The sequence below is a fragment of the Anomaloglossus baeobatrachus genome, chromosome 10, assembly GCF_048569485.1.
Source record: "Anomaloglossus baeobatrachus isolate aAnoBae1 chromosome 10, aAnoBae1.hap1, whole genome shotgun sequence".
In the NCBI taxonomy this organism is placed as follows: domain Eukaryota; kingdom Metazoa; phylum Chordata; class Amphibia; order Anura; family Aromobatidae; genus Anomaloglossus; species Anomaloglossus baeobatrachus.
This window is the reverse complement of record NC_134362.1, coordinates 41854476-41926564: the sequence shown is the minus strand read 5'-3', so window position 1 is coordinate 41926564 and position 72089 is coordinate 41854476. Positions and strand designations below refer to the sequence as shown.

Genomic DNA, 72089 nt, shown 5'->3' with positions numbered 1-72089 from the left:
GACCGACTGGCTGCAGACGCGCGGGGCCGTCCTGAATCGCCCCTGTGGGAACCGCCGAGATCGCGGCCCCTTAATGAAGATGTATCAGAGGCCCCGGCCAGGATGGCACGAGGCGCTGTGCCCGAGACCGGGACCGTGGCGTGGATGAAGGCCAGAGTAGTCGAGTTCAATCAGCTCCAGCAACATCAGATATATCTCATGATGGAGCAGTGGACCCATGAGGTGGAAATGCTGGTTGCAGCGGCCCCAATGTATGGCATGGGAGCAGATGTGACGGAGCCGACGGGTAACCCACGTCCCCATGTCCTACCAGGACCGGCCACTGCGGCTGGGGGGCCTGGTCCCGTCTCGGCCCTCGCGTCGTCCCTGCCGTTACTCATGAGGCACCTCAGTGTTGACCAACCCGATCTGCTACCCAGTGTTACTACAGCTGAATCTGATGTGCTGGATGTCGGTGGCCTGGAAACTGCGGCAGCTGGCGGCAACCCGCCTGGCGCGGGGATGAAGGATAACGACTCCGGCCCCAGCGCCGACCCCACACCTGAACCCAAGGAGGCGAGTGAGCGTCTCCGCTATGAGGGGGAGCCGGTGGTTTATTACACCCCGCGCGCCGGTGGGAACGGATACCGGGCACCCCTTTCACAGCAGGCCTGTCACTGCATGTTCGATATGCTGGTGGCGGAGGATGGGGCCGCCTCAGCCGAAGAGTCCGAGTAATGGCAGCGGAGGCCCGTTGCAATTTGTCCCCGTTTGGCCCACCAAAGTACCGTTTTGAAAGTTTTAATGAATGATAAGAAAGAATAAACCGAAGATGTTACCTGATTGACCAACCCTGATTAGAACCGGTCGTTGCCGGCAACTGTTGTCCCCGTGGTGACTGTTTACAACCCAATGCGTAGAAACTGCTACGGACAAGCCCAAGAACTGGCAGGGCACCACGAACTTCTGGTGTGTAAATGGATATGTTTTTATGGCTTTACCGTTACCGCCTCCGGAGAGGCTGATTTGGAGGATGGGCCTGGAGGAAAGAGATGGCCCAGGCCCGCCACTACCGCAACCGGTGGCGATCCTCCGGGGGTTCAGGGGTCCCCATGGACGTGGGGCCCCTGAAAGGGACAGAACCCGCTCGGGTAACTTGTGCTGGACTGGTGTCAAGGGGTGCTGCCCATTTGCTTAGGGGCAGCATCAGGGCCAGGTTGCTTGGGTGGGAGAGAGCGGAAGCCGTTACCGTTAGCAACGTTTAAGAAATGTGCCTCCCGATGTGGGAAGAGTTAATATACTTGTATTATATGTTACCGTTTTATCTCTTTTCAGTTGTGAAAATAAAACCGGTGATGGACGGGCAGCCCGCGGATGGTCTGCATTTTACTAAGGGGGAATGTGGCGCCCTGGACAAGCCAGGACGTCACAGGTACTACACCAACACACCCCACACCCCGGTCAGGCACACCTAAGTCAAACAAAAATCCTTGTTGCCTCCCTCCAGGCGCTGATGTTCACACCAGGGGGTGGGCCAGGCGGTTGGTCCCGCCCACCGAGGAGTTCACAGTCCTAGAGGCGGGAAAAGCAGTTCAGTTTTAGTTTTAGTAGTTTAGAGAGAGAGTTTGGAAGTGAAAGAGGAGAGGAGTGGAGTGGCAAAAGAGCAGTCTGAAGTTGGTCCGGGTGTGTGGCCCGGACGGAACAGCAAGGTTGGCGGACGGTGGTGACCGTCTGCAGGAGAGGCCTATTGGAGCTAGCCGTAAGGACCGTGGATGGGTGGTGGCCCGGCGGTACCGGACCGGTACGCAAAGAGAAGCCAGCACCATCCGGCAGGGGCTTACAGACCCCGACAAGGCTAGGAGTCGCCGTTGAATTTGTCAAATCCGTTAGCGAAGGGAACCTCCGGGGTTTCCCAGCAGCCAAGTCCCGATAGAAAGCAACAGTCCAACCGTTAGAGGGAAACACAGTCACCGCCAAGGCTACAGTTCCCAGGGCCAGAGCCTGCAGGCAAAAGGGGCTCCTTCAGCACATATCCAAGCTGGGGAGCGGGTTACCGGTGGGAACCCATCGGAGCCGTCTACACTACACAGGTGCAGGGAAAGGCAGTCACCATCAACCTGCCGGGAGGAGAAACACCGCAGCCGTCTGTGGGACCCGTCCATCCAGCCGTTTGTTTTACCGGAGACTTTGTGTTCCTGATTGGCTGAGTGAGTACCTCCGTGCCGTGCGGCACAGCGCTGCCCCCGCGACCCTGCACCTCACCAGGCCCCATAACCCGCCTGTCATCCATCCCTACCCCATCACCGGGCCCCGGGACAACCAACCCCCTACCCACGGAGGGGAGAACCAACATCCAAGCTGCTCCCTGTCATCGCTCCCGGGATCCCCGTCCAGAGCAGCGGTGGTGTCACCAATCTCACCACAACCGTGGGTGGCGTCATGTCATGGACAATAAATCCCCAAAACCAAACCCCTTTTCACTCACGGGCGAGGAACGCCGCTCGAGTCCCCGGGATCCGGCCCACCGCTCGAGCCACCACCAAGCAGCAGCAGCCGGACCCGAGCAGTGGGTGAGCGCAGCGTCCCCTCCTCCGCCCGCGACAGTAATGCATGTCTATATTCTTACATTCATGATTTGCATTTTTTAGAATTTCAGAGGGCAACTGTTTTTTCTTTGTTATATGTCATGTTCAGTTTTGCACCTCTTCAGACTGAATGTTGGGAATCCCCGTCAGTCTTTTTTGTCTAGATTATGGAGTCACACCCTCTGACTGTGCACTCCTCCCCCTTTAGCCACGGGTGATTTTATTCTTTAGTAGCAGGTTCCTACTTCCCATACACAGGAGGTTTTTAACACAGAGAGACGCGTTAGAGTAGGTACCCAGTATATGAGCTATGCCTTGACGTGGCTACTGGGCAGACATAGAAATGGCCATTTTTATATGCTAAGTATCTCAATTTTTCCTAGATTGCCTTAAGCAGTAATGCATGTCTATATTTTTACATTCATAGTTGCATGCTTTAGAATTTTAGAGTGCAAATATCTTTTTTTTGTAATAGATTTTTACCAGATAAGAGATAAAATAAATACGTGTGCACAGAGGTCACATAGATAGAAGTCTGGCGTGCTCCTCCCCCCCATAGGGTGCAGAATTTAAGTCAAAATTTTGGCATACAACTATGGAGCGTCTTTGCATGCCCAAACCAAAACAGTTTTGCACTTTATAAAGAGTCAGGTTTATATAAACACTTTTCAATTTTCACAGATCATTTTATGCTCTATAAATTATAAAGTTCTCATACTGGTAACAAGTCAGCATTTGGCCTTCAGCTATAGACAGAAAGTCTGTGTTCTAGGTCATTCTTATCAAACCATTTTTTAGAGCTGACTACAGAAATATGCAATGCAGTAGACAAACACCAGGGCTTGAAAGTTTGTGAATCTTTCAAAATTTTCAATATTTCTAAATAAATTTGACCTAAAACTGCATTTGATTTAAAAACATGTCCTAACGGAAGATAAATCAAACACGAGTCAAAAAATATTATTTTATTTTTATTTAGGATAAAGATCCAATATTACATGTTTGAATGACAAAGTTATTTGAACCCTTAGGATTTGCGGATAATTTGAAGCTGAAATTAGAGCCCGGTGTTTAAAATTAATGGGGTGACCATCATGTGTGAGTAGGTGACCTGTTTCATTTAAAGAACAGGACTCTATCAAACATTGATGTTCACAATTGTGGAAGAGTATATGAAGTGAAAGCTGCACACCATATTCAGAGAAATATGAATAAGCATAACTGCTCTAGGATACATAAAGAATGAAAAACACAATGAGCCATATGAAAAATTGAAAAAATTGAAAAATGTGAGGATTATTTGAAAAAAAGAGATATTTAGCTAATGTATTGATCAATTCATTACTGCCCGATAACCACTTCACGGTAATCTCTTATTTATTGGGTCCCTAACCAAAATGTTACCTCTATATGCGGTTAAAACCTACTTGTGTGTATGGGTCTCTAAGGCTGCTTTCACACTACGTTTTTTTAACATGCGTCATTAACTTTTTTTGCTGCAAAAGCGGATCCTGTTTTTGCAAAGAAAAACGCATGCAAACGCATGTGTTATTTTGCAGGATCCTGTCACTTGAAATTTATGGGAGGGCATTGGAGTCATGTGATCGGGAGTGAGGGGAACTGAACGTGATAGACTGGGAGCCGGCATCTGACAGCTGCGGTAATCTGTAACCAAAGTAAATATTGGGTAACTAAGTGAAGTGCTTTGCTTGAATACCCGATATTTACCTTGGTTACGAGCCCGCAGCTGCTAGGAGCCAACTTCCTGCACATGTAACCAAGGTAAACATCGGGTAACTAAGAAGCGCTTTGCTTGGTTACCCGATATTTACCTTGGTTACGAGCCCGCAGCTGCTAGGAGCCAACTTCCTGCACATGTAACCAAGGTAAACATCGGGTAACTAAGAAGCGCTTTGCTTGGTTACCCGATATTTACCTTGGTTACGAGCGTCCGCCGCTCTCAGGCGGGGGAGAGAGAGAGAGGAGAGAGAGAGAGAGGGAGGGGGAGAGAGGGAGGGGGAGAGAGGGAGGGGGAGAGAGGGAGGGGGAGAGAGAGACTGATCACACCAGGCTGGTTTCTGGGCATGCTCAGTAGAGCAAGCAGGATCCTGTCTATCAGCATGCCAGCGTTCACATGCATTTGCGTGCTGTTTAGTCAGGATCCAGCAATTTGCAGTATTTGGACCCAGCTCAAAAACGCTACAAATAGCGTTTTTGAAAAAAGTTAAAAAACTGCAAGTCGCTGGATCCTCACTATAACGCACGCAAACGCATGTGAACGCATGTTGACGCGAGTCCATTGCAAATGCATTGAAATGAAAACGCATTTGCACTGGATCCGTTTTTGCATTAAAAAAACGTTCATGACGCATGTTAAAAAAATTTAGTGTGAAAGCAGCCTAACCAAATGTTACCTCTATGTGCGGTTGAAACCTACTTGTGTATGGGAAGCCAGGGACCTGGCTATATAGGAAATTGAATAAACATGGCTACATGGCTAAAGGGCGGGACTGGGTTCTCAGACAGAAAAAACTGCATAACGATCAAAAAAAACGGAACACCATTGTAAATGTGAACAGGGTGCTATCCAAAAAATACACAATCTATATAAAGTGAAAGCTGCATACCAAATTCAGAGTAATAGGAACAAGCATAACTGCTCGGGCAGTAATGGATTGATCAATACATTAGCTAAATATCTCTTTCTCTGAATTTGGTGTGCAGCTTTCACTTTGTATAGATTGTGTATTTTTTAGCTAGCACCCTGTTCACATTTGCAATGCTGTTCCAGCAGTCTTTTTGATTGATATAATTGTGGAAGAGTGTCATGGCACAAAAAAAAAAAAAAAAAAGTTTTCTGAGGACCTCAGAAGAAGAGTTGTTGATACTCATCAGCCATGGAATCGTTATAAAACCATCTCTAAGGAGGAAACATGCTCAGTAATGTGAAAGAACATCTATTTTCACTTTAGTAAATACATGGTATCAGTTTTTAAGTTTAGTCCATTTGAAGTGCGAGTATCTCATTTAATGATCTCTAGTACTTCTCTGTTGAGAAGCAAGCTTTACCAATCGCCGCTTCTGACCGGTTTGCAGATCTTCTCTATGGCCGTAGCAGAAATATAGCTGATGTGTCCCCGGTGTGTTTCAATGAATTGCCTGGATGCACTCGAAGGTTTTGGTGTCCAAGAGTTTGTCATATCCTACAACGACCATTGAGGATACGTGGACCTTTTCTTTTTTCCCCCCTGAGCCTCCTGATGATCCGTTGTGGGCGGGGAAACGCTTTGAGGCTGTGCATATTTGCACCGACAATAATGGAAGTGTACCTTTAAGCAGTATGTTTCTATTATCAATATGCACAATTTGCTAAAACTCTACTTGTATTTTGGGGACTTCAGCATGCGTTGTTCCCCTTTATATGTATGGTCGTTCATTTATATTGTTCTATAAGGGCTGTGTGTATAAGGTAGTGCACTGGTTTATCTATTATAACATTGGACCTCCTATTTGTTCGTTTGGAGAGAATTTCTCCCTCCTTATGCCCACTGTGGTTGTTTTCAGTGCACTACACTATAACACATAATTATATAGGGCTACACCAGGGCACTGTAGGGTGAGTCGATGAGGAACGGGGGCGCCAGGCTAAGTTAGGGTGTCATACCCTCCATTTTAAGGTAGGAGTAAGTCCTAGGGTATCAATTAGGGCTACTACTATCCATTGTCCCTATTAAGGGTCTGTGCCTGTACTTGTATTTGCTTGCTGTTCCTACTGCTACCCCTTCCCTATTAGGTTTGTAGTCCCTGTGTATGGTTACCCTTGACCAATTTTTATTGCTATCGTTTTTGTTCACTTGGGTGGTTTTTAATCTATCAATTAATAAAATGTTGGATTTTAAGGTATTTGATTTTTTCTGTTAACCATATCCTACATATGTTCATTGATGGGGTGGCGTAATGTATTGATCTTGCAGGTCAAATATTGTTTGTTGCACGTAGTACAATATTGTAAACAACATGGGTGATGTGGCAATTTAAAAGTGTCCTAATGGCAAAACCATGTCCACTAAATGTAGAGGTGGTTGAATTTGATTTGCAAATAAAAGGGCATAAGTTACATTTTATGCCACCACATTTATAACATCCTTTGGTAGACAACCAGTTGTTATGTGATATGTTGGTATAATAATGACTATAGACCAGATTATCTATAGTGACGGCTCATACCACAAATTTACATCCCGGTTCTAACAGTAGTCCTAAGTGTTTCTTCCCAATATAGTATAGGCAATTTTTTCTTAATAATAGAAACAACTCAACAGCAATTAACACTATGGTAGAAAAAGTAATCTGATTCTCAGTAATATTTGTTTGACTTTTGGAAGTACTACCTGTAAGATAATCTGCTCTAGTTTTACTGTCAGCTTTAGTTTTCAATATATTCAAGATGTTTTGTGGATCACCATGTGCAATGAGGAAATTTGTGATTATTAATTCCTTTTCATAATTAAAATTGTAGGTACCTTTGACCTTGCTTCTGACCTTTTGCCTAGCCCCGTTGTCTTGATCCACTGCCTTCTTGGAATTTTGACCTCGGACCATGACTTCATTATGCCTTTATCTCACCAATTTGTTTATTGCAAGCCCTCCTGGTATCTAACCCCCAGAACTCTTGACTACCCAGCTTCATGGCAAGCCCATGAGTAGTGACTGGTGTCACACAAAAAAACAAAACTTCTCTGCTTACCAGTTTGTGTAAGGGCTAAGATTACATCATGGTCAGGAAATGGTTTCCCCAGAATTATGTAAACTTACGTCATGGTGATCATGCAGGCATAGCAGCTGTGCCCCATGTTTTATAATGCACCCCCATAGTCCATGTATAAGGTAGCCGCCATAGTCCTCCATATATTATAATGTAGCACCCATAGTCCTATATGTATTATAATGCAGCCCCATTAACCTTTATATTGTATTATACAGCCCCATACTCCTCGATGTATAATGCACCCCTATATTCCATGTTTAAGGTGTCCTTCATTTTGTATTGTGCAGCTCCATACTCCTCAATGTATAATGCACCCCTATAGTCCATGTATAAGGTGTCCTTCATGTTGTATAATGTATCCCCATAGACCTCCATGTATAGTGCAGCCCCATACACCTCCATGCATGTATAATGCATATATACAGTCCATGTATAAAGTGTCCTTCATGTTTATTATGCAGCCCCCCAGTGGCTCCATGTATCATGCAGCCAGTCCCCCCAGGCCTCCATGTATCATGCAGCCAGTCCCCCCAGGCCTCCATGTATCATGCAGCCAGCCCCCCCAGGCCTCCATGTATCATGCAGCCAGTCCCCCCAGGCCTCCATGTGTCATGCAGCCAGCCCCCCCAGGCCTCCATGTGTCATGCAGCCAGTCCCCCCAGGCCTCCATGTGTCATGCAGCCACCCCCCCCAGGCCTCCATGTATCATGCAGCCAGTCCCCCCAGGCCTCCATGTATCATGCAGCCAGTCCCCCCAGGCCTCCATGTGTCATGCAGCCAGCCCCCCCAGGCCTCCATGTATCATGCAGCCAGTCCCCCTAGGCCTCCATGTATCATGCAGCCAGTCCCCCCAGGCCTCCATGTATCATGCAGCCAGCCCCCCTAGGCCTCCATGTATCATGCAGCCAGTCCCCCAGGCCTCCATGTATCATGCAGCCAGTCCCCCAAGGCCTCCATGTATCATGCAGCCAGTCCCCCCAGGCCTCCATGTATCATGCAGCCAGTCCCCCCAGGCCTCCATGTATCATGCAGCCAGTCCCTCCAGGCCTCCATGTATCATGCAGCCAGCCCCCCAGGCCTCCATGTATCATGCAGCCAGTCCCCCCAGGCCTCCATGTATCATGCAGCCAGTCCCTCCAGGCCTCCATGTATCATGCAGCCAGTCCCCCCAGGCCTCCATGTATCATGCAGCCAGTCCCCCCAGGCCTCCATGTATCATGCAGCCAGTCCCCCCAGGCCTCCATGTATCATGCAGCCAGTCCCCCCAGGCCTCTATGTATCATGCAGCCAGTCCCTCCAGGCCTCCATGTATCATTTACCTTCAGATAAATATTTCTGGTAAGTATAAATCTCATATCGAATAGATAAACTTATGAAACTGGTTATACAATCACTTTTAAAGGGAACCTGACACTATTTTTTTGCCCTATAAGCTGCGGCCACCACCACTGGGCTCTTATATACAGCATTGTAACATACTGTATATAAGAGCCCAGGCTGCTGTGTAGAACATAAAAAAACACTTTATAATACTCACCTAAACCCAGTCGCTGCGGTGGATGTGGCTCAGATGGGCGTCTCCGCTGGCGGCACCACCTCTTTTGGCCATCTTTGTCCTCCTTCTGAAACCTGTGTGCATGACAGTTCTACGTCATACACACTCGCCGGTCCCACGCATGCGCACTAGAATACTTTGATCTGACCTGCTCAGGGCAGATCAAAATGCGCCTGCTCAGGACCTGATTGCCGGCGAGTGCGTATGACGTCGGACGCGTCATGCAACACGGCTTCAGAAGGACGACAGAGGCGGCGACAAAGATGGCCCAAAGAGGCCGGAGGACTAGATCGCCCATTTGACCCACATACACTGGAGTGACCGGTTTAAGTGAGTATTATAAAGTGGTTTTTTTTTAAGTTCTACACAGCGGCCTGGGCTGTTATATACAGAGTGTTAGAATGCTGTATATAAGAGCCCGGTGGTGGTGGCCGTAGCTTATAGGGGCCAAATCTGGTGACAGGTTCCCTTTAATAGAATAAAAATGGAGTAAATATGTAAACTTGAGATGGCAAGTATATACAGAGAGCACCTTCCACTGTCACTGAACTAATAGTCTGGATATTTAAGATAAGACATTATTTGCTGAATAGGTATAATTACAGTAATTAAAGGGAACCTGTCACTAGATTTGGCGACTATAAGCTGCGGCAACCACCAGTGAGCTCTTATATACAGCATTCTAATATACTGTATATAAGAGCCCAGGCCGCTGTGTAGAACGTAAAAATCACTTTTTAATACTCACTTAAGGTGCGGTGCAGACTGGTCGGTTGAGTGTCTCCATTCTCTGGTACCGGCGCCTCCTCTTTCGGCCATCTTTGTCCACCTTCTTCTGAAGCCTGGGTGCATGACGCATCCTACGTCATCCACATTAGCTGGCATTCAGGTCCTGCGCAGGCGTACTTTGATCTACCCTTTTCAATTATTTTTTTTAAATAGTGCCAGTGAGAAAAAAAAATATGCTAAAATTGAAAAACCTCATCCGATTTTTCCACCTTAAGGCCATGTGCGTACGTTGTGTTATTTCTTGCGTTTTGGTCTCATTTTAAACTGCTCTGTGTCAATGACAAACTAATGCTTTTGCTTCCCCAGCAAAGTCTATGAGGAATCAGAAGTTCCATGCGAACGTTGAACGTTTTTTGTCAACGTTTCGTTTGACAAATATTTGTCAAAATCTTTGACAAAAAAAGCAGCATGTTCATTCTGCATTGCGTTTTGTTAACGTTTTCCACCCATTGACTTGTCAATGTGAAAACGCACTGTCCAAAACTGAATGAAAACACGGTCAAAAGGCATGCGTTTTGACCGCTTTTTTTGTCAAATGCAGTGTTTATGTGACGCCGTGACCTCATTAGGGTGTCACAAGGAACTGCACTCCTTTCTCTTATAGTGCAGAACTCATCCTCCATGGTTCTGGGATCCTAACTCTGGTATTGTTCCCATCAGCACCCAAATCCAAGCCACATCTCACACCACACCCTGTCAAGCACACCAGTGGGTGGTCTAGCTGGAAAAGGGCCACCTGCCTAGGGGTCAGGCAGACTGGTAGGAGGGACATAGTCAGATCAAAAGTGGCCCTCAGAGAGTGAGGAGCTGAGGGAGTTGTAGCTCCCTGGGAGACTTTGGTTAGGTCGCAGACGGTGGTCTGGGACTGGAGGAGTCGGAGACCCGGTCGCAGGGTATTAGGGTATTGGAGAAGGGTGCCCAGACTTAGTTTTGGAGAACGGTCGGCATCGGAAAGTCCAGTAACCGGACTGGTACCGAGTACGGCAGGGTACAGGACCCTAGATCAGGGAGTAGCTTCATGCAACCTGATAATTCATCTGTGGAGGATAGTCTGAACTTTCCCCAAGAGCTCAGAGATCGAAGGCACCAACACAACGAGGGGGATAGGTCTTTCTAGCTTATGCGGCCTACAGAAATCCCAAGTGTCAGCCATCGAGAGCACAGCTCCCCTATTTAAATATAGGGAGCGGTACCCCGACAGCTTCAGGCCGAAGGGTCACTCATAAACATCTATCTACAAGTGCATGGAGGCAGGTTCCATTTCACCAGTCAATACCAGCGGGGACGGATTCCCGGACGAGCTCCCCAGGGTGGCAGCAGCACCCAGAGACTTGGCTTACTTCTGTGCCAGAGTCTGCTTCATGGTTGCACCAACATCCACACAGCTTGAGTGAGTACACTGCTCTCCCGGCGTCCTGCCTGCCCACACAGTCTGCACCACGCCATCCTCTCACCTATCCTCTGAGTCCCGGGGTCTCCCCTACCCGTGGAGGGAACATCACCTGGCTGCCCCGCTCGATCTCCCAGGGGTACTCCCATCGGCAGCGGCGGTACTCCACTTACCGCGAACAACGGGTGACGTCATGAACTCTCCATTGTAAATATCCCCCTTTTACACTTCGAAGTGGCCGCAAGCCCCCAGGTCCTGAGACCCTCGAACCACAGTAACCCGGATCTGAGCAGTTCGACTGCTGCATGGGCGGTACATTTACATTTGTCAAAAGTCTGGCAGAGGGTGCAGTTTTGTTGTCAAACCAGAACGCAGCGTGCGCACATACCCTTAGGGTATGTGCCCACGGGAGCTTGCTTCTGCGGATTTTGCCGCGGAAAACCTGCGGATTTTTCTGGATTTTCCAGATAAATCCGCAGGTTTTAGCATGTACAGACACTCCTCATGTTATCCTATGGGACATGGGGAGTGTCTGTGTCCACGCTGCGGAATGTGCGGCTGCGGAATATCCTGCAGATGTCCCGCAGCCGCACGTAACTGCATGTCAATTAGTCATGCGGAATTACATGCGGAAATCCCGGCCCTCCACTATGGAGATAGAGGCCGGGACGTCCGCAGGTAAATCGCATGAAAGTCTGCAGGTTTACCGCAGCTATATCTCTGTACTACCGCAGCTAAAAATAGCTGCGGATGCCGGCGGGCAGCTGCGGGAAACCTACGGCCGTACCTGCCAGGTGCGATCTACCGTGGGCACATGGCCTTAGGCTGGATTCACACAATGGTATGGCATCCATTGCAAGTGCCTCAGATGCGATATGCTAATGACTCTCGGCTCCCACTGTGCTGCCAGCGTGAGTCAAGTGTCATGTAACTTTGATTCGATCCTGCGATCCGATCACAGCTGTGGCAGAGAGGGAGGGATTATTCTCCCCATCTCCTCCATTGTCAGCTGATGCGATAATTGCACCGCAGTCGGATATCATCCAATGTTTCTCTCGCACCCATAGACTTGTATGGGTACGAGTGACACAGCTCTCGCTGATTATCGCAGCATGCTGCGACTTTTCTCTCATCCAGAATTTGGAGGACAAAAAAAAAGCTTACCATCTGCTCTCCCTCATTGACTAACATTTTCTCGCATTTCATACAGTTGAGTCATACACTTGAGTGAGCGTACACTAAAACATACTCTCTAAACATAATCATCGGCACCATATCTTTCTGGAGGCACAAATTTGAAGAAAAAAAACAACTGACAGGTCATGGTGGAAGAAAAAAAAAATCCCTTTTTATGTGTGTGTTGCCGTGGTTATTCTTTGAGGGGCGGGGGGAGGTTAGGCCACGTGCACACGGTATTTGATGAGTTTTTTACCTCCGTATTTGTAGCCAAAACCAGGAGCAGTCCGAGGAAAGTATAATCAAAACACGGGCACCACTTCTGCATTTTTTTTACCCACTTCTGGTTTTGGTTCACAAATACTGAGGTAAAAATTTCACCAAATACTGTGTGTGGCGCCCCTGAGGCCCCAGTCGCCACAGGGTACTGCACCTCACTTAAGGTGTGGTACTTATCCTGGATGCCAAGGATGTCGGTACCGGTTTCACCACATACAAACTCATACACACAACCAGGTTGTCCTCCCCATTGGGTACCGGGCTAGAGTCGGGTCTTAAGGCAGTCACCAAACATGGGGGCAACCACCCAATAGTGACAGGGACCCGAGGGAGGAGCAGCCACTAGGGGGAGTTAGGAGCCAACACAATAGTGACGTGTCAGTCGTGAACGAGCCGACACAAAGATCCGGCTCCCTGCTGTGACTGACAGGAGTCGTATCTCCAGTGTGAGCCACTAAAATCTCTAAACGGCTCTTTTCGACGGCTGAAACCCCGCCCACCCGCGGCTAAACTCCGCCTACTGAACAATCTAATTGGTCACTTGTAAGTGGGCGGGGTTTAGCCACGTGTGGGCGGGGTTTTGATGGTGGTACTATAATCTTAAATATGTGTTCACCTGGGGTGAACACATGTTTAATAAGGAGCTGAGAACGATCTGAAAGATCCAGCTCTTTTTGGTGAGCGGAGCCATGGGAACCGGATCACCAAAAAGAGCCGGACTGCCCATCACTACAACACAACAGTTAGAGATTTCTCCAGCAGGCAAGCAAGAGAGCAGACGGTTTCACCAAAGGCTCTGGTGGGATGCAGGAGTCAACACGGTTGCTGAGGGGAGAGCTTAATTGCTCCCTCGGGACCGGGCACACAACAAGGTGCAGAATCCTAGGATGAAACGTACTTCAGGTCACATCACCAGAATCTGCAGGACAGGGGGGATTGCACGTCCCTCTGGCCACCAACTTCCCGGGGCATAGTGCTACATAGGGTCCGGAGTCGAGGTACCAGTCCGGCCCCACAGCGGACCCGCGGCACCTGCATACGGGACGGAGGACAGCGACAGCAGCTATTCCCTGGCTGTGTACCGCAGGTGGTATCACTGAATCATCCCCATCCATCCCCCTTCTTCCGTGGACACCTCAGGGGTCACGAAACCGGGCAGGCCACCCGTGACGAGTAAACCCTTACGCCCCATTGGGTGCTCCATGGGCACGCCGCCTAACCTAATCTAAAAAAAAAAAAAAACCCCACATGAAGAGACTTTTTTTTTTTCCACTATTTCCTGTCAGTTTTTTGTTTTTGCTTCACATTCATGCCTCCAGATAGCTATATTTCGCCGTCTATAACGTAGCACTGACTATATAACGGACTGCTCTCTAGCGTCAGCGCCGCTCCCAGCTCCTCCAGTCATCTCTGAGGAGAACTCGCAAGCCCCGCGAATTTATAGTAGCGGGGCTACGTCGGTCGTGACGTCACCGCCCCGCCTCTTTTCCTTCATGCATAGGAATGTAGGCGTGTCCCGGCGCAGGTGGGCGCGGCGGTGCGGGTGTGCGCTGCTGGTGACGTTGCATGTGCGGTGTCGCTGACCCGTTTTTGTCACGTTGTCTGATGCACCGCGTCATTGGGCAGACTCCGGACTCTGCCACCTCCATGAGCAGCTGGTGTCTGCAGGAGCCGGGTGAGTACAGCGCCTGTCACTTGCAGTGGGCGGCATGATGCGGTGTATGGCTGCGCTTCCTGCATATACCGGGTTTCTGGTGGGGTCCTAGTGATTATGCTTCTTCCTAGCACTGTAGTGTGTGAATGGTGACCACCTCCGGCTGCAGGAGCAGTCCCACAGTGTGACAGCACTGCATTCTCCATGCATTCATTACATCTATTGGCCACAACTTCACAAGTTTAGAGAAAATGCCAAAACTTCCCAATGTGCATGGATACCACCCAATGCCCCGCACCAGTTGTCCGGTACCTATGTGTGAGACATCCAGCGGGGCATCAGGGGGGCTGTGATTGTACCATCCTGCTACATTCCTATCTCTTTCTAGACCATATCCTATTTTCCACCCCTAAAAGTGCATGCGGGTGGGCGCCGTCATTAGATTGACCATCCCTACATCCTGCGGGAAGTGTCCGGTAAATTTGACAACTCTTCCCGTAGTCTAGTAGGTTACCCCTTTTTTCTCTGAGCCTTCCAGCCTCTGGGGCATTGGCAAATATCAAATATGTCCTACTAAGGCTAGGTTCACATTTCCGTTAAATTGTATCAGTCACAATCCGCGGCTCTGGTAAACAACGCAATCCGTTTAGTGCATTCCGTTGTGTCCCATAGACTTGTATTAGTGGCGGATTGCAACTGATTAGCTTGCGTTGCATCCGCTGGGCTGCGGTCAGTTGTTTTTGGACTGACCGCTGGGCGGAAACAACACAGAATGTAGCGTTTTTCGGGCCGTCAAAATTAAGGCTAGTTTCACACTTGCGTTCAGCGCATTCCGTCACTATGGAGAATAGCGCAGTCCGTTAACGGACTGAGCTATTCTCCATAGAGTTGTATGGACGACGCACTGTAACGCAAGTGTCTGCGTTGCATCCGCTGGACGACGCAGCGTCGGGCGGATGGAATGCTGCATGTAGCGTTTTTCTGCGCTTGGCGGAGTGTCAAAAAACGCAACCTGCAGGAATCCGTTAGGCGTCCGTTGTTTTTATAATGGACGCCTATGGTGGCGGATTCCGTTAGAATGCGTCATTTGACGGATTCTGTTAACGCAGCTGTCTTTACACAACTGCGCATGCTCAGATGTGTAAAGTCAAGGAAAAAAAACTACAACGGATTGCGTTATTTTGTACGATCTGTAGCATGCGTTGTGCCACTATATGCAACGGATCCGTTGCATGCGTCACACAACGCAATGCTACGGATCACGTCCAACGCAAGTGTGAAACTAGCCTAACGCACCGCGCAGGAATCCGTCATAATCCGTCAAGCTTGTAATGTTTGTCTATGGTGCTGTCGTAATCCGTCTACTGAGCATGCCCAGCATGTTTGGCACACCCACTGGGCTGTCCCAAACACAAACGGATCATGACTGATCCTTTAAAAAACGGACGCACAGCGGATGTAACGGACGCGACGGATCCGTTTTTTCACAGGATTCCTGTGAAAGGAATCCTGTGAAAAACACATCCGTTGCATCAGTTGACATCTAAAAAACGACTCGTCCATCGCTGACAGACCTGACTAATTAAAACAACGGAAATGTGAACCTAGCCGAAATCCTTAAAGGAATTGTCCTGTGTTCAAAAATTTGGGCCACCATAGGGATACTTTAAAAAAAAAAAATAATAATAATTTAAAGGGGTTTTCCACATTCTGAAAAGTGGACTACAATACCTTTAAAGGGGTTATCTGGTCTGTTGCTAAAAGTCTGCAATGACTCTGTCGCTCTATGTGACTACAGACTTCTGAATCACCACATGGCGCACACTGCAAGATGTCAGGATTCTCCAGTGCTGGCGGCATGAGTGCATAGTCATGTGACTGTACATATATACAATTTGCATAGTCCAAATAGACGCACTCAGCCTCATTCAATTCACTTGTATTGAATGAGGACGAGCATATATTTGCTTGTATGCAAGCAATTCACATACCTGCAATTACGTGACCGCCCGCTCTTTCCACCAACACCAGACCATCCTGATGACGTGCTTTTTGCACACAGCAAGGATTCACAAGTCTGCAGTCACATAGTGTTATTTAAAGACTGGACATCCCCTTTAAATATCAAACAGAGCAGGTATTCACCCTCCTGGGATCCAGTGCACACTTCCCCTCGCTCCTCGTGTCTCAGAGTTTTTGTTGCAGCAGTGATGTCAGATTGACATCGCATATACAAAACGTAAGAATATTCCTATTTATTTTGATTGTAAAACCAGTTTGCCCATCGTATGTTCAGACTTTTTAACTCTATTTTTTCACTTCAGGTTTTGAAAAACTCCTTGGTGGAAGAAAAGAAAGTGCAGGTAACTTCTCCAAACTAAGCAGTGTCCAATCAGGAAAAAAAACCCGCTTCAAGAAAAAGAAGTCTTCAAAATCGATTCAGAGAATTAAAACCCGCTTAAGGCCTTGTGTACACAAAGAGGCCGATTCATTAAGGTGTTTATACAAGAAATCTGGACTAAGGCGGGCTTTACACGCTGCGATGTCCAGCGCGATAGCACCCGCCCCCGTCGCACATGTGATATGTGGTGCTTGCTGCTGTAGCGAACATTATCGCTACGGCAGCTTCACACGCACATACCTGGTCGGCGACGTCGCTATGACCGCTGAACAATATCTCCTTCAAGAGGGAGGTACGTTCGGCGTCACAACGACGTCACCGCGTCGTCACTAAGCGGCCGGCCAATAGAAGCGGAGGGGCGGAGATGAGCGGGACGTAATATCCCGCCCACCTCCTTCCTTCCGCATTGTTGGTGGACGCAGGTAAGGAGATGTTCGTCGTTCTTGCAATGTCACACACAGCGATGTGTGGTGCTGCAGGAATGACAAACATCGTACCGGCAGCAGTAACGATATTATGAAAAGGATCGACGTGTCACCGATCAACGATTTTTGACGTTTTTGCGCTCGTTGATCGTCACTCCTAGGGTTTACACGCTGCGATGTCGGTAACGGCGCCGGATGTGCGTCACTAACGATGTGACCCCGACAATATATCGTTACCGATGTCGCAACGTGTAAAGCCCGCCTTACACTTTTTACTTTTTTATTATAGGCTTAAAATGGTTGTCCACTACTAGGTCAAACCCTTCTGATTCCACACGTTTCCCCCAGGTAAAATAATAAAGCCTATGCTCTCCTCCCATACCGACGCTGTTCTGGCTCGCGGTGCCGAGGCTCACGTGTGGTTGTGACATCGCGTGAGCACCCATCCAATCAGCTCTGGCTTCCTTGTTCCTGCCTTTCAGACCAAAAGAGTTTATCAACAGGAAGTGAGCTACTCACTTCCTGTTGATTGCTCGTTTGGTCTGAAGGTGGGGAGAAGGAAGCCAGCGCTGATTGGACCTGGGGCTCATGTGATGTCACAACCCAACGTGAGCCCCAGGACCACGATCCCAGACACCGCTGGAAGGGCACCAGTATTGGAGGTGAGGATAGGCTTTATTATTGTACCTGGGGAAACGTGAAATCAGAAGGGTTTTACCTAGTAGTGGACAACCCCTTTAAGAACCAACAGCCAGGTAGTTGCTTATTACCTGTCTGTTCTACCTGGCCCTGGCGCAGAGCAGTTACGGACCACTCCTGCCGGTAATCCTGCTTTGTCACGTCAATAGAGTAGCTCTTTATCTTGTGGGCTGCACTGTTGACGCGGCGTGACTGCTGACGTTATGCTGATTGACAGCTGGCTTCTCAGGTAGGAAGTGGGGAGTCGGCGATCAATTAGCATTACGTCAGCAGTCACGTCCCGTCAATGGAGACAAGCTGCTTCTCTGTTGACGTGACATCAGGGGAAACTGCAGAATCGCCAGCAGGACCAGTCTATGACTGCTCTCTTTCAGCAGAGAATGGCGCCAGGTACAACAGGCAGGTAGTTGGCAACTACCTTCCTGTTAGGTTTTAGGGGTGCTTTGCACTTTGCGACATCGCTACTGCGATATCGGCGTCAAATCGAAAGTGACGCACATCTGGCGCCGGTAACTATGTCGCAACGTGTAAAGCCTATTTGCACCGATAAATGATCGCAAAAGCGTCGAAAATCAGTGATCTGTGTAGTGTCGGTCATTTCCATAATTTCGCTGCAGCGACAGGTACGATGTTGTTCCTCGTTCCTGCGGCAGCACACATCGCTGTGTATGAAGCCGCAGGAGCGAGGAACATCTCCTTACCTGCGTCCCGCCTGCAATGAGGAAGGAAGGAGGTGGGCGGGATGTTTACGTCCCGCTCATCTCCGCCCCTCCGCTTCTATTGGCCGCCTGCCGTGTGACGTCGCTGTGACGCTGCCCCCTTAGGAAGGAGGCGGGTCGCCGTCTAGAACGACGTCGCAGGGCAGGTAAGTGCGTGTGAATCTGCCGTAGTGATAATGTTCACTACGACAGCTATCACAAGAGATTGCATCTGCGACGGGGGCGGGGACTATCGCGCTCGTCATCGCTACAATCGGCTAGCGATGTCGCAGCGTGCAAAGTACCCCTAAGTCTCAAAGTAAAAAAAAGTCACTGATGACCCTTTTGAAAAAACTCTGTAGTTGCGGAAAAATATTGCAACTTTTTGTATTTGCATGCCATTTTTGGCCAGCTACGACAGTATGGGCATAGCATGGATTGAGTGGGGCATGGTCAAATTTACCAAAAGTTACATTACTAAGGTTGCGATGGCGCACGCTGGGTATCGCATGCTCTTGATTCATTTAGCTTCACACACAGATTAATGAATCGGGTCAGTGTACTCCACCGACTCGCCCCTAATAATCTGATAGGAATTTTTATAAGCAGAAAGATTGACAAAATGCTTAAAAAGACGACCGGGCATATTCCGGGGTGGGTTTTAAGCCCTCCCATTGACTTGTCTTGTATTGTAAAATATAGAGCGTCTTCATAGCTGAAAACACTTGAAAAACGGGCTGTCACTTCTTTTAACCACTTGGAGTCCTTTTTATAGATATACATATGTTTATTCTTTTGAGCTTTTAGTTAGTGCTTTTCCAGGCAGGTTTTGGAGCTGACCCTCCTGGAAAAGACCAAAAAAAGGAGCGTTTCTTTAAGGGTTTCAGCAAGAAAATGTGACTTTTTTTGATACTTCTGTAAAGACCTGCAAGCTGTAATACAACATGTACTTTTATCCACCCATAGTTCATCCATTTATGCAATGTCTCCTGTTTTCCTTGATCTATTTCTTTGATAGGGTCTCGTACCTGTGTTTAGATACAGTACAGATTAGAGAACTGTTTTTATCACAGCAAGAAGTCAGATAATCGGAAGATGGCTTTAACTTCTACTAGCAGAACTGGTTTTGAAAATGTAAAAAAAAAATTCAAAGTTCTTCCTTTTCTCCTTCAAAGTCTCAGTGATACTAATTGAATAAACAAGGTAACTAAGGGGGATATTTATAGCTTGCGGAAAAGCCGATTCTGCTGATTTTAAAGGGAACCTGTCAGGTGCAATATGCACCCAGAACCACGAGTAGTTCTGGGTACATATTTCTAATCCCTGCCTAACTGTCCCTGTATACACTAGCATAGATAAAGAGATCTTTAGAAAAAGTATTTCTAAAGATCCTTTATGATATGCTAATGAGCGCAGGGACTAGTCCCCTGGACGTTACTTCCCTTGGCTAGTCGGCTCCACTAGCATGTTACTACACCCCTGTGGGTGGTCTATCATGATAATGAATGTGCAGCGTCGGAGGATGATCTCACTCACCTCTCCGCTGCCATCACGGCCCGATGCTGGATTTTGGCTCAGTGCTTGCGACCCCGGAGTTTCGGTCATGCGCACTATGAAGCCGGGTGTACGCGTCCCAGCTTCAAACTGAAGCAATCCACATGACCAAACCTCCGAGCCGAAATCCAGTGTCGGGTGGCAATAGCAGCGGCGAGGTGAGTGAGATCATCCTCTGATGCTGCACATTCCTTAGCATGTTAGCACTCCCACAGGGATGTACTAACATGCTAATGGGGCTAACTAGCAAGGGAAACAACGCCCAGGGGACTAGTCCCCGTGCTCATTAACATACAATAAAAGATCTTTAGAAATACTTTTTGTAAAGATCTCTCTATCTATGCTAGTGTATACAAGGACAGTGGAGGCCCATTTACACACAATATCGCTAACGAGATATCGTCGGGGTCACGGTGTTGGTGACGCACATCCGGCCTCGTTAGCGATGTCGTTGTGTATGACACCTTTTTGCGATCAGTAACGATCGCAAAAAGGTGTCAAATCGTTCGCCGTGTACACGTTGGTCATTTTTAAATAATCGTTCCTCGTTTGGAACGCAGGTTGTTTGTTGTTCCTGCGGCAGCACACATCGCTATGTGTGACACCGCAGGAACGAGGAACAACATCGTACCTGCGGCCGCCGGCAATGAGGAAGGAAGGAGGTGGGCGGGATGTTCCGGCCGCTCATCTCTGCCCCTCCGCTTCTATTGGGCGGCCGCTTAGTGACGCCGAACGAACCTCCCCCTTAAAGGAGAGATTGTTCGGCGGCCACAGTGATGTCGGTGAACAGTTAATTGCGTGTGACGCTGCCGTAGCGATATTGTTCGCTACGGCAGCGATCACCCCGTGACACGCCACCGACGTGGGCGGGTGCAATCGCTCGCGACATCGCTAGCGATGTCGCAGCGTGTAAAGCCTGCTTTAGGCAGGGATTAGCAATATGCACCGTAAACTGCTCGTGGTTCTGGGTGCATATTGCACCTGACAGGTTCCCTTTTAAATGGTTTGTTCACTACTCGGACAACCTTTTCTCAATCACCAGGTTTCCTCCTTATAAAATAATAACAGCTATATTCACCTCTGGTGTCAATGCCTGCTCTCCCGGGTATTGCATGACATTATTAGGTCACATGAACCCTGCAGCTAATCATCAGCCAGTTCATTCTCACTTCCTTCGCCTGTAATTCACATTCAGAGGGAGTCTGAGAGGAGCAGCTCTCACGTTTGAGTGTCAGTTTTATCTGAAGTGGCCACTGATTAGCTGCAGGACTCGCGTGACATAATAATGTCATGTAATCCCCGGGAGAGCAGGCGCCAACACCTTTGGAACGGCAACTGCAACGGAGGTAAGTATAGCTGTTATTATTTTATATGGGGGAAACATGGTGATTGAGAATGTGATGTCCGAGTAGTGATCAACCCCTTTAACCTTGCTTTTATTTACAACAAGTTGATCATTGTTACACGGAGATTGATACATTTGCTGCAACATTAAAGTGCAACCCAAGCATTTTTTCAGCTCTGGCGTGGCGCTTTAAATGTAAGCCGCCTGTCATATACTCTCCTTCAGGCGGCTTCACGTTTTACTGACGCCGCTCCTGTCCTCTGCACCTTGTGATTGTATCTTCTGATGACAAGGCTTTCATAGAGATGCTTTGAAGAGTGACTTCTGGTGCGTTGCAGCAAACAATGGGGCTGCCGGCAGGTCACAAATCACCGAAGCGGTGGTGAAAAAAGAAGCTGCTAGAAGGTGAGTATATTACAGGGGTTAAGGGTGGATTTCCTGATGAAGAAGTGGGGTACACTTCGAAACGCGTTGAATTAAACCGCCTTGCATTATACTTCTTTTGGACGTGTGTCGTATCTCCAGCAGCGCAGTGGTAGATCCACATATTAGTGTTCCTGAGTGGCTTTAGGGATTAGGGGTGGACATATCATTGGTGCAGCCGCACAGGAGCCCACGAGGTAAAGTGGCCACATCCTCCTACAAACCAGGTGCAATTGTGCATTTTTATGAGTTCTTGGGCTTGAAAGGCCCTTATATTGTTCTTGCATAGGTGCCCTCTTCTATCTGTGTCAACCAGTGGTCATCAGACTTAAGGCTGTTTTACACACAACGATATCGCTAACGATCTCGTTAGCGATGTGACCCGCCAGATCGTAGATACGATTTACACAGATCGCACATAGGCCGTTTTGTGACTGGCGCTACAAAAACGGCCTACGTGCGATCTCGGTAAATCGTATCCACGATCTGGCGGGTCACATCGCTAACGAGATCGTTAGCGATATCGTTGTGTGTAAAACACTACTTTAGTGGTACAAATAAAACACTGAAGTGGTGCTTTAAATATGTCAAGAGGTGACAAGTTTTTACACCACCTCTTTACCCGATGGAGATGATCCAAAAACGTTCTGATGTTTTTAAAAAGTCGTGCTCATAAATATATTTAAATATCCGCTAAGCAGCAAGCAACACTAACTTGTACAAAGTGACATTCATGGTGCAAATGGTTCTAATTTCTGGCACAAATGATTGAAACATATGTCCTAAAGCAAATAAGACTTAATTAAAAAAAAAAAAGTGCCAAGAAAGGCAGAAATAAACAGAGAAATATGAGCTGAAGGTTTTATGTATGCGGTTGTATTACGACTCCGTCATGTATGGTATTGTAGTAGGGCTCACATGGAGGTGCGGGAACGGTCTACTGTATCTGCTATGTGCTACTTAATTCATACATAGGTTTTTCCCTTTTGGCATGCTCCTTCCTACTTTTTGTGTATGGAAGGTATTCACCCATTGAACATATTGACAAGTGATGTTTAAAGGGCTTGTCCACTACTTTTACATTGATGGCCTATCCTTAGCATCCACTACTTTTACATTGATGGCCTATCCTTAGGATCCACTACTTTTACATTGATGGCCTATCCTTAGGATCCACTACTTTTACATTGATGGCCTACCCTTAGGATATGTCATCAATGTCTGGTCGTTCGGGGTCCGACACCCCTCGCCGATTAGCTGTTCTCGGTCCTGTCGGTGGCAGCAGGAAATTCTCAGTTTCTGAGCTGCTCTGGATTCTGATAGTGGCCATGGCCAGGTACTGCACATCCACCTCCTATTGATCTGAATGGGAGGCGGATGTACTTTACCCACTGGCGGCCACATTCAGAAGACGGTGCAGCTCCGGAACTGATCATTTCCGGCTGCCACCACCAGGACCAACAACAGCTGATTAGTGAGGATGTAGAGTGTGGTGCCCCGGCCGATCAGACATTGATAACCTCTCCTAAAGATAGGCCATCAATGTAAAAGTAGGGGACAACATTTTTAAATATTATAATAACTAACATCAGTCCTTTTCTCCCAAACTGATTTTGCTATATCAAACACACAACCTTAGGCCTCTTTCACACGTTCGTGAAAAATCACATACGTTTTTCACGGACGTGTCAGAGGTGCGTTTTGCCCTTCGTGAGCCGTGTTCATGGACTACGTGTGTTCTCCGTGTGTTATCCGTGATAACACATGGAGAACGGGAACTTTCTACTCACCTGTCCCTTGCTTCGCTGTCCGTGGTGCTGAACTTCGGTCTCCGGTCCTGCCGACTCCATGCTGCTGCTCCTTCCGGCCGCAGTGAAGTGAATATTCAATGAGCATAATGAGCGGCGGTCGGCAGCAAGTGACAGCAACGGCAGAGACAGGAGGGCAGGAGAAGGTGAGTAAAGTTTTTTGTTTTTTTTTTCTCACAGACACATGTCTTTTCTCCGGTGCGTGTCACACGGAACACATCCGTGTGGTCCGTTTGTGTTCCGTGTGACACCCGTGATGCCGGAGAGAAAACTGACATGTTGCCGTGAGAAACAGATGGACACACGTATGTACGGAACGGACACATGTTCCGTGCGTAAATGCATACGTGTATCCAAATCCATTGGAATACCTAGGTCTATGTGTGTGTTACGTCACCGCCGGAGTCTGCTCCAGCGAGTTCTGCTCCGATCACCAGGCGACGCCGTGTTCCTGCCGTGGATGGTGCTGGTGATGGGAGAGAAGTCGATGCCAGCGGCACCAATGGGCGCAGGCTCCGATCATCCACTGGGCTGGGTTAGTTTGGGATCTGCAGTACCGCTGGCTGACTGTGGGTGGCATGTGTCTTCCAGCTGAAGTTGCCAGCGTTCAGCTACAGCCAATGGGAAGACACCACACCCTTCTTAGTTCTCCTCCTGTCTGCTGACCTCTGCCAGAGATAGTTCTGATTTTCCTGGCTCCTGGTCCACCCTATTCTGTTGTTGATTCCTGTGTTGACTTCTGCGTGTTTTTGACTACCCTTCTGCCTACTGTTTTTGTACCTTGCTGCCCGATCCGGATTTGACCTCTGCTACGTTTGCTGACTACGTCACTGCCTGCCGATTCTGTCCCTGTTCCGCAATTCCTGGTTTGACCCTGCCTGACTACTACTCTCATCGGACTGCAGCCTTCCACAGGTAGTGATCTCCAGGGTCCTGTGTAATTCCAAATCCCTGTATAGGGGTTAAAGGGTTTCAGGATTCTGGGGGTCCTACTTGGTGAGTGGCTTCCCTCTAGCCTCCCCTTTACAGCCCATCTGAGTCTGTGGATCCAGGCAGGCGTTACAGTGTGTACATGTCTCCGGTACGTGCAGAAACTGACCAAACACGTACCGGAGGCACATACATGTGAAAGAGGCCTAAGGCCAATTTTATAGAAAGCCAAGTGAGTAGAAAATAGGATTGCTGAGGCATAGGTTATGACTGTGTTGAGTTTTCGTTAATAACCCACAGTTTAGGGCCACGTTCATCCAATGACCCATTTCAGTGGCAACCAGCAATCCTTATTGATATGTAGGTTCCAACTTCCATCATTCCATCCATTGTTTTGGTTGAAATGGGAGCCGCATTGTTCGTTTATGGAGACCTAATCAGCACAGAGGACTGATATGGTGCCAGCCATTAGTTTAAATTGACTCTGACAGATGATACCTGCTGCTATATCCGCAGGCAGCATATATAAGACACAGGTATGTTTGAATCTGGAATGCTGCAACGTTATTATTGCCCTGCATGATTGCGGGTTTTTCAAGATCTATAGCAAATTTCCTGTGGAACCTTTTATATAAAATTGCACTTGGTTCTACATAGTATTCTTTCCTTACATGTTGTTTTTTTTTTTTTAAGTAAACCTGACAGCTGATTTATGCTGCTCAAGCCATGGGCAGCGGGTATCAGGCACTGGCTGATTATTATTATTATTATTATTTATTTATAGAGCACCATTGATTCCATGGTGCTGTACATGAGAAGGGGGTTACATACAGAATACATATACAAGTTTCAATAGTCAGACTAGTAGAGATGGAAGAGGGCCCTACCCTTGCGGGCTTACATTCTAAAGGATTTTGGGGAGGAGACAGTTGGTGGGGTGTAGGTTGGGCGGCAGCTCTGCACGGTGGTGGGGCGGCAGCTCTGCACGGTGGTGGGGCGGCAGCTCTGCACGGTGGTGGGGCGGCAGCTCTGCACGGTGGTGGGGCGGCAGCTCTGCACGGTGGTGGGGCGGCAGCTCTGCACGGTGGTGGGGCGGCAGCTCTGCACGGTGGTGGGGCGGCAGCTCTGCACGGTGGTGGGGCGGCAGCTCTGCACGGTGGTGGGGCGGCAGCTCTGCACGGTGGTGGGGCGGAAGCTCTGCACGGTGGTGGGGCGGAAGCTCTGCACGGTGGTGGGGCGGAAGCTCTGCACGGTGGTGGGGCGGAAGCTCCGCACGGTGGTGGGGCGGAAGCTCCGCACGGTGGTGGGGCGGCAGCTCCGCACGGTGGTGGGGCGGCAGCTCCGCACGGTGGTGGGTCAGCAATGTAGGTTTGACTTTGAAATGCTTTGGCATACGAGCCGCGCAGGAGGCTAGTCGGACAGGCTGGTCACCGGCGGCTTCTCCCTGCCCGCTGTCCTAGACTGACAGGTCTCTGCACATATGCGCACATAGAACAGAAAAAGGGAGACAAACCCAAAAGGGTAATAATGTACTTTAGAAGTGAAATCAGGGGGTGAAACGGTTGATTGGGTTGTGTATGTCGCAACTCCAAAAAATGCCCAAAGATTATTCAGCTGCAGATAAAAGAAGATCTTCTATTGGATGAATATTGAGGAAGAGATAGATGTTCTGGTGGACCATAAAGCTATTAGCAGTGAGGACCCGTCTGTCCGTCTTGCGTGTCGTGGTCCACATCAGCTGTTACAAGTTTGTGTTTCTCTGAAACAAAGCAGCGTTTCATAGTCAAACATACCTGGTTGGGGTCTTGCAACCCGTGTCTGACACCCACTGCCGTGGATTGGGCAGCATGTACCAGCTGTCAGGTTCTCTTTAAATTAACAGCTGGCACCATGTCAGTCCTCTGTGGCGATCTATGCTAATGCTCTGTCAGACGTATTATAAATTATAATTAAATTAGAATTTAAAAAATATGTTTCATACAGTCCTGCTGCCATTTTTCTATGATGTGGCCAGTTTAACATGCTCAAACTGATGAAAGGTTCCCTTCAATGCACCACGCCAGCGTTTTTTTTTTTTTTTTTTTCTTTATTTCACCGCTGGAGTGATGCTTTATATCTAAGCCCCCTGTTCCTGGTCTTATACTTACCCTCTGGTGTCTTCATCTGTTAACAGTGTCGCAACCGGAGTGGAGCAATGCTGAAAAAAGATGAAGTTGCCATAGGGTAAAGTATAAGACTTAGGGGTACTTTGCACACTGCAACATCGCAAGCCGCGGGTAGTGATACCGAGCGCAATAGTCCCCGCCCCCGTCGCAGCTGCGATATCTAGTGATAGCTTCACATGCACTTACCTGCCCTGCGACGTCGCTCTGGCCAGCGACCCGCCTCCTTCCTAAGGGGGCGGGTCGTGAGGCGTCACAGCAATGTCACACGGCAGGCGGCCAATAGAAGCAGGGGGGCGGAGATGAGCGCGATGTAAACATCCCGCCCACCTCCTTCCTTCCTCATTGCAGCCGGAACGCAGGTAAGATGTTCCTTGCTCCTGCGGCTTCACACACAGCGATGTGTGCTGCTGCAGGAACGAGGAACAATATCGTAACATCGGTCCTTCCAAAATTATGGAAATGACAGACGCTACACCGATCATACGATTTCAACGCTTTTGCGCTCATTAATCGTAGTAAAAATTATTCACATTCTCCGATGTCGACAGCGACGCCGGATGCGCGTCACTTTCGTTTTGACCCCACTGACATTGCACCTGGGATGTCGTAGTGTGCAATGTACCCCTTAGGGGGCTTAGAATGAAAGCACCACTCTAGCATTTTTTTTTTTTTTATTGTACTTCTGGAGTGATGCTTTAAATCTAAGTCCAGTGTACCCCCCCCCTTCCCGTCTTATACTTTAGCATTTAAAGGGGTTGTCCGGTACTAGAACAGTCCCTTCTGATTCAACAGGAAGTGAGCCCAGCCGCAGCGTTCACTTCCTGTTGATTGTTCGTTTGGTCCAAAGTCCGGAGAGAAGGAAGCCGGCGCTCATTGGACTCGGGTGACGTCACAACCCCACGTGAGCCCCTAAGCCACGGCACCGCTGGAACGGGAGGTGAGTATAGTCTTTATTATTTTACCTAGGGCAAACATGTTGAATCGGAAAGGGTTGTCCTAGTAGTGGACAACGCCTTTATGAATTAGTAGGCCAATCAGTGAACAATTCCTTAACTTTCTAACTATACTTGCGTGGTCCTCAGTGGCTGATTACATACCCCAAACAATGTGACTCCAATGACCAACTTTTTTTTATATTTTTAAAAAAGCCTTACTTACATATAGGTCTTGGGTTCAAGGTTCTCTACAGGTCAAACATTTACTTACAAGGTAAATAGCATTGGTTTGCACCACATTTTTTTCCATTTTGTAGTATAGTATTCTCTGTGTACGGAGAATCTGTGTCCTCAGAGAAAGCCGAAAAGCTCTTTTAAACAAACAAGGGGTCCTGTCTTACCGGGTCAGTAGATGGAAATTATCAGATAGTAATTCTTAAGATTAGAGCCATGTTTCATCATTTGCTTTTTTTTATTTTGATTTGTGGTTTTCGCTGATGTTTTTTTTGTACCAAATTCATCAAATTATGATTCATGAAATTTGGACAGAGCCCAAAATGTTTTTCTTTTTTTCTGCCTGTAACTGTTTTTTGGGGGTTTTTTTTAAGCAGCAAGTTTTACAAAATGTTCCAAAAATATTGACAAAATGACTGGCATAGATCATTTTAAAGGGGGAACTAGAGTAGAACAAAGCCACATTTTGCAACTTTTTTTTAAAAAAAGCTGCATTTCATAACTCTTGCCTGGAGAAGTCACGTTGACGTAAAATATGAAACCTAACTAAACCACAAAAGACAAGTTGCAAAAAAGGTGCAAATAGTTTGAGGGTCCTGCAAATCCAAAAGTCACTAATTGAGAAGTATTTGTGCCCAAAACTTTGTCGGAAATGGCCAAGGTCTTTTGCAATTTACAGCTTATTAAAAATTTGAGATCGTAACACTTTATTTCTTTTATTTACAATTCATTGCTTTGGAGACTGACCACCTCTGCTGTCTAGCTTGTAAGCACTGCGCTGAAGCTGGCCGGGATTAGGCGTTAGCAGCGTGCGCTCCCAACGATTCCGGCCAGCTTTAAAAAAAAAGTTCTTACAAATGCAATAGAAAAGATCCGGTAATGAAAGCGTTAATATTTCAAGAATAGCTGAAAATTTTAACAAGCAGCAAATTGCAAAATTGCTTCTATTTGCAATTTAGTATCTGATAATTCCAATTTATAAACATGGGCATACAGTTTTAAGCTGGAAAGTCTAAAGATGCTCCAATTTAATCGAGCAGCATTAGACACGGATACATTTGGCGCATTCACATTTTAAGAATATCTAATGTCGAAATAGTCTAAAGTTTCTATTGTCTACAAATTAGGCGATTTTTAGTAAATACGCCTCTACAATCCATATTTGCTTGGACTGTTGCTTGGCAAGTAGCACTGCAATTATCAGACGATTTAAGCATAGTATGCTCTAGAGATTGTTGATGTTTTGTTTGATGTCCTGATGAAGGAGACTTGATCTCTGAAACGCGTTGACCTGTACAAAGAAATAAAGAGATGAAATAATCAATATCGATTCCTTTAGTGATAGCGCGGCATACACCCGATTCCTCCCGCCTTAAGTTTATATGCTCTACTATAGGTAGAGGTTGTACATTCTGCACAATGAAAGTTTCTTGCCTGCCTTTGGCTGCTGAAAGTTAAAATAAGACATTGGGGCAACATTCCTTTAAATTCTCACTAATCTTGTTCTACCTGTTTCAATCTAAGACTACTTAAAGGAAAGCTTCCTGATTTCACACCAAAAATGGGGTTTACTTAAAAGTCTTTAACATAGAGCGGTTGTGCACTACTTTGACAACCCCTTCTCATTCCTCTAGTTAAAATAAAAAAAGCTTATACTCACCTCACCTCCCATGCCGGCGCTGTTCCAGCTGTGCCGGCACTCACTCTCCTGGGCTCACATGAGGTTCTTACGTCACACAAACTTTATGCTCAATTAGCTGCCTTCTCCAAACCTTTAGATGAAGAAGTGATCAAGAGGAAGTGAGAAATGAGGCTGTCCACTCACTTCCTCTTGATATTTGATACGTCCAAAGGCTGGGAGAGAGAATACAGGGGTGATTGGGCGCAGGGTTCAGTGGCGTAGCAACCTCACATGACTCCCAGGAGAGTAAGTGTTGACAACTGCTGGAACAGCACTGGCACATGAAGTGAGTATAAGCTGTTTTATTTAATGAGGGCAAACATGGGGAATGAAAAGGGGTTGTCCGATTAATGGACAACCCCTTTTAATATTTTGAGTGTAAAAAAAAATCAGTTTTATATTGGAAAAGAATGTTTCAGATATTACACACAAAATGCTCTCTCTCGCCCTTCTCCCTTCTCCCGCCCTCCCTTCCCCCTTCTCCCGCCCTCCCTTCCCCCTTCTCCCGCCCTCCCTTCCCCCTTCTCCCGCCCTCCCTTCCCCCTTCTCCCGCCCTTCCTTCCCCCTTCTCCCGCCCTTCCTTCCCCCTTCTCCCGCCCTCCCTTCTCCCTTCTCCTGCTCTTCTCCCTTCTCCCGCCCTCCTCCCTACTCCCGCCCTCCTCCCTTCTCCCGCCCTCCTCCCTTCTCCCGCCCTCCTCCCTTCTCCCGCCCCCTCATTCATTTAAAGGCAATCTGTCAGGTAATTTCCTAGTACAATACTAATGTTATCTTTATATAGGGCTTGAGGAGACCTTTCAGGATCAGTAAGTTTTGTTGCTCTACGTTATCCTTTTATCTTGTTGTAAGCTCCATAGAATTCAGTGGGACAGAACTAGTCAAACATATGTAAATACAAAGTAAACCTTCACTCCCCCCCCCCCCTCCCATCTCTCAGTACTGGCATCAGTGATAGTAAATCTAAACTGATGCACTGCAGCCCCCTTCCATACCGCCTCCTACCTCTCAGCAGTGAGTGAATGCACTGGGAGGTTGGTGGATGGAGCAGTGAATATACAAATTGTATTTACATACCGTTGACTAGCATGCACAAGACACTGAATTGTACAGAACGTACAGCAAGATAACAGGATAAGGTAGAGCCATAAAGCGTACTGATCCTGAAAGGTCTCCTTAAGCCCAATTTAAAGAGAACATTAGTAATGTACTATAAAATCACCTGACAGATTACTTTTAAAAGAAATGTACCTGTGACAAACCATGAACTCAGAACTGCCAGTATATTGTACATATACTTACAGATACCGAGCCATTTGCCACAATTTTTGTATTAATTCAAATAAATGGGAGAAAATTAGGAATAGTATTGGTGACTCTTTCTTGGATTATTTTACATTAGAAGTGCTTCCTTAATTCTTTAAATTAGGGTGCAATGGGTTTTATCTGTTTAAAAAAAAATGTTTATGGCTAGAGAATGCCATAAACCATGTAGCCTGAATGGCACATAATAAAATCATTGACCCCGGGAATCAAACTTCAAGTCTAAAAACAACGTGACTTGGAAACCTATTGGAGTTATGTAATTGGTGTTTATCTGCGCTCTGCAGACAGCTAGAACTGTGATTGACGGGAAACATTTATCAAAGTGAACCATCATAAAGGTTATCGAAATGGGTTCTAAATAATAACCATTCATTTTTGGAGCACTTTTCCAAAAACTTTGATACAGGCTACGTTGTAGATATACGTAGAGTTAACAATGGTGCCCGCTTGGGTGGTAAATTTACAGACGTCAGTTCACGATTTTTTGCAGCTTTTTCGCACGTACACAATGGTTCTGGTTGGGTTTAATTTACAATATGAACAATGGTCGGACTAGGTGTAGATGTGACATCTTATCTGTCTTGTGACATTTGACCCATATTTGGGATTCCACGAGCAATCTTTATGTTGAACTTTTTACAAAATTCTCTTTCCTTTATCTTTATGCATACACACGTGGACAAAATTTTTGCTATCCTTTTGTTAAATTAAAAAAAAACTCCTCTGATCACTGAACTTGAATCTGTCAGCAAAGCCGAGCCTCCTCCATGTTTCACAGTGGGTTCAATGTTATTTTCTTTGTAGGCTTAATTTTTGCATCTGTGTGAATATAAAGCTGATGTGACTTGCCAAAAAGCCCCAGTGTTGTCTTATCTGTCAAAAGGACAGTTGTCTTGTGCTGTCCGGATCCGCACTCACGGATTACAGCAACGGTGTCAGACCCTGTTCATATTGCACAGTCCAACAGGCAACCTGGTTTTTCCTAAATTGTTCAGTTCTGCCAGGCGTCGGCTGAGTTGTTTCCACTGCTCCCAGCTAAGCAGGAGTTAATCCTTTTGGAGCAGTGCACAGCTGTTCTGAAAGTCAGGTTGTTGATTACCATCCATAGCTAGTCTCTCCCTATTTGAGGCTGGGGAGTTTGTAAGGAGATCACAGAAGATACCGTAGCATCTGTTCATGCTTTTGTGAAACTCGGGTGTCCTTGACAATCCTCTTTTGGTGACCTGCGATCTGCTGTGTGTGTGGTGTCGAAGTGTCCCTTGGTGTGTCTTACGTCCTCCCTTTTATTTCCTCCTGTGCCTTTGTCTGCCCTTGGTGGTTGTTTGCAGAGTGAATGAGTTTCTATTCTACCCCCTGTCCATGTCTTTTGAAAGACCGTAGGTTATTTTGGGGTGTCCTGCCATCACCGGGTTGAGGGGTACAGGGGAGTTAAGTAAGAGTCTGGTGGGGAGACAGGAACACACTGGGGGCCCAGACCTCACTACCCTTAAGTGTACCTCTGGGATAAGGGTCAGCGCAGGGATCCCAGTCTAAGGGCCAGTTCAGGTTCCCCCTGCAATCCTGCCCACCCATGACAAGAGTCTCCCGCACGTTTTGTGGCTTGTCAAAATGCATTTTGGCAACTTCCAGTCTCCAGCAGTGGTTTGTTCCTTTATTGTCCTCCTTGGATTCTACATTGTGGAAAGATGTTTCTCTCTGACACTGATGTACCTTGACCTTTGAGTTTCCTCTAATCCCTTTGGAAATTGTTCTGGGCTATTTGTTTATTATTCGTCTCTTCAATTTGCCAACAATTTTCCTCTTTCGTCAAGGGAAGTTGTCTACAGTCCCATAGACCATAAACATCTATGTGCAACTGTAGTACCAGGAACATCAGGCTGTTTGGATATGGTCTTATAGCCTTTACTTTTAACAGGTTCGTCTATAATTTTCCTTCTAATGTCTTGAGAAAACTCTCTCCTCAGCTTTCTTTGGTTCATGTTCATTGATACTAAACAGCACATTGACTACTTTGCACCCTTTAAATTGGCAAACTGACTTATTAAAAGTTTCTTGACATCGGCGATCCTATTTACAGGACACACCTTGGTTTAACATGGCCCTATGGTCAAATTATTATCTTTTCTAGGAGTACCATTATTTTTTTTTCTCTTTTGTTGAACCACAATTCAAAAGCAATGTCTGATTTTCATTAGTGGATATTCAGTAAATTTAAATTAAAAATAACTGAAGTTATTTCAGTGATCATTGTGAGTTTTTATTATTTACAGATGGATACCAACAATTTTGTCCATGTGTGCATTGTTTTAAGTCTTTGATGGCAACAGAAAATGAACAGCAATGACGTGTCCTTCTTTTTACCGACCTAAAAGTGCCTTTAGGTGGGCGATAATCACCCGACCCTTCCCGATCATTGCCAAGTCTTTGCGATTTAATAATGAATGATTATTCACTTGATTGTCATTAATTGTGTCTCTTATCGTTTGTCAGCAGCAAATTCTCTTGTGTAAAGAGGCATCTGCCTGGCACATCAGTGAAGTGGAAAATTAACGGTCATATGGTCGATTGCATTTAAAGGGGTATTCTATTTCCAAGATCCTATCCCGATATGTAGTAGATGTAATAATATTAGCAAAAACCTTCAATTAGAAATGTAGTATAGTTCTCCTGATTAGCTCTGTCGCTTACCTCATGTGCAGGGCATTGCAGCTCAGGTATCCATGGTTATGACCACTCGTATAGTGACAGTTAGTTGTTAGTGGTCGTAAGCTACTGCAATGCCCTGCACATGAGGTAAGCGACACAGCTAAGGTATCCATGGTTATAACCACTCACCTAGTGACTGTTAGTGGTCGTAAACATGGATACCTAACAACTAACAGTCACTAGGTGAGTGGTTATAACCATGGATACCTTAGCTGTGTCGCTTACCTCTTGTGCAGGCATTGCAGTAGCATAGGTATCCATGGTTATGACCACTCGTATAGTGACAGTTAGTTGTTAGTGGTCGTAACTATGGATACCTAAGCTACTGCAATGCCCTGCACATGAGGTAAGCGACACAGCTAAGGTATCCATGGTTATAACCACTCACCTAGTGACTGTTAGTTGTTAGTGGTCGTAAATATGGATACCGAACAGTCACTAGGTGAGTGGTTATAACCATGGATACCTTAGCTGTGTCGCTTACCTCATGTGCAGGGCATTGCAGTAGCTTAGGTATCCATAGTTACGACCACTAACAACTATCTAACAGTCACTATATGAGTGGTCATAACCATGGATACCTTAGCTGTGTCGCTTACCTCATGTGCAGGGCATTACAGTAGATTAGTTGTTAGTGGTCGTAACTATGGATACCTAAGCTACTGTAATGCCCTGCACATGAGGTAAGTGACACAGCTAAGGTATCCATGGTTATGACCACTCATATAGTGACTGTTAGATAGTTGTTAGTGGTCGTAACTATGGATACCTAAGCTACTGCAATGCCCTGCACATGAGGTAAGCGACACAGCTAAGGTATCCATGGTTATAACCACTCACCTAGTGACTGTTAGGTATCCATATTTACGACCACTAACAGTCACTAGGTGAGTGGTTATAACCATGGATACCTTAGCTGTGTCGCTTACCTCATGTGCAGGGCATTGCAGTAGCTTAGGTATCCATAGTTACGACCACTAACAACTATCTAACAGTCACTATATGAGTGGTCATAACCATGGATACCTTAGCTGTGTCACTTACCTCATGTGCAGGGCATTACAGTAGCTTAGGTATCCATAGTTACGACCACTAACAACTAATCTACTGTAATGCCCTGCACATGAGGTAAGCGACACAGCTAAGGTATCCATGGTTATGACCACTCATATAGTGAGTTAGTGGTCATAACCATGGATACCTAAGCTACTGCAATGCACTGCACATGAGGTAAGCCACATAGCTAATCAGGAGCACTATGATACATTTTTAAATTGGAGGTATTTGCTAATATTATTATTATTACACCTACAACATATTGGGATAGGATCTTGGAAATAGATTACCCCTTTAAATGCAATTTCCAAGCTCCTATCCCAATATGTAGTAGGTGTAAAAATAATAATAATAATACTTTCAAATATCTCTTATTAGAAATGTGGTAGAGTTCTCCTGATTAGTTATGTTGCTTACCTCATGTGCAGGGAATTGCAGTAGTTTAGGTATCCATAGTTACGACTACTAACAACTAATTGTCACTATATGAGTGGTCTTAACCATGGATACCTAAGCTACTGCAATGCCCTGCACATGAGGTAAGCGACCCAGCTAATCAGGAGACCTATACTACATTTCTAATTGAAGGTATTTGCTAATAGTTTTATTATTACACCTACTACATATTGGGATAGTAATTTTATAAATTGAGTATCCATTTAAATGCAAGATCCTATTCCAATATGTAGTAATGTAATAATAATATTAGCAAATACCTCTATTTAGAAATGTACAGTAGTATAGTTCTCCTGATTAGTTATCACTTACCTCATGTGCAGGGCATTACAGTAGGTTAGATATCCATGGTTATGACTAGGGATGATCTAATACCTCAAATATTTGGCAACGCCCATATTTTCCGAATAGGTCGCCGCTATTCGACTATTTGTTAATATTCGATGCGCAATGTAAGGCTATGGGAAACCCGAATAGTTGCCGAATAGCAACTGTTTGGGCTTCCCATAGACTTACATTGCGCGTCGAATATTCACGTAGCGGCGACCTATTCGTTGGATATTCACGAAGCCGAATATTTGTGATATTTGATCATCCCTAGTTATGACCACTCGTATATTAACAGTTAATTGTATCTATGGATACCTAAGATTCTGCAATGCCCTGCACATGAGGTAAGTGACATACCTAATCAGGAGAACTATACTACATTTCTAATTGGAGGTATTTGCTAATATTGTATTTTTATTATTACACCTACAACATATTGGGATAGAAAATCGGAATACACCTTTTTAAGAAATAAACGTACTATGGTTGAAATGTATGAATGCACATAAATGAGCACCAATGTGTTCTTGTAAAAGAGCCGAGAGTCCTCTAGTATCCTTCAAGAGGTAAAATCCATATTGAGTGCACATTAATGGTCTAGCCTAAGGATTGATCTTTTTTTATTGGATACCTGTCACGGGTGTGCGCTTTGCTTATTAAGTAATATTGTGTCCTCCATTATGTATTGGTCCTAAGGAAGCTTAATTTGAAGGCACAGATGCTCGGGACCAAGAAAATAGCTTATGTGAGCACTCGTGGCCATTTTAGAAGAACTGAGGCACCAGAGCCCTCTTAGGCTTCATTCACATTGCCATATACGTTTCTGCAGACGGACACCCGAACGTAGACCACCTACGTTCGGGTGTCCGTCTGCAGAAACGTATATGTGCACAAAATGGCACAAAACAGAGCACATGCTAACGAAGTGCGCTCCATAACAGTGAATGGCCCTGCCGGGCGCATGCGTCCGGAGCACGCTTTGCAGAGTGGGGGGAAGGGCGGTCCGGATGGATGCCCCGACGGGACCTGTGGATGTAGAGAAAAACGCAATGTGAAAGGGGCCTTAAAATTTGGGACAGTGCGCCTCTGGCAGGTCTTCAGGGACAACTACCAAATACAATTACCGTATGTTTCGCTTTATAAGACGCACTTTTGTTCCCCCAAATTTTGTGGGAAAGTAGGGGGTGCGCCTTATAATTATAAATAAATATATATATATATATATATATATAATATATATTACACTGCAGGGTCCGCTCTGGAGCGGTTCTGGGAGCTGGCAAAGCTGCAGGAGGGAGCCTTGGATCTCCTGCTCCCACTCCCATAATATGCACAGCCGCTGTCCAGCACCATGGTGCTGAAACCGCACCGCGGCGATGGGCTGGGGGATCGGCGCATATTATATGTGCCTGTGCTCGCCTTTGATGACACATGCCCCCCCTGTGTTAGATATGGCCCCCAGGCTGCTGCACATAGTAAAATAAAACACTTGTTACTCACCTCCTCCAGCGCTGATCTCCCTGTGTCTCTGCTGCTGTCTGTGATCAGGCATGCAGAGATGATATCACTCTGCTGTGCCGATCACATGACCGGCGCTGAGAACCAGGAAATGGAGGAAGCCGGAGCTCACAAGCACGGAGGGAGACACGAGGAGGGACAGCACTGAGAAGGTAAGGAAAGAGTGTTTTATTTTACTAAAAGCAGCAGCCTGGGGGCGATATCTATCAAATAGGTACAAGGCACTCTCAAGGGTTAATTTTCATATAATTTATTCCAAAATGGTCTTAAAACATGTGACGTTTCAGCCACTAGGTGGCCTTCATCAGACAACTGGTATCATAAACTGGCCAAAATTGGAGTGTCAAGGCAACGGTGTCCACCGCTATGCTGCGTGCGGGGGGCGATATCTAACACAGGGTGATGTGTGGCAGCCACAGGGGGCCGTGTGCCAGCCACAGGGGGCTGTGTGCCAGCCATAGGGGACATGTGGCGTCACTGGGTGATGTGTGCCAGCACAGGGGGGCTATATTCAATATAAGGTGGCCATATCCAGATTAAGGGGGCTAATTTTAGGATGGGGGGGGCTATGAGGGACATATACCCTATATGATTTGTTAGACAGACACTGGCATTATAAGACGGACCCCATTTATTAAAAAATTCTCTATTCCTTCACCAAATTTGGGGGTGCGTCTTATAATCCGGTGCGTCTTATAAAGCGAAAAATATGGTACTCCTATAATTTTAGCTGTAGGACATTTTTTAGAAACTCTTCCTTCTAACAGATTGCCCTTTATATGAGTATAAAAAACATAGCCAGCAGACTGCATTCTAGATATCTGTGGATGACTAATTATATATTGTTGCAATGAGTGAATCACCAAACTTGGGCACAACCCAAAAGTTAGTTTCTTGGAGCGTATTCAGAAGTGTGATTTACATGCCTGAATTTCTCAAAGTTTTTAATATCACAACAACTAACATTACACTGATTACCAGCAATATACTCTCCAAGCTTGATTTTAAAGGGGTGATGCGATACCTATAATACCTTTTTATAAACACTTTTAAAATTTTATTTATTATAAAATCCTTTACTATTCCCTCTTTTTTTTTTTTTTTTTATTTGCTGCTTTTAAAGGAGGGTCTCACACAGACAACATAGGAGGATGACCCTACGGTCCCTTCCCTGAAGCCTCTATCAGCCACTGTCACGGGTGTCTGGCCATAGAAGGTCACAACATTTGGCTGCGCAGACTGCTCCCTGACCTTCTATTATTCCTGCTTGGTATATGTGATATCCTATGTATCTCTTCTGCTTGGTTTTCATCCCTTTCCCTTTAGGACTCTTCAGAGTTCCTCACCTTTTCAGCTGTTTTTATCAGCACTTCCCTTGGTGCCTTTATTTACCCTCATTCCCCCTTTCTCAGACAGTCCTGTAGTTTCCAGCTGTAGAAGGTCGCAGCTTTTGGCTACACTCTCTGACTTTCCCTTTTTCCCTGCTTGGGGTTTATCCCCTCCTCTTTAGGACCCTGATGATTGCCTCACTCTGTCAGCTGTTTTCATCAGCACTTCCCTTGGTGTATGTATGTGTGTGTGTGTGTGTTTATATATATATATATATATATATATATATATATATATATATATATATATATATATATATATATATATATATAATATATATATATATATAATATATATATATATATAATATATATATATATGTAACGATGTGGGGCCCCGAGTGTATGGGGGCCACACGTCAGGTATCGGGATTTAACGCACACCGGACCAATGCCTTGGCTTTATCCTCAAAGTCCAACACATAACGTAAAGTCCACACGCTCTTGGACTTGTTCACACGTGTCACTGACCCTAGTCAGTACTTGGCTTTATACTTAAAGCTAATCTGGGTTACCTTCCTCTGAAGGCGGCTAGTGTCCTTCCTTACCAAGTTCCCCCTGGCTCCAGCCAGGCTGTGCACATGGACCTAAAAGCCCCTTTCCTTCAGGAGAAGGTCTGAGTAGAGCAATGCCCCCTGCTTCTGCTCTCCCCGTCTCCAGCACACACTGGACGTCTAGAGACAGTCTCTATCTAGACTGCCCTAGACACACTCCACCTAGGTTCAGAGACAGGATTGCTTTAACCCCTGGAGCCACAGGTGGAAAGGAGCGTGTAATCAGCATCACACACCCTTCCATGGCTCTGCATGTAATGCAATCCTGTGGAACCACAGGTCCCAGCCAACTTCACATTGCAGAGCACCCACGCTTCTGCAAAACATACCGGCCCTTTGTAATACAGCCGGTTGATACGTCACAATATATATATATCTCCTCATTCTCCCTTACTCTTTACTGGTGATAGGTCTAATACCCTTTAAAGGGAACCTGTCATCAGAAATTTAGCTATAAACCTAAAAGTTTCCCCCTCTGCAGCTCCTGGGCTGCATTCTAGCAATGTTCCTCTAGTTTTTCTGGCCCCTTTTATACCAAAATAAACAATAATAAAGTTGTACCTTTTCGTATGTAAATTTCGTAAATTATCCATGGGGGCGGGCTGCCTGGTGTCAGTTACTGTCCTCCTGCCGATTTACGCCGCCCCCGAACGCTGAATTTCATATCTCAAGACGCCGCCCCTGGGCGCCCGAGGTCCTGCGCATGCGCTGTGCGACTGTAGCGGGACTGTGCACGTGTGACCGCTGGTGACGTTTTGCGCAGGCACGAGGTTATGGGCGGTGCTGTGAGTGTCATCAGCAAGTGCCGCCTATAACCTCGTGACCGCACTTTCCCCTCTGCCTCCAGCGTTCTGCGCCGGCCAAATGACCAGACGTCACCTCCTTCCCATCGTACCCTGCAGCAGGAAATAGATGGGAGGAGCGGAGAGGATCTGAGCGACGTACAGAGGGGAGAGCGCGGCCACGAAAGTATGGGCAGGCACTTGCGATGCAATCACAGCGCCGCCCATACTCTCGTGCCTGCGACCACGTCACCAGGTGTCCCAGGGTGCACGGGATCTCGGGCGCAGTGGGCGGCGTCCTGAGGGATTATTTGGAGCGTGGGGGGACGGCGTAAGGGACAGCAACGGACGCCAGACGGCCCGCCCCCATGGAGAATTTACAAGATTTTCATACCAAAAGGTATAACTTTATAAAGTATTTATTTTGGTTCAAAAGGGGGCACGAAAAGTATAGAAACCTTACTAGAATGCAGCCCAGGAGCTGCAGAGGGGGAAACATTTAGGTTGAAAGCCAAATTTCTGATGACAGGTTCCCTTTAACAAGTCTTCAGTGCAAGCAGTTGGCTTGTATTCATCTGGAAAAACTTTGTTGTTGTTGCAGATCTTCTCATTGAGGCATCTGGGATAAGTTATTTGTTTACTTTCCCCCGGTTTGTTATCCCTGTGTCTTACTTAGTGTTTAGTGGGGTTGACTAAGTTCTCAGCCCATCCGCTCCCTACCTAGTGCCTATATCGGGGTCAGGTATCCAGCTCGTCGCATAGGGGTGAAACCTATTTAGGGTGGTGAGGGAAGCCAGGGCCCAGTGGTAGGTTTGGTCAAGGGTAACCATCTCCCCCTTCCCTAGACACGTGGTTTCCCTTTCGCCATTCACTTGGTACTTCCCCATACCTAGGCGGCATTGCAGCCACCTTCCACAGCTTTTGTCACTATTGTCCCCTAGTGGCATCCAGCTTCAGGTGGGTGAGGGAGAAGTGACCTCTGCATCAGTAGCTGCCACACTTAATCTGTGCCCACCACCCGCATCTTCAGTGGCTACCATCACACTTCTCTACTCTTCATTCACATCTACTGTGGCCGCTGCCACAGTCCCTGCTTCTCACACCACCGTCTGTCCCCAAAATCAGGGTATGATCATAATATCAGGGTATGATCATAATATCAGGGTATGATCATAATATCAGGGTATGATCATAATATCAGGGTATGATCATAATATCAGGGTATGATCATAATATCAGGGTATGATCATAATATCGGGGTATGATCATAAAATCTGGGTATGATTATGAAATCGGGGTATGATCATAAAATCAAGGTATCATAATAAAATCAGGGTGAGTGACAACAGCGCTGCCCCACAGCTTCCATCACCGCCCTCAAACAGGTCTCATAAGTGAACAGCGCTGCTGTCACTCACCCTGCTTCTATCACCGACACCTGATGATGATTTATGTGAGGGCTGTGTGGCGGCGCTTTGCTGGCTTAAATTCTGTCATATCCAATCCAAAATCTTGTAGAAGGCTTTCCTAGAAGAGTCGAAGCTGTCATGGCGGCCAAGAAGGGAAGTGACCAAGTCCATATGTCTATGGATTTAGAATAAATTTTAGATTTTAGAATGAGTATAATGGGTAACTTAGTGTGTGTATACAGTATATAACATGTATATAGTGTCTGTGAGCGGCGCTATTGTGCTCTGCTCATCCCAATCGTGTGACCCCTGGAATCCGGTGATGTCACGTCAACTTCCAGTTGACGTGACATCATCGCGGTGGCACCAGTCTTCCTGAGTGACTGGGCTGTGGATGGCGTTTCACCGCTAGTCACAGCCCAGCATTACTCCTGCTTGCGGCGCTCTGCAGCGAAGGAGAGAGCGCGCGAGATGCTGGGCTGTTAAACTCCGTCCACAGCCCAGTGACTCACAGAGACTGGGGCCATCCATGCTGACGTCAGGTCAACTGGAAGTTAACGTGACATCACCGGATCTCAGAGGTCATGGGTCACCTGATGGGGATGAGCGGACAGCGATAGCGCCACTCAGAGGCACTGTTACCAACACAAGGTATTTGAGAGAAGCCTTGTTTCTGAATGTTATATCGATGTGGCCAGTAAAACTAAATAGTGAACTATCTCTTTAAGACATACAATACAACACACAAGATATCAAAAGATATTATAAACCGCATACAAAATAATAGCAATAGTAATAAATAGCTATTATACTCTGCCTTCTCCAAATCTCCACCTCACCCCCCTCTATACAACTGAGGCCCAGGTTGACCAGGGAAGACGTCCTACTTCATCTTGTAGTCTTATTTAGACTTAACTGTTCTTTGTCTAACTTTTATATGGCCTTAGCTTCCCCCACCCCCAATGTATATAGACTGAAAAGTCTGACGAGCGTAGGCATTTCTTGACGCTAAACAAGTGTCTGTGTTAATCGCATGTCCTAAGGTAAATAGTGTAGTTATAGGTAGGAATGTTCTGGCAGTCCCCGCTACCTCCCTCCCCAAAGGCTAAATTAAAGGGAACCTGTCAGGTGCAATATGCACCCAGAATCACGAGCAGTTGTGGGTGCATATTACTAATCCCTGCCTAATCGTCCCTGTATACACTAGCATAGATAAAGAGATCTTTAGAAAAAGTGTTTCTAAAGATCCTTTATGATATGCTAATTAGGCCAGGGACTAGTCGCAATGGCGTGAGTTCCCTTGGCTAGTCGGCCCTCTTAGCATGTAAGAATGCCCACCTAACATGCTATTCAATGTGCACTATGAAGCCGGGTGTACGAGTCCTGGCTTCAGAAAGGTCTAGTGCGCATGACCGTAAATACCGAGAATACTGATTATGCTCACTGACCCTAAACCAGGCGATCTGAAGCGGTGACAGCAGACACAGGTACGCGCATCACCACTGATATGCTAATGAGGCCAGTGACTAGTTGCAAGGGCTTTAGGTCCCTTGGCTAGTCGGCCCCCTTAGTATGTAAGCACGCCCCTGTGGGTGTGCTAACATGCTAATGAATGCACAGCGAAACAGGATGAACTCACTCACCTCTCTGCTGCCATCGTGTCCAACTCCTCGATTTCGGCTCAGTGCACATGATCCCGGACTTTCGGTCATGTGGGATTTAAGGGAGCCAACTAGTCAAGGAAACTAACGCCCTTGTCACTAGTCCCTGTGCTCATTAGCATATCATAAAGGATCTTTAGAAAAACGTTTTCTAAAGATCTCTTTATCTATGTTACTAGATACAGGGACGGTTAGGCAGAGAATAGTAATATGTACCCACAACTGCTCTTGGTTCTGGGTGCATTTTGCACCTGACAGTTCCCTTTAAAGCTGAACATAAGACTATTAAAATGGTAGAATAAATCCATTTTGTTAAATTCTATATGGAAAAAAATTTGAAAACGCTTCATAGGGAAAACACCTGTAAGGTTTAGTAGAAGCAAAAGGTTCCCTTTCGCCCCTTGTATGTTGCCACTTACCTTCCTAGATTGGGTTAAGAACACAACATTTATAATGGCTCTTCGGTCCATCAAGAAATTGGATTCCGGAGAGGGCTCCCCTGTGCAATTTAGTCCGTTATCAGTTTGCAACAAATAGGCAATTAAAAAAATGGAGGTAGGAGTAGCCAGGCTGAATCCTTAAAATAGAACTAAAATTGAGTGGTGCACGTGTTTAAAGGGGTTTTCCCATGAACAAAGTTGATTTCAATCAATTAATCTCGGAATAATAATAAGTTCCACAATTGGATGTGTTTAAAAATAATGTTCCTGTGCTGAGATAATCTTATATATGTGTCCCTGCTATGTGCTGTGTAATGACCGTGTCTGACCGTACAGGAACATGGTCTGATCATACCACAGCTCCTGGGGAGGGGAGGAAGCAAAAGAGTATAAAGACATTATAGCACGGTATCACAGATGATCCTTTTTGTGAGGTAAAACATTTCTTTGCCTGTTTTTTAAAAACATCAAGGAAAGAGAATTATTTGTATTCCTGTGCTGTGCTACCTGTATATTCTTTTGCGTCCTCCCCTGCTTAGGAGGTGTGGTATGATCAGGCCATGTTCCTGTACGGTCAGACACGGCCATTACACAGTACATAGCACAGACACATATATAAGGTTATCTCAGCACAGGAACATTATTTTTAATCACATCCAATTGTGGAAATTATTAATATTCCAAGATCTATCGATTAAAATCAACTTTTTTTTTTTTTTTACGTCCCATGTCGATCCCTTCATGAGGACAAGACCACATCACTTGTTATAGGGTTGGAGAATCTGAAGTTTAGTTCTAACGATAAGAAATCATGTTATGTCTAAGATATGGAGACCAGCAATGAAGACCATTCTCTTATTCCGAACGACCTCCTCATCTGCGGATCACACTGCTCATATTCATTGTAGCCATTATAACAAGAAGGCAAATAATGAACAATGTACAAAGAGATCCTCTATGACTTGCAGAACTGGAGTGACACCAGTTGTCTTCCTGGCCTCCTGTTTTTGAGGATGTGTTTCAATTTGTACAGTTTCTTCTAGACGTGTTTTTTTTTTTTTTCTTAACTCTGAGAATTTTTGAAAAATAACAACAAATGTTTCGTTTACAAGCAGTCAAAAATGGAACTGTTAGAAGACTAGATCATACCATCGGAGTGATACATTGTTCATATTACACCGTGTGCAGAATTATTAGGCAAGTTGTATTTTAGAGGATTTTTTTATTATTGATCAACAACTATGTTCTCAGTCAACCCAAAAGACTCAAATATCAAAGCTTAATATTTTTGGCAGTTGGAGTGGGTTTTTTTTTAGATTTGGCTATCTTAGGAGGATATCTGTTTGTGCAGGTAACTATTACTGTGCAGAATTATTAGGCAACTTAATAAAAACCAAATATATTCCCATCTCACTTGTTTATTTTCACCAGGTAAACGAATATAACTGCACAAAATATAGAAATAAACATTTCTGACATGCAAAAACAAAACCCCCAAAAAATTAGTGGCCAATATAGCCACCTTTCTTTATGATGACACTCAGCAGCCGACCATCCATAGATTCTGTCAGTTGCTTCATCTGTTTACGATCAACATTGCGTGCAGCAGCCACCACAGCCTCCAGACACTGCTCCGAGAGGTGGACTGTTTTCCCTCCCTGTAGATCTCACATTTTATGAGAGACCACAGGATCTCTATGGGGTTCAGATCAGGTGAACAAGGGGGCCATGTCATTATTTTTTCATCTTTTAGACCTTTACTGGTCAGCCACGCTGTGGAGTAGTTGGATACATGTGATGGAGTATTGTCCTGCATGAAAATCATGTTTTTCCTGAACGATACAGACTTCTATCTGTACCACTGCTTGAAGAAGTTGTCTTCCAGAAACTGGCAGTAGGTCTGGGAGTTGCGCTTCACTCCATCCTCAACCCGAAAAGGTCCCACAAGTTCATCTTTGATGATACCAGCCCATACCAGTGCCCACCTCCACCCTGCTGCCATCTGAGTCGGAGTGGAGCTCTCTGTAATTTACTGATCTAGCCTCTGGCCCATCCATCTGCCCATCAAGAGTCACTCTCATTTCATCAGTCCATAAAACCTTTGAAAAATCAGTCTTAAGATATTTCTTGGCCCAGTCTTGATGTTTTATCTTATGTGTCTTGTTCAGGTGGTGGTTTTTCAGCCTTCCTTACCTTGGCCATGTCCCTGAGTATGGCACACCTTGTGCTTTTTGATACTCCAGTAACGTTGCAGCTCTGAAATATGGCCAAACTGGTGGCAAATGGAATCTTGGCATCTTCACGCTTGATTTTCCTCAATTCATGGGCAGTTATTTTACGTCTTTTTTGCCCAACACGCTTCTTACGACCCTGTTGGCTATTTGCCATGAAACGCTTGATTGTTGGGTGATCACGCTTCAAAAGTTTGGCAATTTCCAGACTGCTGCATCCCTCTGCAAGACATCTCACAATTTTGGACTTTTCAGAGCCCGTCAAATCTCTTTTCTGACCCATTTTGCCAAAGGAAAGGAAGTTGCCTAATAATTAAGCACCCCTTATATACGGTGTTGATGTCATTACACCGCACCCCTCCTCATTACAGAGATGCTCATCACCGGATTTACTTAATTGGTAGTTGGTTCTCAGCCTATACAGCTTGGAGTAGGACAACATGTATAACAAGTATCATGTGATCAAAATACTCATTTGCCTAATAATTCTGCACACAGTGTATATGACTATTGGTATTATTATTTATTATTGGAATTTGGCCAATTTGTAACTTGCTAATATTTACTTCTTGTCATAATTGATTCCTTCATGGCCCAGTAATAGGCTTGAAGCCTGCTGGAAATCCAGATTTGTTTGTATTACCTAACAAATCCATTAAAAGGGTTATCTCATTATCTATACCCCTTTTTACAAAGTTTGGAGCCATGAACCGTTATGGTAGAATGACTATGCCAGCCACACTTTCTTACCACTGTCAAAGAAATGTAACATTTCTTCAGAATCTGTCACCAGATTTTTTTGCTGTGTAATCTGAGAGCAGCAGATGTAGGGTCAGAGACCATGATTCTAGTGATTTGACACTTTGTTTACTGGGTGCCGCAGTTGTGATAAAATCACAGTTTTCTCTGCTGCAGATCTAGCAGAACTCTGAATGCTGAGCTGTGTATAACCACGCCCCCACACCACTGATTGGCAGCTTTCTATGTACACTGTATATCGAGGGAAAGTTTCTAATCAGTGGTGGGGGCGAGGCTGGACCACAAATAAACAAAGGGTTCAGAAGTTGGCGTATGGGCAATATTTAGATACAATTTGTCTTGGACAACTAAACCCCGAAACTCAAGACTAACACTAAAATATACTGTAAGTTTTGTTTTATAAGACGCACCCAAAATTTAGAGAAAAAAAATATAAAAGAAAGGGGGGCGATCTGTCTTATAATCCAGTGGTGTCTTACCAAAGGGGCGGCAGGGGTGATGATGGAGTAGGGCCATGGTGCGGCGGGTGTCCCAGATGCTCGCCGCTGGCGCTGAGACAGGAGGAACATCCAGAAACTGTCGGCGGTGTGGGCTTCAAAGAAATGGCGCCCGGAGTCGGCGCATGCACAAATTGTGCTATCTGCTCAATGACAAGCTAAGATCTCATCTGCACGCGCCACCTCTGGGCACCATTTTGCTTAAGTCCGCTGTTGGGAGATTAATGGGCTGGATGCAGCGCATGCGCAGATGAGATCTTGAGCCGAGAGCGCCATCTGCGCACGCGTCGACTCCGGTTGCCATTATTTGAAGCCTGCGCTGCTGACATTTTCAGGATGGCGCCTGCGTCACCACAAGCACAGCGCCTGCACCATTGCCCCTGCCTCCTGTGACCACTCTCCACCACCCCCTAGTAAGCTACAGTACATTCGGTTTATAAGAAGCATCCCTCATCTTCCTCCCAAATTTTTGAAAGGAAAAGAGCGTCTTATAATCCGAAAAATACGGTAACTCTAATAGTAAAAGGGAACACACTGTACAAGTATTAAAGTTACTTAGTGCCGCGGTAGAACATCATGACACCTGAAGTCGGGATGAATATAGTATATGTGTATGTATATGTATATATATATATATATATATATATATATATATATATATATATATATATATATATATATATATATATATATATATATATATATATATATAATATATATATATATAAAATGTGTGTGTGTGTGTGTATATATATATATACATACATACATACATACATACATACATACATACATACATACATACATACATACACATATATATACATATATATATATATATATATGTGTATATATATATAATTATTATAATATAATATTCATATACCCACTTTCAGATAAATATATTATGTATCTGGTAAACACCGGCCAGTTGATAGTTTTGGATTCGTTACCCCATATTAATAATAAATACTATCGCTGCAGCGGCCTTAATAAGAATCAGTCATTAGCCTCCCCAACCAGTTTCACCAAACTGGCGTCATCAGGGGACATATGCTGGACCAGGAGGTACGAGACACCTAGTCCTATAATGATAACCTCGCTTGTTCGAACAAGTGCACCTGTTTTTGCCTCCGAGCTAAGTGCACCTGCATGAGCGAGGAATATGTCTGCGCAGGCGTGTGTTTTGGGCCACTAACGTGGATGGTGTCCGAGGCGTCATCCACGTCAATCGGCACAGGAGGACAGCAAAAGGAGGGACAGGAGGTGCAGATTAGGACTCCCATCGGATCAGACAATTTACATACATGGCTGGAGATTTTATAAAGTTATTTGTGAGGTCTACAGGGAAGGTCAGGGGGTAACATGCACCTCTACAGAATGCAGCACAGGCGCTGCTCATGGTGCTAGTTTTAGTTTAGAAGCCCAAAATCTGGTGACAAGTTCTTTTTAAGTGATTGACTAGAATCAGGATCTCTGCCCCCACATTATACTGCTCTCAGATTACATGGGAGAAACCTGCTCATTTATTCTCTTAAGGTTATGGACCAACAGAGTAGACCAGAATGACACCCGCCCATACAGACCTGGTAACGTACAGTGAAAGATCCTTCTAAGTGGTGGTCGTATGTCGTTGTGGGGCGTAGAGACAGTTGTTGTACTGAGAATACAGTAATAAACGGGAAGCTTTTCTGCAATATAAAATTGGTAGAAGGAAGCTTGGTGATGGTTCAATTTGCCACTTCATTACTGCTATGTCATTAGATGGATACACCCATCCTCTCTGCTCGTGAGCCCACCACGCCCCAGCCTGGATACACCCCTCCTCCCTGCTCAGGAGCTCACCAAGCCCCAGCCTAGATACACCCCTCCTCTCTGCTCGGGAGCCCACCACGTCCCATCCTGGATACACCCTCTCTGCTCGGGAGCCCACCACGTCCCATCCTGGATACACCCCTCCTCTCTGCTCGGGAGCCCACCACGTCCCATCCTGGATACACCCCTCCTCTCTGCTCGGGAGCCCACCACGTCCCATCCTGGATACACCCCTCCTCTCTGCTCGGGAGCCCACCACGTCCCATCCTGGATACACCCCTCCTCTCTGCTCGGGAGCCCACCACGTCCCATCCTGGATACACCCCTCCTCTCTGCTCGGCAGCCCACCACGTCCCATCCTGGATACACCCCTCCTCTCTGCTCGGGAGCCCACCACGTCCCATCCTGGATACACCCATCCTCTCTGCTCGGGAGCCCACCACGTCCCATCCTGGATACAACCATCCTCTCTGCTCGGGAGCCCACCACGTCCCATCCTGGATACACCCATCCTCTCTGCTCGGGAGCCCACCTCGCCCCAGCCTGGATACACCCGTCCTCTCTGCTCGGGAGCCCACCTCGCCCCAGCCTGCCCAACCTCCTGGTTGCTAGAGGCGCAAGTGCTCTCTCATGAATGACAGTTGAGGCCAGCAACAATGCCGTACCACTGGCCTTAATGTACATGTTATGGGTGGAGATGGAGGATGGTGAGCAGCACAGTGGAAATGCTTGTAGACCAGGAGTCATGCTATACAAATCACTGTAGATGTAGAGAGGTGGCCTGGAGTAGGAGATATTGCTTATTCTCTTGACGATACTCCTGACATCCTCCCGTAAAGAAGTCAATATGAGCTACATATGTTTTTTACCGGCCACTGGTGCATTCTTGGAGCAGTAGCCGGTCCTCTAGGAATTAAGTTGGTGGCATACAGGTCCATTGTCTCTTCCATGGCCTTACATTGCCTACTCCACTAGAGAAAAATTATCAGCAGCCATGCTGTGACATTGGATTGCACCAACTACCAAAAACAAAAGTAAAGCTGGATACAAGCGACACATTTTTTTTTTATTTTGGAGAATGCCAGAGAACCCCAAAGCAAACCTGGGAAGAACATATCCAATCCATGCAAGATGTTCTCCAGATCCAAACCCAAGACCCCAGTGCTGCAGGCAAGAGTGGGCTCTTCCCTGTTAGTCGGACTAGTACTCGCTCGTATATAGTGAACCCACTCTGTTTTCTGCTTTGTGGAAATTAATTCTCTGTTATTCTACCTACAAGGCAAATAAAGCAGTTTGTCAGGGTGTGATCATGCACAAAGTAAACACAACCAGACATGGCAAAGCAGTGAGACGCAAAGACCTGGCACAAGCTGCTCATTTGAACACCTTTCTAGTGACGACTCAGAAGAACTTTGTTGCACAGTTTTGGTAAAGAATTTCTGCAACATCTGGACATGGCCCTATCTGGGTTAAAAGGGTTTTGACAAGATAGTTCTTCAGTTGAGCTTGGATCCCCAGCCTCACTGCTTCCTCGTTGGCAGAGTTGGTGAGCTCATATGGATTACCCATTCGGTCCAACGCCATGGTCTGAAATGCGCTTTTCAATGCTGTAAGCAGTGACCGCATTGACACTGTAGCATCGGAGGAGTGCAGGAGGACTGAAGCTGGCCATAACCAGAGCTTTTGAAAACTTTATAGCATAAAGACCGCAAGCGCTGAGCTCATTGCTGAGGAGACTAGTGTCACGCACTGAGTTGGTGTCCGTATATAACACGTGATGCACACGATCAGACCAAACGGGCGTCTGGCACACTATAAAAACACCACAAAAAGGGGGAACACCGGGGTCACGATACAACGGAGGTCCCTGCCGCTAGGGTGAGGCGGCACCTCCTGAACTCGCTTCAAGCTGATTCCTGAGCTCACTAGCGTCCCTATACAGGTTCTTTCAATCTGTCGGCGAGCAGGATACCTGGGTCCCTCAGCTGGCCCTAAACTCACCCTGCCTAGGGAGTAGGGCGACGAGAACATTACTCACCTCTATCATAGAATGGTAGAGTTGGAAGGGACCTCAAGGACTATCGGGTCCAACGCCCTGCGAGTGCAGGTTTTCCTAAATCATCCCAGCTATATGTTTATTCAGTTTCCACTTGAAGATTTCCATTGATGGAGAGCTCATTACCTCCTGTAGTCGCCTGTTTCACTCCCTGACTGCTCTCACCACCTCCCGTGGTAGGCTGTTCCACTCTCTGACTGCCCTCACTGTTGGCAAGTTTTTCCTAATGTCTAATCTGAATCTCCTTCCTTTAAGTTTCATCCCATTGCTTCTTGTACTTCCTTGTGCTAATGAGAACAGGGTTGTTCCCTCTGCACTGTGACTTCCTTTCAGATATTTGTAGACCGCTATTAAGTCTCCTCTCAGCCTTCTCTTTTTCAAACTAAACATCCCTAGTTCTTTTAGCCGGTCTTCATATGACATGGTTTGCAGACCTTCTACCATATTGGTGGCTCTTCTCTGGACTTGCTCTAATATATCGATGTCTTTCTTGAATTGAACATGGAGGGACAGGAAAGACAGACTGGGGGGAATAAACAGAAGGATACAAAACACCAAACTTCACTGTAGAAGACGGACTCTAAAGTAGCAGGTGGATGGGCACAGGACAAAACCTCAGCAGTTCCTTCCACCAGGCTGGCCAGAGTAGAATGAATTCTAACAGCAGCAGCAATGACTGCTGGGAAAACTCCAGTATTTAACCTAAATGGGGGTGGACACAAATCAACAACAGCTGACCTGCACTGCTCAGAGCTGCTGGCAAGAAAAACTAAAATTAACTCGTGAGACGCCAAAGAAAAGGATACCTCGTTTAAATGAGGAGTCAATATGGAGATGGGAGGCTCCAGTCCTAAGGCTGTCACTAGTCTCAAAACAGGAAGGAGATGACCATGACAGCTAGCCATTTTTGATGGCCTTCAGAGGTGGCTGGTAACCTAGATAATGAGTGGAGGGTAGCATTAAAAATGCTTCTGTGCTTAAGAATGGAGAGGATTTTTAATTGCAAGTGAATTGCAAAGTTGCTTTTTTTTCCCAACTACTTTGCAATATTAACCATTTATCATGTTGAGACAACCACTTTAAGGGCAGTTTCACACATCCGGCTTCTCACCGGATTGGCGGATCCGGCGCACTCCAGTACAGTGTGTACAGTACAGTGGCAGTGCGACATGCTCCGGTCACATGCTGTCATGTGACCGGAGCATGAGACCCGGATGTTTCTGCGCTGTCATTGTACTTGAGTAGAGTGCGCCGGATCCACCAATCCGGTGAAAAGCCGGATGTGTGAAACAATCCAATCTTTATTTTTATATAGTGCCAACGTATTCCGCAGCGCTTTACATACATCAGGAACACTGTCCCCATTTGGGCTCACAATCTAAATTCCCTATCAGTATGTTTTTGGAGTGTGGGAAGAAACCGAAGAACCCGGAGGAAACCCACGAAAACACGGGGAGTACATACAAACTCCTTGCAGATGTCCTTGGTGGGATTCGAACCCAGGACCCCAGCGCTGCAAGGCTGCAGTGCTAACCACTGAGCAACCGTGCCTCCCAATGTGCCGCCCTAAGTGCACAGCTGACTTATCTTTTATGTGATCAAATGCTGTAATTCGTAAAGGGCTTTTCAGGATTGGTATTTTATTTACATTTTGGTACAATTGTACAAGAGTGATTCTGTTGGTGTTGTGCTGCACCGTATGTAAACCCCAGTGTTCTATAAACAGGCTGTTTGTAGATGCACACTTCCTCAGATATTCCACTAGAGGGAGCACAAAGATAAGCCCAGCGCTACGTTTCTATATAGGTTACCAGTGACTGATGTCTGCGGAAGAAACCTGTATGCGTACTCTGTCTAGCGGACAACATAGGTGGTCATTTATGGCTTTCACGGTACAATTGCTGCTATCAGAGTCAATGTACGGTTACGGGCCCACGATCAGTTTTCACATCGTTTTGGACGCCGCATGCTTCAGCTGCGTCCAAAACGCTGCAATGTACAGTACAAGCACAGTGGACGGGATTTCTAGGAATCTCATGCCAACTGTGCTTGTTTTTCCCACAGCAAACAATGACCTGGATGCGACTTTCCGAGCCACAGCATGTCAATTGTTTGCTGTGGAGTCGCAAGTATCCTCCATAGGGAGAACACAAGTGAGAGACTCCAGCTCCCCGAACCCTGATCATGGGCACAAGCAGCTGCGGTCTCCTACAGAAGGAACTCGCGGCCCCGCAGGTCAGGACCCACTGAGTCCGGGACACAGCGAGTCCTAATCGTGTACCCTAATATTCACTGTATTTATTGAGAAGCATTAGACCCATTGCATTGGATCATCTCTCCTGACGTGCCTCCAATGGCTTTCTCCCTGCCATAATCAAGGATCAGACAAATATCCGCACACAAAAATAGCTTTAGTGATCATTTTATAATGTTTAGGGATGAGCGAACCCGAACGGTAAAGTTCGTAGTTCATACCGGTCATCTAGTGTCCTGGAGCTCGAATTTGAACATACGTAGACTTCTCATGGAACTGCCTGGTCGAGTTTGGATGCCAAATAAAGCTTTTGGGATGGGAAAGATGCCTAGATGCTGCTGGGAACAAAATAAGAAATAACCTTAATAAAAAATCACGTGGAGTCCCCCTTATTTTTGATAACCAACCAAGTTAAAGCTGTTAGCTGCAGGCTGCAGCCCTTCGCTGTCTGCTTTACCTTGGCTGGTTATCAAAAATAGAGGGGAGCTAGCACAGTTTTTGTAAAATTATTTATTAATAAATAATAGAAAAAAAAACTGTGTGGGGGGCCCCCCCCTATTTTTGATAACTAGGCAAAGTAAAGCAGACAGCCAAGAGCTGCAGCCCACAACTGTCTGCTTTACCTGCGCTGGTTATCAAAAAAAGGAAGGACCCAGAGTAATTTTTTAAAATTTATTTCCTATCCACATTAGTTGAAGGCCAATTGTCCTGCTCTTACCTCCATTTTGCTTCCTTTTGCAAACCCCCTAGCCCTTACTATGACCATTTTACAGCTGAAACATTTGGGTCCATGTTGACTTATGAGGTCCAGGGTCAAGTCCGGTTACCAAACCAAACCTTCAGCTAAAGTGTGGGCAAACCCAAACATCCACGCTCATACCTTATATTGTTCATTCAGCACATATTACATCTTCAGTGCCAATGAAATATATAGTAATTCACCATACTGGGATCAATCCAACTTCAAGGTGTCCATTATAGATCGTCTTGGATCAGGATTTGGAGAAACACCATAGATGAAAAAGTGGGGTCCACCAAAGTAGCCTTTTTTTTTTTTTAAGCTATGTTGTGCTCTTCTTCAAGCTATACTTTAAGGCCTTGTTCACATTTTGCGTTTTTGCCAAGTTTTTTTCCTGAAGATTTCAACCTTTAGGCTTTGTGCACACTGTACTTTTTTGATGCAGATTTTTGTGGGTTTTTTATTGAGAAATGGGTCCAATTGTGCTAACCAAGTACTGTTCAGTTTTTACTGCTTAAAGATCATACCCATCCCTGGTGATATCCGCAGCGAGCGCAGCAGCTTGCCCAATTCTAGTGGTGTGCAGCGCTTTGCACCAGTAGGACTCAGCGCTGCCTGTCTGTTCCAGTGGTCGGCACCTAACCGGACGTACTGAACGTGGCAACTACATTCTTAGCCGCTTTTCCCAGTAGACCATAACTAGACACGGCTGAGACTCTACTCAGCTCGTGACCACAAGTCTGCAAATTGCATATCTGCTGTTAAGTTATGATCATTGGAACCTGCAAGCGGAGCTCAGTCCTAATGGTTGGTGCATTACACACTGTTGGGACTCAGCACGGTTGGTGCATTACACACTGTGGGGATTCAGCACGGTTAGTGCTTTACACACTGTTGGGGTTCAGCATGGTTGGTGCCTTACACAATGTTGGGATTCAGCATGGTTGGTGCATTACACACTGTTGGGATTCATCACGGTTGGTGCATTACACACTGTTGGGATTCATCACGGTTGGTGCATTACACACTGTTGGGATTCATCACGGTTGGTGCATTACACACTGTTGGGATTCATCACGGTTGGTGCATTACACACTGTTGGGATTCATCACGGTTGGTGCATTACACACTGTTGGGATTCATCACGGTTGGTGCATTACACACTGTTGGGATTCAGCACGGTTGGTGCATTACACACTGTTGGGATTCATCACGGTTGGTGCATTACACACTGTTGGGATTCAGCACGGTTGGTGCATTACACACTGTTGGGATTCAGCACGGTTGGTGCATTACACACTGTTGGGACTCAGCACGGTTGGTGCATTACACACTGTTGGGACTCAGCACGGTTGGTGTATTACACACTGTTGGGATTCAGCAAGGTTGGCGCATTACACACTGTGGGGATTCAGCACGGTTAGTGCTTTACACACTGTTGGGATTCAGCATGGTTGGTGCATTACACACTGTTGGGATTCAGCATGGTTGGTGCATTACACACTGTTGGGATTCATCACGGTTGGTGCATTACACACTGTTGGGATTCATCACGGTTGGTGCATTACACACTGTTGGGATTCAGCACGGTTGGTGCATTACACACTGTTGGGACTCAGCAAGGTTGGCGCATTACACACTGTGGGGATTCAGCACGGTTGGTGCTTTACACACTGTTGGGATTCAGCACGGTTGGTGCATTACACACTGTTGGGATTCAGCACGGTTGGTGCATTACACACTGTTGGGATTCAGCACGGTTGGTGCTTTACACACTGTTGGGATTCAGCACGGTTGGTGCTTTACACACTGTTGGGATTCAGCACGGTTGGTGCTTTACACACTGTTGGGATTCAGCACAGTTGGTGCATTACACACTTTTGGGATTCGGCACGGTTGGTGCATTACACACTGTTGGGACTCAGCACGGTTGGTGCATTACACACTGTTGGGACTCAGCACGGTTAGTGCATTACACACTGTTGGGACTCAGCACGGTTGGTGCATTACACACTGTTGGGATTCAGCACGGTTGGTGCATTACACACTGTTGGGACTCAGCACGGTTGGTGCATTACACACTGTTGGGATTCAGCAAGGTTGGCGCATTACACACTGTTGGGATTCAGCACGGTTGGCGCATTACACACTGTTGGGATTCAGCACGGTTGGTGTATTTACACACTGTTGGGGTTCAGCCAACTATAGCGCTTACCAAAGATTTTACCAGGGGTGGACAACCCCTTTAATTGGTAAAAGAGGCTTGCAAAAATTATTTTTTGAAACCCCCAAAAAAATGCGGCACTGATGGTAAAAACAGGAACAAGACCAAAAATGCTTGAAAATAGGAACCAGAATGTTACAAGACGGTCCATTTTTTATTTTTTCCTCATATGCAAAAAACCTGCTGTCTGAACGAGGTCCAATGTTTTAGTGTGATTAATGCTCGTCACAATATTTAGAATTGCTTCGTTTTGTTGTTGTAGGTTCATTATGCTGCTCTGAAACAGACGCCTGCCGTGGATGACTGTCTACAGATCCCCACCATAATGTGGAAGACTCTGGCACTGATCTGGTCAGTGAGCCTGTGCCTATCTGACAGCAGGATTATATCGAAAGAGAATGCGGCCCGTCTGTCGGAGGTGTCCGAGATCAGCAACGAGAATGAATGTCGACAGATCTGCAGGGAGAGCCTGTCCCCAGGTAAGTGTTCATGCCGCTATGTCTCCTGGGCGTTTCGACACATTCTTCCCTGATGTCATTTGTCTATACTTGGTGTTTGAGGGAGAGAGACACTTCTTATACCTCCAAAATGTAAAAGGTTTGTGTCACGATGTTATTTTGGGATAGCGAGAGACCCTAGGCGATCCCTCACCTCTAGATTACTCCTAATGGTGGAGATGCCGGAGTCCCGTGACTTACTATACTTGTGAGAAATACCACTCTACTATTCCCCAGGGAGGGACAGAATTGGAGTGAGATGGTAAATAAATAAGGAAGACGAGGGAAAACCAAAACTAAGGCACACTGCACACACACAGGAATAGACAAAGAGAGACTCGGGAGAAAAACAAGAGCAGGAGGGTAGCAACAAAAAGGCAACAAGGGTTACTTCCACAACCGCACAGAGCAACAGGTATCACAAAAGTTAGTCTGGATCACCACACCTCCCCAGACCAACTAAGATGATCTATAGCTGGCATAGGTGGAAATATCCAACCAGCCTATGTAGGAGGGGATCAGATGGGATTGGCTACCCCACGACATGTGATCAAAGGAGACTAACAAGCAGACTGGCAGAGATTAGCTCCTTCTAGCCTGCCTCTGAATTAGCACTCAGCCGGTCAATGTCCAACTCTGCCTCACAGATCACAGACACCAAAGGTGTTATCAGGCTTTGTCGCCACTTTTCTCTAATAACATCAATCAGAGCTGACGTTTTTACATACAATCCTAAGGCTCAATTTTTTAAAAAAAAAAAGTTTTTAAAAATAAACAATGTTTAGTTTTCTCAACACTTTGGCCCATATAAAGTATTCACATACCTTCCCATTCTGTAATAATACTTGTCCCCTGTAATCTGTACAACGTCAGTTAAAGAGGTTTTTATTTTGGACGATCGCTTTTAGCATACAGTTTTTATTGTTTTTTTCTCTTGTCCTGATATATGTGTTTCTTAAAGGGAATTTATCAGCAGGTTTTTGCTACCTGATCTGAGAACAGCATGATATAGGCAAAGAGATCCTTAATCAAATGATGTATCTCTTAGATTACTGGCTGCAGCCGTTCTGACCCAATCAGAATTTTTAGATTTAGCAATGCAGCAGAGCTGAGAAAGCTAACCACGCCCACACCCAGCTTTCTATAGAGAATGTGCATTGACAGTGAGGTGCCAATCAAAGGAGGGGGCATGCCAGACTGCTGTATGTGTGACATTGTAATTTGAGCAATGATAAGTCCTGCTGCCTAAACAAACAGGGCAAATAAACAACAGATTGGATCTAGACAAAACAGGCATCCCCTGAATTCTGTGTGTTCACCCTTGGAGCATGTTGTCTTCAGCTTACATAGCAAAAACCGTCTGACAGTTTTACTTTAATATAAGATTGAGATCACGCTTTTCTTTCATTAGGGTCGTCAGAATTTCAGCTTACCAATGTGCCTCGTCTCTCTTAAAGGGAGTGTGCCACCAGGCTTTTTTTGCTACCCCATCTGAGAGCAGCATGACCCTAATTCCAACGATGTCACTTACTTTACTGGGTGCTGCAGTTTTTATTAAAAATTTTCTATCTACTGCAGATCTAGCAGAGCTTGTTTACCTGGCCACACCACTGATTGGTAGCTTTCTGGGTATACTGTGCATAGGCAGAAAAGTGCCAATCAGCGGTAAGAGCGTGGTTGTACTGCAAGGCAGAAGGCCAAGTAGAGGCAGAAAACTACCAATCAGTAGTGGGGGCATGGGTGTACTACAAGCCAGAAGGCTAAATAGAAGCAGCCAATCAGTGGTGGGGGCGTGGTTGTACTGCAAAGGCAAAAGGCTGAGTAGAGGCAAGAAACTGCCAATCAGAGGTGGGGGGTGTGGTTGTACTACAAAGCCAGAAGGCTAAATAGAGGCAGCCAATCAGTGGTGGGGGTGTGGTTGGACTACAAGGCAGAAGGCGAAGTAAAGGCAGGAAACTACCAATCAGAGGTGGGGGGCGTGGTTGTACTGCAAAGGTGACTGCTAGATGATAAAACTGCACACAAGTGGCTTGCATAGAGCGCTGTTCACATGCAGATGACACAGTCACAAACCCGCAGCCTATTAGGTAACGCCCTTCTATTAGATCAGGCGGGCTGCCAAGCCGTACTCCACTGTATATCATGCACGGACAGACACTCTACAATGCAAGGCCCAACAGAAAGGGGCCTGGCTGTATCCTGTACAAACAAAAAAATATGAGGTTTTTGTTGGTATTTATGGCCATAAAACGTAAGCCTACACCCTCGTCAAGGGACCTCATGTCTGTAGGTCCCTACACTAAATATAAAAAAAGCAACAATAAGAGGATAATGTCCTCCAAAAATCAAGTATTACTCACAGCAAGTTGGGCTGCAGTGTGTACATCGCCCTGGCCAAAAACTGATGCTCTAGCAGGATACAGCTAAACCCCCACTAAGTGGAGACATCACAGGTGCAGGAGAAGCACATCACACACACACCTTCATGGAATGGAGGGGAGGTGACTGCTAGATGATAAAACTGCACACAAGTGGCTTGCATAGAGCGCTGTTCACATGCAGATGACACAGTCACAAACCCGCAGCCTATTAGGTAACGCCCTTCTATTAGATCAGGCGGGCTGCCAAGCCGTACTCCACTGTATATCATGCACGGACAGACACTCTACAATGCAAGGCCCAACAGAAAGGGGCCTGGCTGTATCCTGTACAAACAAAAAAATATGAGGTTTTTGTTGGTATTTATGGCCATAAAACGTAAGCCTACACCCTCGTCACGGGACCTCATGTCTGTAGGTCCCTACACTAAATATAAAAAAAGCAACAATAAGAGGATAATGTCCTTGCATTGTAGAGTGTCTGTCCGTGCATGATATACAGTGGAGTACGGCTTGGCAGCCCGCCTGATCTAATAGAAGGGCGTTACCTAATAGGCTGCGGGTTTGTGACTGTGTCATCTGCATGTGAACAGCGCTCTATGCAAGCCACTTGTGTGCAGTTTTATCATCTAGCAGTCACCTCCCCTCCATTCCATGAAGGTGTGTGTGTGATGTGCTTCTCCTGCACCTGTGATGTCTCCACTTAGTGGGGGTTTAGCTGTATCCTGCTAGAGCATCAGTTTTTGGCCAGGGCGATGTACACACTGCAGCCCAACTTGCTGTGAGTAATACTTGATTTTTGGAGGACATTATCCTCTTATTGTTGCTTTTTTTATATTTAGTGTAGGGACCTACAGACATGAGGTCCCTTGACGAGGGTGTAGGCTTACGTTTTATGGCCATAAATACCAACAAAAACCTCATATTTTTTTGTTTGTACAGGATACAGCCAGGCCCCTTTCTGTTGGGCCTTGCATTGTAGAGTGTCTGTCCGTGCATGATATACAGTGGAGTACGGCTTGGCAGCCCGCCTGATCTAATAGAAGGGCGTTACCTAATAGGCTGCGGGTTTGTGACTGTGTCATCTGCATGTGAACAGCGCTCTATGCAAGCCACTTGTGTGCAGTTTTATCATCTAGCAGTCACCTCCCCTCCATTCCATGAAGGTGTGTGTGTGATGTGCTTCTCCTGCACCTGTGATGTCTCCACTTAGTGGGGGTTTAGCTGTATCCTGCTAGAGCATCAGTTTTTGGCCAGGGCGATGTACACACTGCAGCCCAACTTGCTGTGAGTAATACTTGATTTTTGGAGGACATTATCCTCTTATTGTTGCTTTTTTTGTACTGCAAAGGCAAAAGGCTAAGTAGTGGCAGAAAACTACCAATCAGTGGTGGGGGCGTGGTTGGACTAAAAGGTAGACTGCTAAATAGACCTCCAGTGATAATCTCCTGCTGATAAAACAGCGATTTTAGACAAACTACACAAAGCAGCCAAGTAAGTGACACATCACTGGAATCAGGGTCTCTGCCCCTACATTCCGCAAAAACCTGAGGACAGATGCATTTTAGAAACGGTCCTAATCTAGACCGTCCATTAAAAATGCTATTTATTTTCCAGCTCATTCGATGTTTCTTTATAGTACACAGCGCACATACTTGTGTACAGAGGTTTCTCATTAGCATGTGCAGCCAGTGCTGTGTGTGGAGGTTTCTAATCTGTCGCTGTCAGTTATGTTTACTTCTACTAAATGCCCAATTCCCAGTCTCGCTCGGATTGTACACGGAGGACATGTTCGTTCTACGCGATCTGACTGTGTTTGGAGATTAGTTGGTGTTTCTAATGATGATGGATTATATGGAACGCGCGGCTTTATTAAATCATTTTAACTATTTATACCGCAACGCTCTGTGAGATATTTTTACAGCTTGTATTGCATCGTCTGCGGCCATTTACACCAATTACATTGTGTAAATGCCATTTAAATTCACTTTTTTAAACTTACATTTTTTAAAGTAGATTTTATTATGTCCATATATGTGTATAGCTCATTCCGAAGCGACATAGGCTTTGATTATTTTTACACACAAAGTTAGGACAGTAGTATAGTAGTAGCCGCTGATATCTCAGGTCCAGGGGCGGACATCATTGGTGCAACCACAGGGTCCCAAAAAGGTCATTTTGACCCCCAAAGCAAAAGAAATGTTGCATTTTGATGAGTTTTTGGGCTGCAAAGGGCCCATATACTGTCCCTCTTCTGTCTGTCCGCAGTCGGGTCCCAAAGTCTGAATTCTTCAAACTGGAGATCTACTATTAACCTCTTGGGGGGGCTGCGCAGGTTGTACCAATTATATGTCCACCCCTGCTTACTGGGCTGCGTGCTGTTATTTTAATATAATCACTGTTTTCTATGCTGGAGATATACTAGTCCTCTGAATGCTGAGCCCTGTATAACCCCGCCCACATCACTGATTGGCAGCTGTGTACACGATGCAAGCAACCAATCAGTGGGGAAGGCAGGGTTACACAGAGCAAGAGGACTATATGGCATAAGATACCTTCTTCTGTATTGATAATCTCCTGCTGATTAAACTGATTTGGTTGAAATAATAAAACGCAGCCCAGTAAGTGACACATCGCTGGAGTCAGGGTCTCAGACCCTACATTATACTGTTCTCAGATTACATAGCAAAAATCTGCTGATAGATTCCCTTTAAGAGGACATTCTCCATGGTTTTGCAACAAAATACAGATATAAAGTTTAATAGACATGAGCTGGCATATTGCAATGTTTGATTTGGATCAATTTACACCATTACTAACAAAGATACATATTATTAACAGGTAATAATCTCCCCCCATAGTCCTTAAACTGAGCAGACACCAATGTACTTTTCTCCTTTGACTGCCAGTAAACTTAAAGGGGTATTCCCATCGCCAAGATCCTATCCCAATATGTAATAGGCATAATAAGCATAATAATAATAATAATAATAATAATAATAATAATATTAGCATATACCTCCAATTAGAAATGTAGTATAGTTCTCCTGATAAAGCCATGTCTCTTACCTCATGTGCAGGGCATTGCAGCTTAGGTATCCATGGTTATGATCAAGAGCAACTAGCTGTCACTATAAGAGTGGATGTAACCATGGATACCTAAGCTGCAATGCCCTGCACATGAGGTAAGAGACATGGCTTTATCAGGAGAACTATACTACATTTCTAATTGGAGATATTTGCTGATATTATTATTATTATTATTATTATTACACCTACTATATATTGGCATAGGATCTTGGAGATGGGAATACCTCCTTTAAGTGTAGTTTTGCCATACTTCATACTGCAGACTTCTTAGTCTATTTTCACACACATCCGTTTTTCTTGTCGGTTTGTTTTAAAATCAATTTGCACATCTGATTCTCTTTTTCTTTATAGAGTCATGTGTCCTTTTTGTTAAATTCATATTGTATTCACATCCGTTTTGGTGGATCATCCGGGTCTGGGGGGATTCAGCAAAAATATGATAAAATGGAAGACCTCTCTGATAGATCAATTTTCCATCTATTTATTTATTTTTTTTTTTTAAATCTGGTTTGAAGAATCAAGGGGAAAAAAAGTTTAGATAGTTAATTTCCTTCAGTTTTTTTTAAAATGATGCAAAAAAACAAAAACAGATTAAAGGGAACCTGTCAGGTGCAATATACAGACACCACGAGCAGTTCTGGGTGCATGTTGCTAATCCCGGCCTAACTGTCCCTGTATCTAGTAGCATAGATAAAGAGATCTTTAGAAAAAGTATTTCTAAAGATCCTTTAAGATATGCTAATGAGCGAGGGGACTAGTCACAAGGGCGTTACTTCCTGCGCTCATTCCACCCTCTTAGCAACGGTTTTTAAAGGGAACCTGTCAGGTCCAATATGCACCCAGAACCATGAGCAGTTCTGGGTACATATTGCTAATCCCTGCATCTAGTAGCATAGATAGAGATCTTTAGAAAAAGTATTTCTAAAGATCCTTTGTGATATGCTAATGAGTGCGGGGACTAGTCACAAAGGCATTACTTCCTGCGCTCATTCCACCCTCTTAGCATGTTAGCAGAACAACGGGTGCATGCTAACATGCTATTCAATCCCTAATGCTCAGTGTCGTCATTAGCGGTGACGCGCGTACCTGTATCCATTGTCACCACCTCTCAGACACCGGGTTTAGGCTCATTGCGCATGATCAGAAGTCACCACACTTCCGGTCATGTGCACTATGTAACTGGGTGTATGTGTCCCAGTTTCAGAGAGCTCTAGTGCGCATGACCGGAAGTGCGGTGGCTTCTGATCATGGACACTGACCCTAAACCAGTTTCTGAGAGGCGGTGACAACGGACACGGATACTCGTGTCGCCGATTGGGCGTGCTAACATGCTAACGCCCTTGTGACTAGTCCCTGCGCTCATTAGCATATCAAAAAGGATTTTTAGAAATACTTTTTTGTAAAGTTATCTTTATCTATGCTAGATCCAGGGACTGTTAGGCAGGGATTAGCTATATGTACCCAGAACTGCTCGTGGTTCTGAGTACATATTGGACCTGACAGGTTCACTTTAAGAACTGGTCACACATGGTTGGGTTTTGACTGATGTGAAAAGCTGAAGCAAATGTGCGTGAATGTAGCCTTTAGGAATGGAGATCGGCCAACTGTTTGGATAAACTTTAGGGTTCAGAAAGTTGTAACATTTGTAAAGTTCTCTTATAACATTTGTCATTTTTTTCCCCAGATAATGTTAATTGCAGCAAATCTGTGATACTTAACAAGTGGTGCACGGTAATGCTTTGTAACCGATTATGCCGCACACCTGAAGTGCCAACGATCACCCATCCACCTTTAGGTACGTTCGGGGCTCTACACTTAGTAGATCATATGGTTGCCTTCATACATTATTGTAGCCCATACTAAGCCTACAGAACATAGTAAACAAGCTTACATGTCATTTCTTGACTGATCCAGAGATAGACCTGCACTATAGCGTAGCAGGGGCACAGTTAAGGCCACCACAACACACACATTTTGGGTAACCCTGAAAATATCGACAGGTTTGGACAAAAGTCTAATGTGTATGGGAGCCCCGGACAATTTATTGTTGGGGAGATTTTTGATCCACCATGTCCAATTTTTCACTGCCGATATAAAAAGAAATACTGGACAACCCCATTGAGTCTCCCGTTAGGACAAGTCCAGTTGGGTCAGTGTTGACATCTTCCAGTTCTAAGCTGGTTCCTAGACCTGGTTAATATTTCACTTGTTGTGATTCAAAGCAGATTGTTAATTTTATTTATTCTTAACCATCAAACAGGTAGAAGTTATTTAAAGAAAAGAAGAAAACGGAATATAGAAAATAACCCTAAAGACAAGAAACCACTTGTTGTAAAAAGGACTGTAGCAGATAAAGTGACCACAACTCCTTCCACACCCTCAAAACCCACACCAAAAATGAGCCAAGAAATCGCAATTAAACCACCAGTAGTTACCCCTAAACCTGTGCCTCCTACTACCAAACAGGCAGAAAAACCAACTACCACCACAGAAAAAGCAATAACTACTTTAAAAATATCAACAACAACAAAAACGACCACTCAATCCACAACTAGTACAACACAAACTACCACAAGCACCGAGGAACCAAAAAAACCCATTCCGACAACTTCTAGTAGAGAAGAAATCGTAACAACTACTGAATCCACAACTAGTACAAAACAAACTACAACAACCACCGAGGAAGCAAAGAAACCTACTCCAACAACCTCTACTGCAGCAGAATCTACAACTAGTACAACAATAAAAAGTTCTCCAAAGAAAACAGAACCAGTAACTACAAAAGTGACTACCGGCACCACAAAATCTATTCCCACCACGAAGCCTACAGACGCAACGACAAAGCCAACAACCGAACAAATAGGTGTATCGATTGAGCAAGAAAAGGATAAAGCAAAATCACCCGGTACAACCTCAGTCGTTGATCCAACGATTATCAATAGCACCAAGCCAATAGTTTTGACAACGACCACAGTACCTGTGACGACTAAAGAGGATAATATCCCTACGACTCGATACGAAACAACATCTAAACCCAAAACCACTGCAACATCGGTAACCACAACGCAAATTGTCACTTCTACGGCCAACGAAAAATTAGACACCACAATACAACCAACTACAACCACGCTGAAAACGACTACCCCCGTCACTACAAAGTTGCCGGAGACCTCTTCACCCATTGTGACCAATTCTACAACCAAACCAGCATCTCTACCAACCAGTGGTAACCCAACCACGAGCAAAACTTCTACGCCAAACGCTAACCCAACAACGAGCAAAGCTTCTACGCCAAACGCTAACCCAACAACGAGCAAAGCTTCTGCTCCAAACGCTAACCCAACACCGAGCAAAGCTTCTACGCCAAACGCTAACCCAACCACGAGCAAAGCTTCCACGCCAAACGCGAACCCAACCGTGAGCAAAGCTTCCACTCCAAACGCTCACGTCTTGCCGCCTACCACATTATCCGCAGTGTCTTCTTCGAAGGATGGAAACCAAAAGAAAGATGATAACAGTATCGTTATTATTGCCGGGGAGGTAACTAAACGTGTCCAAAATACCAGCTTTCTTCTGGCAGTGCTGCTCTTAGGAAACTTGTTCTTTTTAGCCGTGATTGTCCTCTTTATACTCCAGGCGTACGAGAGCTACAAGAAAAAAGACTATACTCAAGTAGATTATTTAATTAATGGGATGTATGCCGATTCTGAAATGTAAACAGATAGTGTCATGTTGGACTCTATATATTAGGGATGGTAACTTTTTGCTATTTTTTTATCCTCTTTTACCACCATTGGTGCATTTTGTGATGAATTCTTGTGCATTAAGTGACTGACGTGTTTTGCTGCCACTTACACTCTCTGGATAAGTGCAATCTACGAAGAAATAAGATAACGGTGGAGACTTAGACCAACGTCCTTCAGGTTAATAATAATCTTGTTCTTTTGCACATTTTATAAATGTATTTTATAGAGAATTAACATGAAAACACCATCAAGGATAACATGCTATGCAGGATTCCTCACCATCATTAAACAGCACAAGACGGCTGCGCTTCAGCCAATTATTGTCAAAAAGATGAAAGTGTCTATTATTGATTTATGGGACGTCTTGTCCATCTGGAAGGATACACTATTTCTGTATGTATTGTCTTGATTTTCAACTTGTTCTCATTTTCTGCACTGCTGCTTTTCCATTGTACGGAGTTCCAATATGGCACCTATAGAAGTCTATGGATCCGAGGACTCGTGTAGATGGCCATAGTTTCAGTCCGAGTCCAAAACATTGGATCGCACTCTCATTTAATGGGAACTTGTCACCAGATTTGGTGACTAGAAGCTGCGGCCACCACCAGTGGGCTCTCATATACAGTATTAAAAAATACTGCATATAAGAGCCCAGGACACTGTGTAGAATGGAAAAAACACTTTTATAGTACTCACCTATGGGGTGGTCCAGTCCGATGGGTTTCTCTGCTCTCCAGTTCGGTGCCTTCTCTCTTCGGCGATCGCCGTCCTCCTTCTGAGGCCTGTGTGCATGACGCATCCTACTTCATCCACACAGGCCAACATTGAGATCTTGCACAGGGACACTTTGACCTGCAATGCTCAGGGCAGATCAAAGTATTGTAGTGCGCATGCGCGGGTGGTCTTTAACCTTTCCTCGTGCCTGCACATTACAGTACTTTGATCTGCTCTCAGCCGGGCAGATCAAAGTGTGGTTGGGCAGGATCGCAATGCCAGCCTGTGTGGATGACGTAGAACAAGTCATCTGCAGTGGGTTGGGTAGAAGGAGGATGGCGACCACCGGAGAGGGGAGGCGCCGGACCAAAGAGCAGCAACTCCCATCAGACCGGACCGCCTCCTAGGTGAGTATTATAAAAGGGATTTTTTACATTATACAGAGTGATCTGGGCTCTTATATACAGTATTCTGGAACGCTGTATAGAAGAGCTAACTGGTGGTTGCCGCAGCTTATAGGGGACAAATCTGGTGACAGGTTCCCTTTTAATGTTTTTGTATTGGGCTGTGCACGTGTCTGAGGTTTTTTTTTCCCCCTCAAACCAAGGAATAAAATCTCAACATGCACGATTTGCATCCATAAATCTGATCGCACTTGGCCATGCAAGTCAGTAGGTCTGTGGAAAAAAATCAGACGGCACATAGATGACATCCAAGTGCGATCCAATCTTCACGGAGCGACAGAATGGAGAAGATCGAGATTTTTCCTTTCTCCATCCTCACAACAGCCAAGAAAATCGGAGCCCACTCTGATCAGAATGTGATTTAGCATCATCGGACCAATTTTCTTGGATGACAGAAAATTCAGTCGTGTGACCCTAACCTTATACAATGTGGTACTTGGAAGCATATGGATGATTTCACTCCATATCATACTTCCCAAAATATTTTGACAAATATCGCAATACGAATTCCATCAGAATGCGAAGCGTAGTAATTTTTTGTGTTTTTGTTGGTTTTTTTCGTTTTCGTTTGTTTTTGTTTTTTAAATAAAGCCAAAGCCTGAAGTGGATTTAGACAGAAGGAAAAGTATAAAACTTGCAATATTGAAAACTGTTTGTGTTCTTTATTGAATTTGGTACCTCTTGGACTATTTTTAACATGAACATCACTATGAAATGTGCGATTGAAAATACCAGCATCAATTATATTGAACAAATAAGGCTACGGAATAGTCCAGCATCGGAGTTTGTAACTTTGGTTCTATTAACTTGTGAAACGCCACAGGAATGGTTAACAGTTTACTAAACGACAATTATTATAAAATGCTTGGACGAGTTTGTTTTGCCTTTTTGTTTTTTCTTGGGTTTTTTTGTTTTTTTTTCTTTGCTGTTTGAAAAACCAAAGTCAATTTGACAGTCTGTATTGTTTGTTTTTTTTTTTTTTTTTTAACTTTAGTATGTCTTTTATTGACTTGAATGATTGATTTAAAGAGAAAAATATATATATATTTTTTAAGGCTACTTTCCCACCATGAGTATTTGGTGTTGCACATTTTCTGCACCTATTAGCTAAATTAGGTTACTTGAGGTTTTTTTATTACATTTTTTTTTTTATACATGCGTGTTTATCATGCTTTTGGCACCGCGACTTTTGTCTCTTTTTGTATGTTATGCTTTAAGTTTGCGTTATACTTTCTGATATTAGGCTTTAACAAAACTTTGATACAGTCAAGAGAGGATTACATATACTGTATTTTTAGTGTGTTTCTGCAACAGACGCGTTTTTGTTTACCTGCGTGTATATCGCATCTAATGCAATTCTTTGGGGGTAAATCTGCACCGGTTTGGGGCTAAGTTTACCCCCCCAAAAGAGCAGACACCCCTAGGAGAATCATACTTACCACACCTCGGACAGCTGTGTCGCTCTGAGGTCCTCCTGCGGTCCATAGCAGCCACCCCCAGGAGGTCATTGTGTACTCCACAGCGGTCCTCACCTGTTTTTGCCTGACACACACACACACACACACACACACACACACACACACACACACACACACATACACACACACTGGTGATACTGTACTGCTTCTGGTCGCCAGCGCCTATGGACGCTAGGACCTGCAATGGCAGGTCCACTGCATTTCACCACAGGTCCTCATATTCACTGCACCCAGGTCCCCGAAGCAGTATGGCATCATCAGGTGTGTGTGTTTGCACGTGCATTCCACCGCAGGTCCCTCGATGCCTTCCACCGCAGGCCCCTCGATGCCTTCCACCGCAGGCCCCTCGATGCCTTCCACCGCAGGTCCCTCGATGCCTTCCACCGCAGGTCCCTCGATGCCTTCCACCGCAGGTCCCTCGATGCCTTCCACCGCAGGTCCCTCGATGCCTTCCACCGCAGGTCCCTCGATGCCTTCCACCGCAGGTCCCTCGATGCCTTCCACCGCAGGTCCCTCGATGCTTTCCACCCCAGGTCCCTCGATGCCTTCCACCGCAGGTCCCTCGATGCCTTCCACCGCAGGTCCCTCGATGCCTTCCACCGCAGGTCCCTCGATGCTTTCCACTTCAGGTCCCTCGATGCTTTCCACTTCAGGTCCCTCGATGCCTTCCACCACAGGTCCCTCGATGCTTTCCACCACAGGTCCCTCGATGCTTTCCACTTCAGGTCCCTCGATGCTTTCCACTTCAGGTCCCTCGATGCTTTCCACTTCAGGTCCCTCGATGCTTTCCACAGTGTCCCATTTGGAGTCTGATGAGTATGATTGCAGAGTCTTCTCTCTTTTGGGGGTGTCTGCTTTCTATAATGAAGTGTCCTGCAGTATTCTTTAACTTTATTAGCTCCATGAAAAAGTCATTATTGAACCACAGCTAGGGCTTATTTTTGGGGTAGGGCTTATATTTAACACTAGAACTACTGGACTTGTGACACCTATATAGAAATACATGGTGCAAAGTAGTCAAAATGACTACCTCAGTAGTTCTAGTGTTAAGCCTCACTCTGAAAAGGCTGAACATTCCGACTAGGGCTTATTTTCAGGGAGAATTAGTATAAATAATAATGACAGGGGGTCCACCTTTTACTGGTGGATATTAATAAGTAGCAAAGAGAGGGGAAACTAAATCCCTACAAAACGGTTTCTTTAATATATATATCTCTCCAAAAATAACCAAGGCAATATGATGGACTACGTCCACAGTGTTAATACGGATTATTAAGGATATTAAATAGAAAAAGAATGAAAAAGTAATACCGTACTATAGAGTATATACAAAACAGTTATGAGCACACTCCAATAGCAACAGTAATAGTGTTCCAAACATGAGCAAGCAGTATAGTATAAAGTGGATACAAACCTTGGATGATGTATAGCAGAGATGGCCCTGTGCTCTAACGCACGTTTCGCCCAGCTCCCTTTGGGGGCATGTAAGTAAAACTCAGTGTACCCACAAGAATAATTGCCCCTATGTGGATTTGAAACACGCACCGCAGGTCAGTTTATGTTCACAAAAAAAAAAAGTAGCACAATGAGCAGGAGATTGCTATAAATCCCCTCCACTTTGCTGGAACTGAAAGACTGTGTATTTTCGCTGCACCAAGAAAAAAACGTAAAACTCACCAAAAGCTCATTGTGGGAACTTAACCTTATTGTCACAGAAAACATACTGCAAGAACTCCAATTATATGAAATGTTGTTGTTTGATTTCAAGTAAAATCCCATTGTTTGTACTGTCTGATGAAACTTGTCTTATTTAGATATGAGGGTTTCTTTTTTTTTGTGAAATCTGTTCACAAAAGATATTTTCCAGGTAACATTTGTGCCATCTTTAGAAACTATAAAGAAGATTAAAAATAAAAAAAAAACTTATTACGAATTTACTAACTCTTAAATTTCTCAGCTTTCTGCCAAGTACGTCTTTGTATGTGTGTTTGATTCTTATGTCTGAATTGTGCCATTACAAGCCATATGTATTATTTTTATATGTCCTAAAGAAATAAACACAATAAATTAATGAAATTACACAAAATATTATGACGACTGTTCATTCACTTTCCAGTCCTGTTTTTGCAGAGCCCTTTACACGATTTGAGAACCGACTACTGGTTTCGTCGAGGGTAATGCACTAACAGGCGTCATACCTGGTTGATGCTACTGTATACCTGTATAGTGATGCTTGTGATCACTGCTGTAGTAGTGGTGGTAAAAGTGACCATCACCTCCGACTTAAAGGGAACAGGTCACCAAATTTTTCCCTTATGAGCTGCGGCCACAACCAGTAATCTTATAAAGTATTCTGAAATGCTGTATATAAGAGCCCAGGCCGCTCTGTACAACATAAATAACACCTTTATAATACTCAAGGGGGTCCGATCCAATGGGTGTTGCTACTCTTGACCTGGTGTCCCCTCCATTTTACGCGATTGCAGTCTTCCTGCACAGGCCGTGTGGATTGCGTATCCTGCGTCGGTCACACACAGGACTCCATTGCACGCCTTTGATCTGCCTGGCTGCGGACAGAGCAAAGTACTGTAATGCGCAGGCGCAAGGAAATGTCAAAGGCCAGCAATTTTAAGATCCCTCCACAGGTGTCAATGGGATTTAGATCCGGACTTGTTGCTGCCGCTTCAGAACTCTCCAGCACTTTGTTTCCATCCATTTCTTGGGGCTTCTTGAAGTATGTTTGGGGTCATTGTCCTCCTGCAAGATCCATGATCTAGGACACAAACCCAGCTTTCTGACACTGGGCCCCAAAATCCATTGGTAACCTTCAGATTTCATGGAAAATGGAATGAGGCCTACAAAGAAAACCTAATACAATACCTACAGTTAAATATGGTGGAGGCTCATAGATGTTTTGGTTTGTTTTGCTTCCTGTTACACTGCATGCCTTGACTGTGTGCAAGGCATGCAGTGTAACAGGAAGCAAAACAACCCAAAACATCTATAAGCCTCCACCATATTTAACTGTAGGTATTGTATTTTATTTTCTTTGTAGGCCTCATTCCATTTTCCGTAAACAGTAGAATGATCTACTTTACCAAAAAGCTTTATCTTGGTCTCATCTGTCAACAAGACACTTTCCCAGAAGGATTTTGGCTTACTCATGCACATTTTAGAAAACTGCAGTCTAGCTTTTTTGTCTGTGTCAGCAGTGGTGTCCTCCTGGGTCACCTCCATAGCGTTTCATTTCAATTAAATGTCGACGTATAGTTTGCACTGACACTTATGCCCCCTGAACCTGCAGTACAGCTTCAATTTCTTTGGAACTTGATTGGGGCGGCTTATCCACCGTCCAGACTATCCTGCTTTTCAACTTTTCTTCAATTTTTCTCTGCCATCTACGTCAAGTGAGATTAGTTACAGTGCCATGGGTTGTAAACTTCTTGATTTATGTTGGGCACCATGGACAAAAGAACATCAAGATCTCTAGAATTGAACTTGTAACCTTTGAAACTGTTGATATTTTCCAACAATTCTGTTTCTCAAGTCCTCAGTTCTCATCTCCTCTTTCTGTTATCCATGCTTAATGTGATACACACAGACACACAATGCAAAGATTGAGTCAACTTTGCCCTTTTTATCTGGTTTCAAGTGTGATTTCCATATTGCCCACACCTGTTACTTGCCACAGGTGAGTTTGAATGAGCATCACATGCTTCAAACAAAGATGTTTACTGGCAATTTTGGAAAATTGCCAACAATTTTGACCCATTTTGGGGATTTGGTGTGAAATTATATTCAATTTGCCTTTTTTTCTTCTGTTTTCTCTTCCATGTGGGTGGGATTTTACAGTGCTCAGCATTCAGATAACTGATTTTATCACCCAATAAGCTAAGCAACATACACTGTGTGCAGAATTATTAGGCAAATGAGTATTTTGCTCACATGATACTTTTTATACATGTTGTCCTACTCCAAGCTGTACAGGCTGAGAGCCAACTACCAATTAAGTAAATCAGGTGATGTGCATCTCTGTAATGAGGAGGGGTGCGGT

General features: G+C 45.4%; 1 protein-coding gene across 1 annotated transcript; it reads left to right on the top strand.

Moving 5' to 3' along the window:
- Positions 1–14061: 14061 nt before the first annotated feature.
- C10H11orf24 (chromosome 10 C11orf24 homolog) lies at positions 14062–70121 on the top strand. The gene is made up of 5 exons (XM_075326378.1): positions 14062–14196; positions 16500–16538; positions 55931–56147; positions 63318–63428; positions 63894–70121. Exons 3-5 carry the CDS (start codon positions 55994–55996, stop codon positions 65348–65350), a joined length of 1722 nt encoding a protein of 573 aa, XP_075182493.1. The 5' UTR covers positions 14062–14196; positions 16500–16538; positions 55931–55993; the 3' UTR covers positions 65351–70121.
- The last annotated feature ends 1968 nt before the right edge of the window (positions 70122–72089 follow it).

What these genes read in the sequence shown, in the direction of transcription:
- C10H11orf24 (XM_075326378.1), top strand. Translation starts at nt 55,994, where the DNA reads ATGTGGAAGACTCTGGCACTGATCTGGTCAGTGAGCCTGTGCCTATCT. An exon ending in CAGGGAGAGCCTGTCCCCAG is followed by an intron (nt 56,148 to 63,317) that starts GTAAGTGTTCAT and finishes TTTTTTCCCCAG; the next exon opens with ATAATGTTAATTGCAGCAAA. An exon ending in GATCACCCATCCACCTTTAG is followed by an intron (nt 63,429 to 63,893) that starts GTACGTTCGGGG and finishes ACCATCAAACAG; the next exon opens with GTAGAAGTTATTTAAAGAAA.